We start from the raw sequence: 62,354 nt of genomic DNA, 5'->3' as shown, positions 1-62,354 counted from the left end.
AGGGAGGGATGGAGGGAGGGAGGGAGGGAGGAAGAGAGAGAGAGAGGGAGAGAGAGAGAGAGAATGAGAGAATGAGCTGGATCTGAAGCCCTATGGTTAGGAATAGAGGTACATTGTGACACCAGGCAGAAACAAGGATGTTTCTGTTAATGGCAGCATTGGTCAATAGCAACTGTGGACCAGATTGTAACCCTTGAAATGATGGCACAATGTAATTATACACAACCACAAGGAAAGGAAAGGACCAGTGCAATGCTACAATTCTGACACTAACTACCTAGAGTTAGTGCAGACTCCGCAGGTTAAGGTCACAGTCTCCAACAAGACTCCTCTCATTTCATTTGCCAGCTGAGTGTTTGAGGGTCCCCAGACCACTTGTATCTCTGACCAATGAGGTACAAATTCAGGGGTTTCTAAAACCATTCAGGTTTGACAATACTAAATGACTCATAGAACTCAGAAGAGCTTTATACTCTGCTTAGAATTACAGTTTTATTATAAAGGATACAAATCAGGACCAACCATATGAAGAGACCTGTAGGATAAGGTCTAGGAGAGTCTTGAATGTGGAGCTTCCTTGTCCTTTCCCTATGGAATCCAGGCACATCACCCTCCCTGTGCATCCCTGTATTCCCCAACTGAGAAGTGCAGCTGAGCTTCAGCGTTCAGAGGTTTTATTGGAATTTCACTTTGTAGGCACAATTGATAGAATCACTGGCCGCATGTTCCAACCCAATCTTCAGCCTTCTCCCCTTCCCAGAGGTTGAGCTGGTATCACCTAGCTTGAAGCCCCAACCCTGTAATCATGTGATTGGTCTTTCTGGCACAACCAGCCCTCATTTTTTTTTTTTTTTTTTTTTTTTTTTTTTTTTTTTTGAGACAGAATCTTGCTCTGTCTCTGAGGCTAGAGTACAGTGGAACAATCTTGGCTCACTGTAACCTCTGCCTCTCAGATTCAAGCAATTCTCCTGCTTCAGCCTCCTGAGTAGCTGGGATTACAGGTGTGTGCCACCACACCCAGCTAATTTTGTATTTTTAGTAGAGATGGGGTTTCATCATATTGGCCAGGCTGGTCTCGAACCCCTGACCTTGTGATCTGCCCACCTTGGCCGCCCAAAATGCTGCAATTACAGGTGTGAGCCACTGTGCCCAGCTGACCAGCCCTCATTTTGAAACTATCTAGGAGCCCACCATGAGTAACAAAGACACTGCTACCAATCAGGAAATTCCAAAGGTTTAGAAGCTCTATATTAGGAACCCAGGACAAAGCCCAGAAACATCTTTATTTTACAGCAGCAGGCATCCTTAAATTTACTTTCTGATGCAAAATGGAATTTCAAATAAGAATGTATCTGATTCAGAAGGACAGAACATGTCCTTGAGACCATTTCTAGGGACACTGGCATGGTAGCCCTGGTTGGGATAGTGAGCTGCCACCCCCCTAGCTCAAGTCACCAGGGCTGGAAAGTGCTATTTTGCTCTAGGCAGATGACATTATATAGGCTCAGGCAATGGATTCTACCTTGTTTTTTGTTTATTTGTTTATTTTTTTTATTTTTATTTTTATTTATTTATTTATTTATTTATTTATTTTTGAGATGGAGTCTTGCTCTTGTAGCCCAGGCTGGGGTGCAATGGCATGATCTTGGTTGACTGCAACCTCCACCTCCTGGGTTCAGGCAATTTCTTCTGCCTCAGCCTCCCGAGTCGCTGGGATTACAGGTGTGTGCCACCATGCCAGCTAATTTTTATATTTTTTATAGAGATGGGGTTTCACCCAGTTGGTCAGGCTGGTCTCAAATTCTTGACCTCAGGTGATCCACCCACCTCAGCCTCCCAAAGTGCTGGGATTACAGGCAAGAGCCATTGCACCCAGCCGGGTTCTACCTTCTTATGCACCATCAGCCAGCCTCTGGTTATCAGGGTATGAGTGAGCTCCTCTCAGCTTTCCATTTCTGCAATAGAATTGTTCACACTGTCTCCTCCTTCCCCTCTCACCTCAAATCTAACAGAAAGAACATTAAACTCAGTTCATGAAGACCTGGGTTCAAAACCTGGGTCGCCACTTACTGATCTTTAGCTCTCTGAACTTCATGTTTCCTATGGCAGGAGAAGAATAACAGCCTCTAACTCTTTAGGGATTCTGTAGTGTTCAAATGAAGTAATATAAGGAGCAAGTCTTTTTATAAAGGGGCAGTATTTCTAACAGGATTGCCCTGGCTCAGAAACAGGCAGAGAAAAGTGGAACATAGTAAAGCACGAGGTGGAAACTGGCATACACAGGTTTTGTTTGAGCTAATTTCAACATTTTTTTAAAAAAGATTGTCAGATGTTTTCTCATAAAATTCAGATTTTGACTTCTCTGCAAAAATCCAAAACTCTAGCAATACCAGGCCTGTATTCGCATGGGGGCAACAACTGGTGGAGCTGGGTGGTAGCTGCCCTGGGGCTTTCTCACCTCTCCCCTATTCTGGTCTCTGGCTTGGTTTGCTGCATATAAAGCTATCTGGGTTTTTGACCTCTAGGATGGAGTGAAGGGAAATAGATCCAAATACCTATTAGAATTGAGGAAAAGACCAGGTGTGGTGGCTCACGCCTTTAACACCAGCACTTTGAGATGGCAAGGTGGGCGGATCACTTGAGGCCAGGAGTTTGAGGCCGACCTGGTCAACATGGTAAAACCTCGTCTCTACTAAAAATATAAAAATTTGGCCGGGCACGGTGGATCAGGCCTGTAATTCCAGCACTTTGAGAGGCCAAGGTGGGTGGATCATCTGTGGTCAGGAGTTTGAGACCAGCCTGGCCAACATGGTGAAACCCCATCTCTACTGAAAGTGCAAAAGTTAGCCAGGCATGGTGACGGGTGCCTGTAATCCCAGCTACTCGGGAGGCTGAGGCAGGAGAATAGTTTGAACCCAGTGTTATAAATAAATTTTTGGTGCTGCCAAAGAAATAGCACTTGAACATAAATTCAATTTTCTCAGCAAGGCAATTTTACTTCTATAGAAGGATGTGACTTGTGTATGGAGCAATGGCAAGAGCACACCTGCACAAGGGAAGGAAAGGGGTTCTTATTCCTGATGCAGGTAGCCCCTACTGCTATGTCATTCCCCTATTGGCTAGGGTTGGACTGCATAGTCTAAGCTAATTCCGATTGGCTATTTTAAAGAGAGCAGGGGTACAAGTCAGAGTGGCAGGGTGAGTAGTTTGGTGGGAATGGGTGACTCAGGATGACTTAGATCAGAGTAGGTGACCAGGGGTGACTCAGGACAGAGCAGATGATAGAGGCTAGGAAGAGGTTGTTTACTGGAACTAGGGACAAGGAGATGAAAATTTTAAAATGGAGAGCTGAACATAACTGATACATTGATTCTTTGGAGAGGATCTTAGAACTCATTGTACTTAACAATTTACAGGCTAAAACCTTTGAAGAGGAATTTATTATATCCTACACCAGGAAGCAGAAGTTGCAGTGACCTGAGATCATGCCACTGCACTCCTGCTGTCAGGGAAACATCTCAAGCACAAGGTCATGAAAGTCAAGGCCCCCAGCTGCTGCCCTTGTGCAACATGGGAGAGGTGAAATTTAACGTGTTTGCTTCTCCTCATAGTGATTCCCCTCTGAAGATGTCCTAGCTTTTTGGTAAAGGAACATGCACTGTCTGATGTGTGGGTCTTTTGAACCCTGAGGAGGTGGAGTGGCAGGAGATGGGGGCTCTCTTTCCCATTTCCTCCTGGTGTCCAGGGAAGATGCCCGGTCACCTTGGGAGGACTGAGACTCAGAGCTCCAGGTAAAACTGGTGGGCTAGGGGAGGTCCCCAAATACTGGTGAGACCTCAACCCTGGCCAGTGTCCAGGTTCTTGACACCACTGCAAGAAGGAATTCAAGGATGAGTCAGAAAATAGTGAAAATGTGGAGATTTATTGCAGTGAAAAGTACACATTAAAGAAAGGGGAGTGTGGGCTGGCTCAAGAGAGTTGTACCATGGGGTTTAGAGTTACCATCTTTATGGGTTTCTTTAACAAAGGGGTGGAATATTCATAAAGATTTCTGGAAAAAGGTAAAGATTTCTCGGAACTGTGGTGCTGTCCTTTTTTTTCTTTTCTTGATGGAGTCTCTCTCTGTACCCCAAGCTGGAGTGCAGTGGGGTGCCATCTTGGCTCACTGCCACCTCTGCCTCCTGGTCCCGGTTCAAGCAGTTCTGCCTCAGCCTCCCGAGTAGCTGGGATTACAGCACATGCCACCATGCCCAGCTAATTTTTGTATTTTTAGTAGAGATGGGGTTTTACCATGTTGGCCAGGCTGGGCTTGAACTCCTGACCTCATGATCCACCCGCCTCAGCCTCCCAAAGTGCTGGGATTACAGGTGTGAGCCACCATGCCCAGCCAGTGCCACTCATTTTTTTTTTTTTGAGACAGAGTCTCGCTCTGTTGCCCAGGCTGGAGTGCAGTGGCGCCATCTCGGCTCACTGCAAGCTCCGCCTCCCAGGTTGACGCCATTCTCCTGCCTCAGCCTCCCGAGTAGCTGGGACCACAGGTGCCCGCTACCACGCCCGGCTAATTTTTTGTATTTTTATAGAGACGGGGTTTCACTGTGTTAGCCAGGATGGTCTCGATCTCCTGACCTCGTGATCCACCCGCCTTGGCCTCCCAAAGTGCTGGGATTACAGGCGTGAGCCACCGCGCCCGGCCTTCATTTTTACACCAAATATGGGTGTTCCTAGAACTGTCACAGTGCTGGTGGGTGTGTGATTTAGTATGTTAATGAGTGTATAACGAGGTCTTAGGTGAAACCTAAGTCAAATCCAGTGCTATGTTGTTTCCCATCAGTCTTAGCCAGCTTGGCCCACATCTTGGTTTTCAGGGTCTTATTGGCCCCTGCAGCTATTTTAACAGTTTCCTTTTGCTAGTCGTGTGAAGCTGCTGCCTGGAATTGTTTATTTCCCTGCGCCCACCGTGTGTTACTCCTGTCTCATTTGACTGCCCTCAGAGATTTTTCTTCTTTATTTGTAAGGGTTGATGAGGGAGGAGGTCAGTGTTTTATATTTACTTTTTGTTGATTTGGGTCATTGGCCATGTCTAGTTAGTGCATGGAAATTTCTGGCTGCCTGTTTTAAAGGTCCCAAGGGTGGGTTATTAGCAGAATCTGAATCCGAGGCAGGGATTGGTTGGAATTTTTCTATGACCATTATTTTGACATGGAACTGCTATAATCCAGAAGACACAAACTTTATAAGGAGGTTAAACAAGCAAGGACCAAATGTTAGTAGAAATTGGAGTTATTAAAATTTCCAGGAAAGGTAGGAACTGTCACACTTGGTAGGTATTTTTTGATGGGGTCCCAGATGGTTTAAGCAGTGTGCTTATTGAAATTATGTAGCCAGGTAGCGTGTTGGTAAATCTGTTGAGCTGGCAGTCTAATTAATCCTGAGTTGTTAATATAAGAACAACAGGTGTGGTTTATTACCGTGTAAACCCCTTTGTTTAGCTAGAAGATAAAGCCTCCTGTTTTTTGATCATTTGAGTGGCTTATGTTTTGGCCCTGTTAGGGCCTCATACAATGGCTTAGCAATTCTGCAAAATCCTGCTATACCCAGGACAGTTCTTAGGTTTTTTTTTGTTTGTTTTTTGTTTTTGTTTTTGTTTATAGAGGTTTTACTTCTAAGTAAACTTTTGTTTGATGGACAAGGTCCAGTTTCCTGGGTTTAGGATGTACTACAGGTATTTCACTTTTGGTTGAGAAATTTGGGTCTTGGGTGGAGGGAACTGATTTTTTTTTTTTTTTTTTTTTTTTTAAGGAAGTTTAGGACTTGAATGGCATTTTTATTTGAGTCCTCTTTAGTGAGGCTGTATACAAAGATGTTATTTACATACTGGAATGTGGCTCTCCTTTTTAGCTCTGGCTTTCTTAACTTTTGTGTCAAGGCATTTTTGAACAAGCGAGGGCTATCCCTAAAGTCATGAGGCAGTATTGTCCTGGTATACCGTTGGGTAATAGTAGTTTCAGGATTAGTCTACTCAAAAGAAAATAAATTCTGAGAGTCGAGGTGCAAAGGGATACAAAAGAAAGCATTCTTATGATCTAACACTGTGAACTAATTGGTGTTTTCTGGTATTTGGTTACTGTAGTATAAGGATTTGGCACTATAGGATGTAAGGGAATTATGACCTTGTTAATGGCTCCTAAGTCTTGAGCTAGACCATATTTTTTTTTTTCTTTTTTTTTTGAGATGGAGTCTCACTGTGTTGTCCAGGTTGGAGTGTGTGGCACAATCTCAACTCACTGCAATCTCTGCCTCCCGGGTTCAAGTGATTCTCCTGCCTCAGCCTCCCCAAGTAGCTGGGATCACAGGCATGTGCCACCACATTTTTAAAGCATGGCCTCCTGTCCTTCCTGTCCAAAAACCAAATGAAAAATATGGTCTAGGCTGGGTGCTGTGGCCCACACCTGTAATTCCAGCATTTTGGGAGGCCGAGGTAGGTAGATCACCTCAGGTCAGGAGTTTGAGACCAGCCTGGCCAACATGGCAAAACCCCATCTCTACTAAAAATACAAAAATTAGCCGGGCATGGTGGCGGGCGCCTGTAATTCCAGCTACTCTGGAGGCTGAGACAGGAGAATTGCTTGAACTGGGAGGCAGAGGTTGCGGTGAGCCGAGATTCCACCACTGAGCCGAGATTCCACCACTGCACTCTAGCCTGGGTGACAGAGTGAGACTATGTCTGGGAAGTTGAGGGGAGAGAATTAACAAACTAGAGACACAAAGGAATAAAAATACACAAGACAGGGTAAGAGGGAGGAAGGGTACAGGGAGATCTAACATACATATAGCAGTTTGAAGTCCCAGGAAAGGAGGAAAAAATGGGGAGAAGCAATGTTTGAACATAGAATATCTGAGAAACTCCCCAGACTGATCAAAAGACATCCAGTCACAGATTGAAGAAACTAGGAGCCCTTGAATAAATAAATAGAAAGCCACACCTAGCAACTCAGCTGTCAGTCTAATTGAACTTAATAGGCCCTTTCTTCTCTGGCTGCCTGTAAATCACCAATTTTTCAAATGCTGTTAGAACCAGCTGTACCGTCCTGCTGGGTCCTTCATTCCTGGGTTGAATGTGATCTTTGACCCTGTATTTATTTTATACTTGCAAGAGTCACGTTTTTAAACTTTTTGAAAACTATACTTTGAATATACATGAAACATAGGATTCTTAAGACAATACTTTTTTTTCTTCTTGCAATAAATTTTCCATACTATGTTACTCTTTTCATTTTATTAAAAATTATTCTGGCCATTATCTATGAAATCTGCTCTCAACCTGCAGTTTGAAACATCCTGCCTTGGCAGACACGGCGGGGAGGTTCGTGGGGGAAGAATTGGATTGAAAAAAACAAAACACGAATATTTAGATTTCTTTGTTCAGCGGCCCCCCTCCAGGGATCAGATGACTGGCCCCCCTCGCTCCGCACTGACTCCGGGATCAATCCGGACGGCCATTCGGAGAAGCCGAGGGCAGCTTAGTCGCGGCCGGTTCCCGTTCCCTCCAGGACGCGAGGGTCGCCTAGGGTGGGGAACCCGCGGCCGGGCGAGGACCTGTCCCGGTGTAGGACTTCCCGGTTTCGAAAGAATCTCGCTGCACTCCCGCCCAGAGTTCAGACCAAGCGAAAAGTTATTTGAGAGGCCTCGGGGGCGCGGGGTGAGGAGTCGGTGGCGAAGGCCTTGGTCGGGGCGCGGTGGGTATCTCCTGCAGTCCCCGCGTCGCTGGGAGGAGCGAGGGAGCGAGCGGGAAGGGGTCTGGCTGGCCTTTGCTCGGCCCTCCCCAGCGCCCGGCCTTGAACCCGCCCTGAGCCTGGGCGGGTCCGGGGGTTCCGCACTCGACCCAAAGGTGCAGGCGCGCGAGCACAAGCCATGGCTGCGCTGGGCTGCGCGAGGCTGAGGTGGGCGCTGCGAGGGGCCGGCCGTGGCCTCTGCCCCCACGGGGCCAGAGCCAAGGCCGCGATCCCTACCGCCCTCCCCTCGGACAAGGCCACCGAGGCTCCCGGAGCCGGGCGTGGTATCCGGCGGCGGCAACGGAGCTTAGAGGAGATTCCACGTCTAGGGCAGCTGCGCTTCTTCTTTCAGCTGTTCGTTCAAGGCTATGCCCTGCAGCTGCACCAGTTACAGGTAACCCGCGGGGGCATCGCGTACTGGGGATGGAGGTGGGCACCGGAACAGAGAGGCTAGAGGTGAGGAGACATTGGACAAAAAGTGAAGACTGCAGGAACTCAGCTGGGGACCCACTGAGTCTATGGTCATAAACTGGAAATCTGTAGGGAGAATGTGCAAAGTACAGACAGAGCCCTTTGAGCTGATATAAACAGGACGATGAGGGGTGTAAATCAGGACGGCATCAGCAAGGAGGGGATCTGGACGCTGGACTTAAAGTGAGCAGAGGCTGAGGAGGGAGCCGTCTTGGGAAGACAGTGGCAAAGGCAAGTGTGTAAGCTGACAGATATTATGGAATCACTAATTCTGTTATGATACTGGCTACCACAGACTTCTTCCAAAGGAAATAACTTCAGGAGGATTATAGAAGCCTCTTGGTTATTTGCAAGGTCAATTTCCTCTTAGGGGAAAACACAATGCTGCTTCTCAGATCGTGGAAGCAAACTCACAGACAGAAAGGAAAAGGTACTTTTTGTTATTAAGAAATCAGTCTGAGGCCAGATGCAGTGGCTTATACCTGTAATCCCAGCACCTTGGGAGGCTGAGGTGGGCAGATCACCTGAAGTCAGGAGTTTGAGACCAGCCTGGTCAACATGGTGAAACCCTGTCTCTACTAAAAATGCAAACATTAGCTGGGCGTGGTGGCGCATGCTGATAATCCCAGCTACTAGGGAAGCAGAGGCAGGAGAATTGCTTGAACCTGGGAGGCGAAGGTTGATCGTGCCACTGTACTCCAGCTTGGACAACAAAGCGAGACTCTGTCTCACAAAATAAATAAATAAATAAATTAAATTTAAAAGAAATCAGTTTGTGTTCAGGTCAGTGGTGTTGGGGGAGAAAACCAATGTCTAATAAGAAAGTTTTATCCAGCAGAATACAGAAATGAGGCAGGGATGAACAGCTCACTGCTCACTGACAGAGACTGGAAAACCCAACACTGACCAATGTTGGAGAGGATTTAGGAAATGAACCAAAGGGGTTCATGTGGGATCTGTCTTCCTAATGACTAGCAACAAATGTAAATGCACCTACCATGTTCCAGGCATGGTTCCAAGTGCTGGGATTCAGTGAGATGAGGTTTCTGCCCTCATGGGGCTTATTCCTCTGAAGAAGATGGAGGACAAAGAGATAAAGTAATAAAAAGTTAACTTCACAGAGAGAACTCTGGGAGGAGAAGCTGTTCTAAGGTTGGGGAAGAGGGAGGGGGCTTCGATTCACGGGGTGCCTTCACAAGGACACTTGGTTGTCAGGGACTGATAGGAGCAGGCTGGTCCTGGGCTGGTATAGTCAACCACCTACTGGTCATGTGTCTGTGCTGGAAAGGAGTCAAAAATGAGGAGGAGCTGTGGGGACTGGGGACAGAACAGGCCTTTGAGGACAGCCTTGAAGATTAAGATAAGGGCCCTGGTTCCTCTGAGGGGCCATGGTGAGCTCTTGAGCAGGCATAGGGTGAAGATGGCCTGCATGGAACACTGGCCAGGCTGTGGTATGTGTAGTAGGAGAGGTGCAGAGGGTCTAAGGTGATGAAGGCTCAGGCATGGCAGGATCCAGGATGGAAAGGCAGATCTGAGCCACACTCCAGAGAAAGCTGGACTGGAGGTTGAGGATGAGGGAGAAGATGACCCTGAGGGCAACAAAGGGCAAAATGGACTACAACTAGGGCTGCATCCTCTGCAGTGTCCTGGTGGCTGCTGTCTCTCCTGCAGTCTTCCCTGTTGGGCTCATGTTTGTGAGACTTGGGGGTGTGAAAATAAGTAATTCAAAATCTAAGCTGTTGGAACTTTAAAATATTTTGAGCCTTAAGGGAATGTGATTATGTGATTATGGGACTCAAGTCACATAAGCAGGCTGCTGTAACCTAAGCAGCTGTATCTTTTGTTTCTCTGATTATAGATTAACTTTCTTCTTTACCTCTGGTTTTGAAAATGTTGTAAATGTCTACAGGGGGTCAAGGAAGATGCCTTCCCTCTTCACTGTTGAACTTCATTGTAGATTAACTTCCTTTTATCTTTCTCACGCAAAGATTTCATGCCTATCACATTGCTTTAAGATGAAATGTTAACTATACTATTTTAAATTGGAAAGGAAATGAAAATGAGACACATGGAAAAGAAAACAAATGATAGCTAATTAAATTGTAACTCATAAACCAGCCTTGTATAGAAAGTGTTATAACCCTATGAAACTTTGTTTCCTGCCTATATAAGCAAGGACTTAACGTTTAACTTTGGAGCACTGATCCCATTTTTCTGGAGTGTGTTTCCCAAATGGCTGAGATACTCAACTTTTCACTTGAATAAAATGTTTAAAACTGGATTCTGATTCTTTTGATTATTTCAATTTGACAGGGGGCAGGTCAGAAAATACTGAGAGATGGTTTTGAAATCACTTGTGGACCCAGATCCTTTAAGCCAGTGGTCCCCAATCTTTTTGGCACCAGTTTTGTGGCAGACAATTTTTCCATGGACTGCGGTGGCGGGGCTGGTTTTGGGATGAGTCAAGTGCATTACATTTATTGTGTACTTTATTTCTATTATTGTTACATTGTAATATATAACAAAATAATTATACAACTCACTATAATGTGGACTCAGTGGGAGCCCTGAGCTTGTTTTCCTGCAACCAGACCATCCCATCTGGGGGTGATGGGAGAGAGTGACAGATCAGGCGTTAGATTCTCATAAGGAGTGTGCAGCCTAGATCCCTCACATATGTAGTTCACAATAGGGTTTGTGCTCCTATGAGAATCTAATGCCAGCACTGATCTGACAGGAGGCGGAGCTCAGGTGGTAATATGAATGATGGGGAGTGGCTGTAAATACAGATGAAGCTTTGCTCACTCACCTGCTGCTTACCTCCTGCTGTGAGGCCTGTTTCCTAACAGGTCACAGACTAGTACTGTTCTGTGGCCCAGGGGTTGGACACCCTGCTTTAAGCCAAGAAAACAGACTCTTGTTAACTTCTTCTGCTTGATTTAACCTTTAGAAATGGGAGAGGCCCAGTAAATGCCTCAAGGGTGAGAACTAAGGATTTCTCAGGGGCAGACTTGCTTAGGATGATGTCTAGAGCAGTAACTACCAAAGAAATTCTAGATGGCTTTAGAAGGAGGAAGAGGAAAGCAGGGGAAAAGTCAGGATGTATGGCTTTTTAAAGGAGAGTCCAGGGCTGGGATATAGCAGAGCCCCCTGGTTTCAGTCCTTGTATCCCAAACATCTTGGGGCACACGAACCTGGGCCATCCCATGGGAAATACATTAGCCGTTCCCACTATATGTGGCTGGTGTGCTTTAATAGAGAGAGGAGTGTTGTACATTTATAAAACTCAGTTAATAGCCCTTTAAAGAGGAGCTGCGGCCGGAAGATGGCGGCGGCTGCAGAGTTGTCGCTGCTGGAGAAGTCCCTGGGACTGAGTAAGGGGAATAAATACAGTGCTCAGGGCGAGCGACAGATTCCAGTTCTTCAGACAAACAATGGTCCAAGTCTAACAGGATTGACTACTATAGCAGCTCATCTAGTCAAGCAAGCCAACAAAGAATATTTGCTGGGGAGTACTGCAGAAGAAAAAGCGATCGTTCAGCAAGTTAGAGTACAGGGTCACTCAGATAGATGGACACTCCAGTAAAAATGATATCCACACACTGTTGAAGGATCTTAATTCATATCTTGAAGATATATTCAGATTTTATTTCCTATTGTACTATGGTCTCTCTATTTTCGTTCCTCTCTCAGTGTAGTGACCTGACTCTCAGACTGTGTGTCGATGAATTCTGCCTCAATGGTCTCTCAGCTGTTCAGCTAATTCAAGCATGCCAGCATCAGGCAGTACGAGCTAATACTGTATGCTCAGCATGTTATCATCAGAAGCGAGCTGGTATGACTAAATCGCCCATCATGGAACGCGGTCCATGCCATACCGAAGATCTATTAAAAATGTTTATAATGGAAAATGTACGTCTGTGGATCGACTAATGATGTAACCAGCTCAATTGATAAATATATCAACTCTACTGCATTATTGTGAAGTTATGTGATTTACTCTCAAACTGTCTCTCGCTACTTTTATGTGTGTCAGCAGTAAGTGTGTAGGAAGTGTGCCACTTTGAGCTCTAGTGAAGTGTCTGCGCATTTTAGTGTATGTCTAGCGTTCATTGCTCTTATCTGTGAAAGACAGATGGCTCAGCTCTGCCGAACAGGATCAAGTTATAAATTACTTCGTTAGGCACTGTACGTGAGATGACCATTTAATTTCAACAAAGTTGCAAATCAGGGGCTTAATCTTAAAAAAATGGTGTCCTTTCAATGTTGAATATGGCTATTATTAATCTCTCTTTCATATTCTAAAATTCATTTCTCCCCTTATGGATATTTATGGTAGTTTGTTAAGAACTGTGATAAATTGTGCCAAGGAAACAGGGAAGACAGATGGATTTGTTCTAAATATTTATGTGAGCTAGTAAATGTGGTTGAAAAAAAAAAAATAGCCCTTTAAAATTAGAGAATGTGTTTCAGTTACTCACTTGGTATCAGTTAGAATTTGTTAGATTGCCACTCAAACTGGCTTAAACTATAAAGCAGCTTTATTGACTCATAGAACTGAAAACTCCAATAGTTGAGTATCCTTCAGGTGTGTTTGTTCTAGAGATTCAGGAAGTCATCAAAGCTACAGCTTCAGCTGGGTGTGATGGCACAGTCCTACAGTCCCCCAGCTACTTGGGAGACCGGCAGAAGGATCCCTTGAATTCAGGAGTTTGAGACCAGACTGAGCAACATAGCAAGACCCTATCTCTAAATTTAAAAAATGACATCTCTGTTTTTCTGCGGTTCCCTTGGTTCAGCTGTCTTGCAGGAGTTGGTTGACTGGCTTGGCCTGGGTTAATTGCCTATCCATGAACCCATCATAGTGTCCAGGGGGAGATAGACATACCCTAATTAGCTTACCTCTGTGCAGGTTCACCCTCAAGCTGGGATTGGGGTCCCTCCCACCCAAACAAGGCATCTGCCACACAAAGGGGAGGATGGGAATGGACGTAGGAACAGCCAACCACAATGTCCCTTGCGCCCTCAGTTGTCAAAAACTGCATTAGCACACACAAAAAAGTAATAAAAATAAGCTTTGAGAAGCATTGTAGCACTTGAGTGAGGTAGGAATTAGGACATGTAAAAGTCATACTACGTAAATGCCAGTGCCTTTCTCTTTCCTGATAAAAATTATGTTGAACGCTGGAAAAATGAAATGTAAACATATGTTACATTTATATCAATATCTTTCAAACATATTGATCCTGAGAATTATGAGATATCTATTATGTAGCTCTTATTATGGACTGCCTGGTTTTGTGACCCTTCCTGTGCCCCCCAGTGCCCAGGAGATTAATGATTTAATCTCCCCCAGATCCCCCAATGTCCTAAGCACATATGTGTCATTTTATGTTACCATGTTTCTCTTTCTTTTTTTTTTTTCTTTATTTGAGACAAGGTTTCACTCTGTCACCTAGGCTGGAGTGCAGTGGTGCGATCATGGCTCACTGCAGTCTTGACCTCCCCAGCTCTAGCTGTCCTCCCACATCAGCCTTCCAAGTAGCTGGGACCACAGGCATGCACCACCATGCCTGGCTAATTTTTGTATTTTTGGTAGAGACAGGTTTTGCTATGCCCAGGCCGGTCTTGAACTCCTGAGCTCAAGCAATTCACCCACTTTGGCCTCCCAAAGTGCTGGAATTATGGGCATAAATTACTGTGCCTGGCCATCATGTATCACGTTTCTTATCATCACTTGTTTATATGGCTTAGAGATTGGGCTGTGAAGCTGTGAGGCCTGGGCCTATGCCTTTCCTACCTTTTTCCCCCAAGTGCCAGGCATGGTCTTAGGCATAGGGGAGGTGCTATGAGTGGTACTGAGCAGTGGATACATCTGATGGTAAACTTATCTGTGACACTCTTCTTCCTAGCTCCCTGATCTGGGTTGTTTGACATATTATACAGTGAAGAAAAGACAATGAGGGAGGTGGGTAGATTGAACAAGCCTGACCCTTCAGTTCTCGGTGTTTGAGGTTTCAGAAACTAAATGTTGTCAACACATTCAGCATGGGCAGATGGTTGGGAACTGACCCACACTGGGCAAATCCAGAGAAACAAATGTGGACTGGAGTGCCCGCATGATTATTTAATGAGGAGGTGCTCTGGTTTGTGTTTCCTAAAGTTCATGTGTTGGAAGCTTGATCTCCAATGCAACAGTGTTGAGAGGTAAGACCTTTAAGAGGTGATTGGAATGATTCTGAATGATTAGTTATCATGAGAGTGGTTACTGATAAAAGATTATTTTAACCCCTCCCTCCCCACCTCACACACATGCCCTCTTACCCCTCTGCTTTCTGCCATTGGATGACGTTGCAAAAAGGTCCAAACCAGATACAGTCCCCTCAACCTTGGACTTTCCAGCCTCCAGAACTGTAAGAAATAAATTGCTGTTCTTTATAAATTACCCAGCTTCAGATATTCTGTTATATCAATACAAAACGAACTAAGATAGGAAGTCAAGCCTCCCAGGAATCATAATACTCCATTGCACTAGAACCCTCTGTTGTAGTTATCTATTGCTGCATAACAAACTATCCCAAATCGTGGTGGCCTAAAACAACAAATATTTTGTTATAGTCATAATTTTGTGTGTCAGGAATGTGGGCAGGGCACAGTGGAAATGACTTATCTCTGCTTCATGATGGAGCGGGCCTTCAGCTCAAATGGGCAAAAATGGAGAGGAGTGCTCAAGTGAGGCCATATGTCTGGGCCTTGAGTCTGGCTTTTAGCTGGCACGTCACCTCTTCTGGGGCCAGAATGGCCAAGATGACTTTTCTAGTTGCATGTTTGGTGCCTGGCCTGGTTTGGCCAGAGCAGCTGGTTATCTCTCTCTTCATATGACTGACTTGAGCTTCCTTACAGCATGGTGGTCTTAGAACACTTGGACTTCTTGCATGCACTGGCTTCCCCCAGAGTGAATGTTCCAAGAGACAGAAAATAATAGTTGCAGTTTCTTAAGGCCTGGTCCTGAAAATCAGCACAGTATCATTTCCACTGTATTCCACTCATCAAAGCAGTTACAGAGCCCACTGAGATCCTGGAGACATGGACTTCACCTCTTAATGGGAGGCATGTGAAGGAATCTGTAGCTGTCTTTAATCCTCTACACCTTTTCATCAGATTCAGTTACCTAGGGGGAGAAATTATTAACTACATTACTGAACCGCTTGGAAGGACCCAGAATGAAAGGAGTAGAATTGTATGGAAGAAAATTCCATCTGGGCCTTGGAGAAACCCTGTTGAATGTACTTCTCTGGTGACTCTCCATTAGGTTAATTATCTCTCTCCCTTGGACTATGAGTGATAAATGCTGCCAAATTCTTCCTATTTGGCTTCCTTCTTCTGGATTTTGTAAAAACCACTCCCATTCAGTTAACACATTCCTTCTTCAGTTTGACAAAAACCTTTGATTAGATAGATTTCTTCCTTAGCACTCATGTTAGCATCAGGCCTTCCAGAGATTATTGTCCGTTTACCTTGACTGGACTTGAGTGTTTTTCAGGGTCATCTGGTAGACATCTATGAAGTTGTCCTTGAGGCTGTAGCAGAACAGGGAACATGGCCCAAAAGCCTCAGGGATGGGAATATGAAACTAGGTATTGGCCGGGTGCGGTGGCTCAAGCCTGTAATCCCAGCACTTTGGGAGGCCGAGACGGGCGGATCACGAGGTCAGGAGATCGAGACCATCCTGGCTAACACGGTGAAACCCCGTCTCTACTAAAATACAAAATATTGGCCGGGCGAGGTGGCGGGCGCCTGTAGTCTCAGCTACTCGGGAGGCTGAGGCAGGAGAATGGCGTGAACCCGGGAGGCGGAGCTTGCAGTGAGCTGAGATCCGGCCACTGCACTCCAGCCTAGGCGACAGAGCGAGACTCCGTCTCAGAAAAAAAAAAAAAAAGAAACTAGGTATTAAGGCGAAATATGTGTGAGTTATGCCAGTTTTGCAATTACATTGCCAGAATGAATCATAGCAATTTAGCATTTGCACTTACAGACAAACTGCTGTGGGCAAAGAGACATGAAAGAATATTCAAGGCAGCCTTATATGTGGTCAGGAAAGATCAGAATGATTTAAATGTCCCATAGTAGGGGACTAATTAAATTATGGTACATCCATATGATGAAATTTCATGCAGCCTTTAAAAAGGTTAGGGACAGACCTATTAATATTTATTGCTTGCTAAGAGATGGAAAGAATGTGTTGAAAGAGAAAAACTTTAGCTGAATTAACTGAGCAAAGAACGATTCACAAATCAGACAGTGTCCCGAGCCAGAGTAGGCGCAGAGACTCCAGTGCAGCCACGTAGTGGAAGAAGATTTATGAACAGAAAAAGGAAAATGACATACAAAAAATGGAAGTGAGGTACAGAAACAGCCAGATTGATTATAGCTTGGCATTTACCTAATATGAACACGGTTTGAACAGTTGGCCATCTCTGATTGCCCAAAACTTGGTGATTGGCACAAGAGTAGGCTACAGTCTGTATACAACTCCATTTACATTATAGGTCGTAATGTGCTGAGAAACCTTCAGGCCAAACATAATATATAAGGAGGCAGTGTTAGGCTAAACTTGAACTTGATTTAACAATTCCCCACTTTTGGTTATCTCAGTTTTAGAGGATGACCAAGAATTTACTCACTGATGTCACTATCACCATTGTAAATGTATTTATTTGGTCTTGGAACCCATTGGGAAATAGCAGAGCAGTGGGTTTTGTAAGATGGGAACAAGGACTTCAGGTTATTTTTTTGTAAAGGTTAGAGTAGAGGGTACCTCTTTATGCTGGGATGTCCTGTTTACAGAAGAAAAACAAAACCTAGTCTGTTCTAGGATCTATTTGTTTCCTTAAAGTCTTAGTTTGATTATGTCACATTTAGCATAAGTGACTCTATTTTGGTTTGGTGTGGTCTGTTGGAGGCTAGTGCATGAGCTCAGTCCAAAACAATGCTCTCCCATAATTTGTTTACAATTTCTCCTCTTTTGGTCAGTTTCTTACTTAGGTAAGAGTATGAGCAAAACTTAGGACCTTAGCACTGCTCTCAGTTACCACCATTTTGTGTTTCTGGTCTCAGCACATCATTCATAGGTTATGGTGACTTTCATGGTCACATATTTCTTTTAGTTGTTTTCATTCCAGTTGAAGAGAGACCATTTGACATTCTACAGATGGCTGCATGCAAACATTTAAAACTTTTGAGAGAATACATTGCACCAGGGAGACTACTGTTACGACTATCAAGAGGATAATACCTAGAGTTTGGAGTATGCTCCTTAGCCAGGTTCCCCATAAACCAAACCAACTAAAATCAAATAGATCGAAGAATCAGCTAGATAAAAATTCTACTTGCTTTGACTAAGCAGTCTCTTTGTTAATCCCCTACGACTGAATCTCTAAAATACCAGATGTGATGGAAGTGCCAGCAGCTGCATAGATACCTCCCTGTTTAGCCAGTAGGTAATCTAGAGCAAGTTTATTATTTAGCATAACTTTCAGAAGAGAATTTAAAGTCTGTTGTGTAACCATATCCTTTACAGTAGGATCTGCTAGAGAGTCTATCATGAGGGATACATTTCTTTCTTTCTTTTTCTTTTCTTTCTTTTTTTTTTTTGAGATGGAGTCTCACTCTGTCACCCAGGCTGGAGTGTAGTAGTGCCATCTCGGCTCACTGCAGCGTCCACCTCCCAGGTTCAAGTGATTGTCCTGCCTCAGCCCCTGAGTAGTTGGGATTACAGGCATGTGCCACCATGCCTGGCTAAGTTTTGTATTTTTAGTAGAGATGGGGTTTCACCATGTTGTCCAGGCTGGTCTTGAACACCTGACTTCAAGTGATCCACCCGCCTCAGCCTCCCAAAGTGCTGGGATTATAGGCATGAGCCACTGCACCCAGCTGAGGGATAAATTTCCAATCATTTCCACTCCAAACCATGGAAAAAAGGACCTAACACATGATACCCTTTGAGAAGAGTGAAGACCTGCAAATGATCTTTTAATCCATGATGTAGGTTAAGAGGAGTGGACCAGTGTTCTGTTTCTGACTGACTATGAGGCAACGTATGTGTCATTAAAATTTCTCACCTACATTGGGCCTTTGTCTTGCATCTATTAAGGCATAAGGTTATCCATGTAATAAGGCTGGCTGCAAAATCTTTCACAAATAAAAGTACACTCCATGAGTGCACACAACAGATCCCCTTTTCACTTCTACTGTTCATAGAGGCATAAGCAAAGAAAAAAAATTGGAAGATAAGAGTCTCGTGATAGTAAAGAAGTCTTGATCTGTGATCTTGGGAAAAAGCTGTCTACATCAAGGATACTGTCATCTTCTGGGGAGAAACTTCCCTGGTTAGCTTTACTTTAAGGTTTCTAATGGGTTTACAGTTCCGAGTATGTGGAGGGACCTTTCTGAGTTATGAGATTATGAACCAAGATTCAAGGTCTGAAAGTCTTGATGCAGTGTGGATGGCAAGGGCAGTCTTTCTGTGACATTCCCAGAAGACCAACTCTTTGGGTTCTAGATTGTGAAAGGCTTGATGTCCTCAGTCAGTGAACCATGAAAAGCTTTCTTTACCTGGTGAAAATACAAGGTGGCATAATGAACTATTGTTATAACATCAGTCCTCTTGTGTGGGAAAGCTTTTATACAACCAGAAAACCTGCTTTGAAAATGACAATAGAATGAAAACCCTCTACAAATGTTTAAATGTCCCATCAGGTAGTGAAATGTACCTGAAATTTTGATTGTCTTCCCAGGAATATGGGTTTGACAAACCAAATGTTGGTCATAAACTATTTTAGCAATGCGGNAGTGAACCATGAAAAGCTTTCTTTACCTGGTGAAAATACAAGGTGGCATAATGAACTATTGTTATAACATCAGTCCTCTTGTGTGGGAAAGCTTTTATACAACCAGAAAACCTGCATTGAAAATGACAATAGAATGAAAACCCTCTACAAATGTTTAAATGTCCCATCAGGTAGTGAAATGTACCTGAAATTTTGATTGTCTTCCCAGGAATATGGGTTTGACAAACCAAATGTTGGTCATAAACTATTTTAGCAATTTGGAAGTCACTACCCCCCCCACCACACACACACACATACACACACACACACACACACACACACACACACGTGTATATATATTTAACTTGGATCATTTAATCTTTTTTTTTTTGAGATGGAGTTTCACTACTATTGCCCAAGCTGGAGTGCAATGGTGCGATCTTGGCTCACCGCAACCTCCGCCTCCTGGGTTCAAGTGATTCTCCTGCCTCAGCCTCCCTAGTAGCTGGGATTACAGGCATGTGCCAACACGCCTGGCTAGTTTTGTATTTTTAGTAGAGATGGGGTTTCTCCATGTTGGTCAGGCTGGTCTTGAACTCCCGACCTCAGGTGATCCGCCCACCTCGGCCTCCCAAAGTGCTGGGATTACAGGCGTGAGCCACCGCGGCCGGTCAATTTGGATCATTTTATCTTTTTCATGATGAGTTATGGAATGCAGAACTTTTAATAACAAAAGCTTTAAGGACTCAGGAAGGACAAGGTGGCTGTTCTGGTTCTCCGTGAGTCCATGCTTAACATCGGACTTATGTCCTCTTGAATACCAGTTGTTTCTCCAATTTAGGTGCATAGCACCATATATTAATAACATTCATTAAAATATAACCTGAAGAAGGTTAAACATTATTTCTAATTTGACAATGCTTCCCATGTAACTTTGCATGTCAAATAATTCTGTTTACCTCTCTTTTGGAGGCTCCAGGGAACCTCTGTAACATCCCAAAGTTAAAAGTCAAAATGACTTAATTTTGAAGCTGAAATCTGATTTTGGGAAGCCTGTCAAATATGTCAAAGATTTAAAACACTTGACCAAAATAGGTCACCACAAAACAATAGTCATTCATTTAACCAAAGTGATAATTTAAAGATTCTTTGTTTGTTTGTTTGTTTGTTTTTTGAGACAGAGTCTTACTCTGTCGCCCAGGCTGGAGTGTGATGGCACGATCTTGGCTCACTGCAACCTCCGCCTTCTGGGTTTAAGTGATTCTCCTGCCTCAGCCTCCTGAGTAGCTGGGACTACAGGCGTGCACCACCATGCCCAGCTAACTTTTGTATTTTTAGTAAAGACGGGGTTTCATCATGTTGGCCAGGCTGTCTTGAACTCCTGACCTCAGGTGATCCAACCAGCTTGGCCTACCAAAGTGCTGGGATTAGAGGCAGGAACCAACCCACCTGGCCTGAAAGATTCTTAAAAACAAAAAACCTGTACTCTTTGATAAAGGAGACTCAGTTTTCCAAACAATCAAAAAAGACAGCATGAGACAGAATCTGTCTCTTCTCTTTTTTCTTTTGCAGTTTATGTAAAAGTGAACAAAACTATTTTACTGTCTTATTAACACCACAGAAAGTTTTATTCAAAAAAGAAAATAAATTTTACTTTTGTATTAGTATATTATCATATTAAAACTAATTTTAATAAAACTTCATAAATACATGTATCAAATTTGTCATCTTTTAAACCACACAAGATTTCCATAAACCTTTTGTTTTACATTTTCCCCAAGTTTCTTTTTTTCTCTTTTTTTGGAGACAAATTCTCACTTTGTTACCCAGGCTGGAGTGCAGTTGCACGACCCCAGCCCACTGCAACGTCCACCTCCTGGGTTCAAGTAATTCTCGTGCCTCAGACTCCCAAGCAGCTGGGATTATAGGTGTGTGCCACCATGCCTGGCTAATTTTTTGTATTTTAGTAGAGATAGGGTTTTGCCATGTTGGCCAGGCTGTTGTAGGACTTTCCCCTTAGTTCAATTAAAATTGGGGCCCTTGCCACACAACTCTAAAGGAAAGATTAGGCTCGCGGACACATAGAAGAGTGAGAAAAATGGAATTTATTGGGTGAAAAGGAAAAAAATTCAGCAAAGCTAGAATTTTGCCTGTTAACAGGCCGCCATCTCACAGATTGAATCCCCAGGTTACCACCCTGGAACAGGAGAGGACAGTCTCCTCCCCCTGCAAACAGCGTGAACCTCCCGAGGCTCCAGCCCAGTGCGTAGACCAGTCGGAGTTTCTCCAGGGACCTCTTTTTGCTTGGCTGTCTCATTCCCCACTCTAAAGAAGTACCTCTAACTGCCATTAGAATAAGGATTGGGATAAGGATGAAGATTGATCTTAACTGCTTCCTGCTGACAGGGGGCACTGTTTTGGGAAAATGGCAGTCATATCTCCCTCAGAGGCCTAAGGGTCCCTGGCAAAATGGGCCACTGTCCGAGACTCTGGTTGCATGACCATTTGGAGTTTGATGGCCTGAAGATGAGAAGAGACAAACCAGGTTATTAGAAAACATGTATCAAAATGAGAAAAGGGTGGGTAAGGTCAGCTCAAAAATCCCAAGGCCTTTTACCAGTTTGCCCAGGGAGAGGGAGACCAAAATCCTGACTGGTTAAAAAAACTTTATTTATCCTTTTGCCGGCATGTTGGGCTTCTGGGTTCCCTTCCCCTGAGCCCAATCCTGAACCAGCCAGTTTAAGGTTTGGGGAATTAACTTTTCCCAGTTTGGAGGATGCATCTGAGGGGAGTGTCCTGTAGTACAGAGCCACAATTACCTATCAGTGAAGAGAGGACAGAGGAGGAGAAAAGAAAAAAGAAGGGCCGGGCGCGGTGGCTCAAGCCTGTAATCCCAGCACTTTGGGAGGCCGAGACGGGCGGATCATGAGGTCAGGAGATCGAGACCATCCTGGCTAACACAGTGAAACCCCGTCTCTACTGAAAATACAAAAAACTAGCCAGGCGAGGTGGTGGGCGCCTGTAGTCCCAGCTACTCGGGAGGCTGAGGCAGGAGAATGGCGTAAACCCGGGAGGCGGAGCTTGCAGTGAGCTGAGATCCGGCCACTGCACTCCAGCCTGGGCGACAGAGCGAGACTGTCTCAAACAAACAAACAAACAAACAAAACAAATGGGTCAAAGAAAAAAGAAGGCACTTTTTCAAAGGGGTCCCAGGGGTTCAGGATGCAGCACTTGAAAGGGTGCAGACTGAAGATGAATGGCTACTCATCTAAAAAGAGAGGAGCAGGGGCCCCTGGTTCCCTTCTCTTCCTGCCAAATATCTGGGGTGCATAAAGGAGAGAAGGAAGAGCATTATCTTTCCCTCTTCCATCCTTGCATCCCCGAATCCCGACAACTGTGACAGGGTGCCACCCATGGGTGTCAAAGCGGCCTGCACCCATGAAGCAGGGAGTGCCTAGAGAATAGGAATTATCCATTCTCACCTATGTCTCTATTCCCAGTAGTATCAGTAGCCTTGGAGTTCCCTAGACCTCATTTACGCCACAGATGCTAGCATGACCTTTATCTATGAAATGAGAGGCTTGGCCTAATCAGCAGGAATTAGTCATGCTCACCTGTGCTGTGCCTTTTAACCTCTGTTATTGTCTGCCTCTGGATCCCTTAGATCCAGTTTTCTTTCCTAGGGCTTTGACCCGAAGCTTGGAATTGAGTTTGGGACAAAATTGTGTCTCAGGGGGTGTTGCATGGACTCCTTATCATAAGCCAAATGCTAAGGTGAAACTGTGGAATTGAGTCCTCCTCCAACAAGGGAGAGGAAAGAATGGCTTGTGACACACCCAGATGACTGGTGGCTATAGTTACGCTTGCTAAGACTTGGGTGCATGGTGCTTGGTTTTGGTTAGCTCCCTTGGTCTTACTTTCCCAAAAAGAAAACCTCCAAGTGATGGACATCCTGCTTATTCCCATCACCTGGTGGGATTTGGAGGATAATTGCTCAGAACTAGAATATTGACCCAGATTTTTACATTATCCATCCCCTTTTTCTTTCTGAGCTGCAGCCAAAGATTGCTGGTTGGTTCACAGGAGCAGGCAGGATTAGTCTAAAATGTAGGCAAAATCTTAAGAACAACGAATGAGTTTAGAATTTAATTATAAATGTATGATAAGTTTTGAAACGTAATTTCTCTCTCTCCAGTCCTCATTTTTGTTAAAATAAATCATAATAGGACTGAGTTGTTTGCAAAGCAGATGTTAGTCTTATACTTGACCTGATTATTTGCGTAAAGTACAGCAAGAATAATTATTTCTACATAGGCCTTTTAGATTGGTTCTGATGGAACTCTGTTCCACAAGGAAGCTCAGATAAGACCTTTTAAAGCTGAGCCCAGCCATGGGTTTGTATCCTCAAATACCTGTGAGTTGGGTGATCCTCTCCTTTAACATCCCAAGATAAACTCGGAGCTCCTGGGCCTGTTAGAGAGTGACATTCTTTACTGACCACAGGTCAGGAACCCTGTACAGGGACTGTGTAGATGAAGGTATAAGGCCAGTTTCTTTTCCCCAAGGGGCTTTTATTGGCTTGGCAAGTCGAGCTTGACTCCTTAAAGGGAAGCATACTTTTCCAGTCAAAGCCTTGGTAAACCAACAGTTTCTCCAATTGTGTCCTATTGCAAAAGAAAAAGGGATTCTTATTGCACTGATGCAAACAACTATATTGCCATAAATTAAGAATACTCTGCTGGGTGCAGTGGCTCATGCCTGTAATCCCAGCACTTTGGATGGCTAAGGCAGATGGATCACCTAAGGTCAGGAGTTTGAGACTAGTCTGGCCAACATGGTGAAACCCCATCTCTACTAAAAATACAAAAGTTAGCCAGGTGTGGTGGCGCACACCTGTAATTCCAGCTACTTGGGAAGCTGAGGCAGGAGAATCACTTGAACCCGGGAAGTGGAGGTTGTAGTGAGCCGAGATCACGCCACTGTACTCCAGCCTGGGCGACAGAGCCAGACTCTGTCTCAAAAAAAAAAAAAAAAAAAAAAAAAAAAAAAAAAAAAAAAAAAAAAAAACCCCAAAAAAAATTTCAAAATTCTAGAGGAACCCGGCAGAGAAAAAAAAAAAAAGAAAAGAAAAAAAGAAAAAAAGAGTACTCACAGATAATTTCCAAATTCTAGAGGAACCTGGCAGAGAGAAATAAACAAACATGCTCCAAATTTTGTTCACAGGCTTATAGCTTACTCAATTATTGAGGCTGTAAATAGTTCAAAACATGTTTCCTTGACTCTGAAAAACAAAACAAGGATCAGCAATATTACAAGCAAAAGTCAAAAAAACTTGTTTCAGTTTCCTGAGTTCTGTTTCAGTTAGTTCTTTTTTTGCTTGATATTTGTGAACGTTTCAGCTCTTCCTTTATTCCAATGTTACAATATCCAAAGTTATCAGAAACCTGCATTTGAGAGCACCTGTCAGAGTTCTATAGCTTACTATAAACCGTCTTTTGAAAAGGATTAAAACAAGACAACAATTGTCTGTGACTAACAAAATTCCCAGGGTAGTTACAGTTAGAAACACAATTGACAAAGAGGTTTGGTTATCTTTGATTTACAATATCTTAACAACCTTAATTATAATTTTTTTTTGAGACGGAGTTTTGCTCTTTTTGCCCAGCCTGGAGTGCAATGGCATGATCTCAGCTCACTGCAATCTCCCTCTGCCTGCCAGGTTCAAGCAATTCTCCTGCCTCGGCCTCCCGAGTAGCTGGGATTACAGGCACCCGCCACCACTCCTGGCTAATGTTTTGTATTTTTAGTAGAGATGGGGTTTCACCATGTTGGCCAGGCAGGTTTTGAACTCCTAATCTCAGGTGACCCACCTGCCTTGCCTCCCAAAGTGCAGGGATTACAGGCATGGGCCATTATGCCTGGCCTTAATTATGATTGATAGCATGTACTCAGACATCAGAATTTTAGAGATCCCATACAATTTTGGAACATATATCAGCATTATTCACCAAGATATAACCTAAAGAAGATCGAACACCATTTTGGCAATCTCATGTAACTAAACATGACAAATTATCCTGTTTACCTTTTCCAGAGACCCTCTGAACCATCCAAAAAGCCATGCATCAGGAAAGACAATTTTGAAACTGAAGTTTGATATTGGGAAGGCTGTTAAATATGTTAGAGGTTTAGAACACCTGATGTTATGAAATGGAATTCCAGATTATCATAAATTATTTATTTTGCCAAAATGATGACTCAGAAACTTAAAAGCAAAAAACCTTTTATAACTCTTCACAAATTTTGCTAAAGAGCAGATTAGTGCCTTAGGAGTACCTTGTGCTTTTATTTCAATGTTCACTTTACAGAAAAAGCATATAATACCCTTTGGAATTTAGTCAATATATTCACACACAGAATTTTGCAAGATTAATTTTATAATCCTTCCACTACTTATTTGAATTTTTAGCTTTATCTTATCTAATTTAAAACAATCTTTTAACCCTGGGCAATAATTTACATTTTCATGCCTTCTTATAATTTTTTTTTTTTTTTTTGAGACAGAATCTTGCTCTGTCACCCAGGCTGGAGTGCAGTGGTGTATCTTGGCTCACTGTAACCTCTGCCTCCCAGGTTCAAGCAATTCTCATGCCTCAGCCTCCTGAGTAGCTGGAATTACAGGCGTTCACCACCATGCCTGGCTGATTTTTTTGTATTTCTAGTAGAGATGGAGTTTCACCATGTTGGCCAGGCTGGTCTCGAGCTCCTGACCTCAGGTGATCTGCCTGCCTTGGCCTCCCAAAGTGCTGGGATTACAGGCATGGGTTACCATGCCCAGCCTTCTTGTAATCTTTTATTAAAAATACATTTTATTGTTCTTACACACCTCGCATATGTATCTATTTTCAGTGTTTTCAATTACATGTTATAATGGTAACTCCTAGCAATTTTAACTTTAATGTAAAACCTGGTAAATTGTTTTAATTGTGTGCTACGAGTAGCCAAGGTTTGACTCCTTCCAGCATAATTAAGGGTGTAGTTAATTCCGTACGTCCCCAGGCCTTACCAGTTGTGAAGTAGGAAAGTCAAATAGTTCTCAAAACCCAGAAGGCAGTTTAGAACCTTAAAACACTTAGCAAGCCTAATACCTAACCTGCATAATTTAGTTCACCTATTTATATTTTGATGATATGTGCTTTTTACCAATAATCAGCCGGCCATGCAAGGCCCTTGGGTCATGTGTCCCAGCCCCAGCAGGGAGGGACAGGGACGGGTGGGCAGCGGGGAGCCACCCCTTGCTGGTCTGTCCCAAAAAAAGAAGGAAAAGGCCATGGAAAGGTGGGCACAATTTCCTCTACCCTCAGAAGTCTAAGGGAAAAGAGGCTTAGAAGCAAGCCTCAGCCTCCCAAGAAGCTAGGACTACAGGTGTGCGCCACCATACCTGGCGAATTTTAAAATTATTTTGTAGGAACAGGGGTCTCACTATGTCGCCTAGGCTTGTCTCGAACTCCTAGGCTCAAGTGATCCTTTTGCCTCGGCCTCTCAAAGTGCTGGGATTACAGGGTGAGCCACTGCACCCAGCCTGTGATAGTTAATTTTATGTCAATTTAGCTAGGCTATTGTAGCAGGACAAGCCACAGACAAAACTCCTCAGACACCGAGTTAAAGAAGGAAGGGGTTTATTCAGCCAGGGGCATTGGCAAGACTTCTGTCTCAAGAGCCAAGCTCCTCGAGTGAGCAATTCCTGTCCCTTTTAAGGGCTCACAACTCTAAGGGCGTGCATGTGAGAGGGTCATGATTGATTGAGCAAGCAGCGGGTACGTGACTGGGGGCTGCATGCACCGGTAATTAGATTGGAACAAAACAAAATAGGGATTTTCACAGTGCATTCCTATACAATGTTTGTAATCTATAGATAACAGAACCAATTAGGTCAGGGGTCGATCTTTAACTACCAGGCCCAGGGTGTGGCACCGGGCTGTCTGCCTGTGGATTTCATTTCTGCCTTTTAGTTTTTACTTCTTCTTTCTCTGGGGGCAGAAATTGGGCATAAGATGATATGAGGGGTGCTCTCCTCCCTTACTATGATACTCAGTTGTTTGGTCAAGCACCAGCCTAGATGTTGCTGTGAAGGTAACATTAACATTAAATTGGCAGGGCCGGGCATGGTGACTTCTGCCTGTAATCCCAGCGCTTTGGGAGGCTGAGGCAGGTGGATCACTTGAGCCTAGGAGTTCAAGACCAGCCTGGGCAACATGGTGAAACCCTGTCTCTACTAAAAACACAAAAATTAGCTGGGCGTGGTGGCATATGCCTGTAATCCCAGATATTTGGGAGGCTGAGAGATGAGAATTGCTTGAACCCAGGAGGCAGAAATTGTAGTGAGCTGAGATTGTGCCACTGCAGTCCAGCCTGGGTGACAGAGCGAGACTCGATCTCAACAAACAAACAAACAAACCCATGAAATTGGCAGTAAAGCAAATTCGAGTAAAGCAGATTGCCCTCCGTAATGTAGGTAGGCCTTGTTCAAGCAGTGGAAAAAGCCTTGTGTGAAAAGACTGAAGTCCCCAGAAGGGGAATGAATCTGCCTCCAGACCACCTTCAGATTCAACATTGCAATATTGACCCCTGTTGGAATTTCCAGCCTGCCAGCCTGTGCGGCAGATTTTATACTTGCCCACTGTTAGGGACAAACTGCCCCAAAAACCTTCTTGGCGCTCCCCACCCCTCCCCATAATGCTCTGCAACTCTTTTCCGTGCTGCCCGCCCTTCCCCCAAGTCTCTTTACGTTTCTAAGCCCTTATCTAGGCTGTGAAGCCAGCAGACTTCACTTATCAGACCTTGCTGTGATAAGCAAACCCCAATTACAAACCATCCAGACTGCACGAGGGGCGGGGGCGGGGGGAGGGGGAGGTCGTGGGAAGCATAAACAAACTTTACCTACACCCTCCTGTAAGTTCCTGTTTATCTAGCTGCTACCATAAACGTCACAAGGTGATATGTGGCAAAATTAACCAGCAAATAACCTCGAGATGTGGCCATACCAAAGAACACCCTCAAAGTCCCCTCCCCAATATAAACCCCTCATTCTGTAAGCTTGGGGCTGCTTCCTCACTGACTGTTAAGGGAGCAGCCGGCAGGTTAATAAAAACTTGCTTGCCTGACTTTGGGTCTATTTTTCCTTTCTCTCAGCTAACTTTACACCAACCTCCATGATCACGTGAGCCAATTCTGTAAAATAAATCTCTCTCTATATATACATACATCCTATTGTTTCTTTTTGTTTCTGGAGAATCCTTTTAAATATATCCACAAAATTACATCAGTCCACTGTCCAATCTGAGAGTTTCTTCCAAATCCAGTTAAAGCAATTTTTAGACTATACCCATGGGTATCTCTCGGTGCCCCAATGACTTGTGCCCAGTGTCGGAAAAGGCTGAACAGGTTTGACAACTGTGTTTGCCATCAAGTCCCCAGCACACCTTGACCAGTGCATAAATCCTCTGGTCCTCCTTAGAGAAGGAGGGACTTGGGTTTCTGCCCTAGTCCTGTTCATCTTGATGGGGGTGAGATCTTTGCGAAACACAAGGAGACATATGACTGTAATGCAAGTTGTGGGGTACCCCCATTGCTGAGAAAGCCCTGCTAGACCGCAGCCAAGGGGTTTTATATTCTGCAACTCTTTTCTGAGAGAGGACAAGGCAGAAAGTCCATATCTCAGAACCTGAGAGGTGATAAGAAGCTGTCTTGGGACGCCTCCGAGGGAGATGGGGAGGCCAGTGAGGAGTGGGAGGGACCTCCCATTCTTCAGTGTTCCAGGAGGATCACAGGGCAATAAGTCTTCAAGGCTCAGGGAGGCTGAGTCCAAGCCTTTGTGTATATGGATATGTGGAAGGTCTTAAGGGTGCTATGGCAAAGTCACACAGCCTGGTAGTGCTGAGCTAAACTAGAACAAAATCTGTAGCCAAGCAGTCCCTGACCCCTTAACTGGTGCTGCCTGCTGGGGATGACTGAGTTGAGATAAAAACACAAGACTGGCCTGGCACGGTGGCTCACACCTGTAATCCCAGCACTTTGGGAGGCTGAGGCGGGCAGATCACCTGAGGTCAGGAGTTTGAGACCAGCCTGACCAACATCCTGAAACCCGGTCTCTGATAAAAATAGTAGAGCTGGGCATGATGGTGGGCACCTGTTATCCCAGCTACTTGGGAGGTTGAGGCAGGAGAATCGTTTGAACCCGGGAGGTGGAGGTTGCAGTGAGCTGAGATCATACCACTGCACTCCAGCGTGGGTGACAGAGTGAGACTCCATCTCAAAAAAATTTCTTTTTAATAAAAAAAGAAAAAATAAAGATAAGACACTCCAAGTCGGCCAGGTGTGATGGCTCACAAAAAAATAAAATAAATAAATAAAACACATGACCATGAGACAAGCACTTTCTTTTCCTATAAAAATTATCTTAAAAAAAAATCACATAAATATGAGTTACAATTACATGCTAATTTTGTGGCTACATACCACATTTAATAGAAAATGCCATTTAGAATTGAAATAACTTACAGAAGTAATATATGCATATTTTAGAGAAATGAGAAAATTAAAGAAACAAAAAGAAGAAAATCCAAATCGTCCATAATCCCAACACCTATCGCATAGCACGATGCCTTATACCCATAGGTTCTTAATAAGCGTTTGTGAGATGAATACGTAGATACACCCATGATCTTGTTATAAACAGACAGGCATTGTCTGGTTTCCCCATATGTCATCTACATACATATGTTTTTTAAAATAAAAGCGTACCATATGCTCTCTTTTGTAACTTGCCATTTTACAGAAAATAAGTATGAATATCTTTTCAATAAACACACTTATATAACAATTTTAATGACTGAAAAGCATTTCGTTGGATGACTACATCAGAATTTACTGAACCCTGTTGTTATACATTTAGATTTTTCATGTTTAAAGCTTTGATTAACATTAATATATCTAGCACTAAATGTTTGTGTACATTCTCAATTATTTTCTTAGAACAAAACTCCTAAAGTGGAACCATTGTGGTAAAGGATTTGTTCAGATCTTTGATATGTAGCATCTGTCAAATTGTCCTCCAGAAAAGTTGCAAAGGGAATACTTTTGCATGACAAAGGCCATTCCAAAAAACAAACACATGGCCACACACGGTGGCTCACATTGCTTGTAATCTCAGTACTTTCAGAGGCTGAGGTGAGTGGATCACTTGAGGTCAGGAGTTCGAGACCAGCCTGGCCAATATGGTGGAACCCTGTCTCTACTAAAATACAAAAACATTAGCCAGGCGTGGTGCCGCATGCCTGTAATCCCAGCTACTCGGGAGGCTGAGGCAGGAGAATCACTTGAACCTGGGAAGTAGAGGTTGCAGTGAGCTGAGTTGGCGTCACTGCACTCCAGCCTGGGCAACAGAGTGAGACTCCACATCTCAAAAAAAAAAAAAAAAAAAAAGCCAATTTATTTTTGCAAATAAGTACATGCAGAATATATATCATGAAGATATACCATTTTCAACTATGATATTTGCAAAAACAGTCTCTGCAAATATAGTTGAAAATGGTATGTCTTCATGATATATATTCTGCATGTTCTTATTTGTAAGATTGAGCCTGTTTTCTGAATAGATTTACTATTTATATTTCTTTTTTTGTAAATTCCGTATTTTATTTTATGTCTGTTTTCTAAAAGTCTTTGAATTGTGTATTCACACATATTTTCTTCTTGTCTTTTTGTAGTTTCTTTTAAAATCTTTATCCCACCTGGGATTAGTTTCTGTGTATGGTGTGAGGTCCACAAGGCAGGTGCCTGACCAAGGGGTCACATAAGGAGCAGGAATGGAGCCTGCACTTGGCTTGCCAGTCCCTGGGCTGTGGCCAGGGCTGCAGCTGCATCTGCCCGAGCAGGTCTTTTTTTTTTTTTTTTTTTTTCTAATTCCTGCTTAAGGCACTTTTTAGGCCAGCAATGACCACGGATGTGGGTTCTCACTATATTTTCTCCCCAAAAAATCAACCAGTTGCTTTAATGACATTTGTTCACTTATTTGTTTCCTCTTATTTAAGACTAGGCTAAGATCAATCGGAATTAGTTTAGCCTGTGCAGCCTAGCCCTAGTCAGCAGGGGAACGACACAGCAGCAGGGGCCACGTGCGTCAGGGATAAGAACCCCTTCCCCTCCCTTGTCCAAGTGTGCGCTCACCATTGCTCCATCTATAAGGGGTGCACCCTTCCGTAGAAGTAACTTGCCTTGCTGAGAATTAAAAAGAACAACAACAACAAAAAGACTAGGCTAAGATGTGAAGAAACAGAACTACTTGCATTGTTACCAAATGCTTTTTCTATCTGCTAATTAATTGTTTACTTCCTATAAGGTCTTTACTATTTCTTGCTCATTCAAAGAGCTTTGATTCTCAGGATGCATGAGTTTCTTCAGCTTTTTGGAACGTTGTTCTAGCAGCTTGTCAAAGGTGAGGAAGCCCTCACATTTCTGTTTACTCTTCCAGAAGGCTGCTTACTACCAGTTTGTTGCTGGGAGAAAAATAATACTCTGTTTCCTGTAGAAAAGAGAGACTGCCGACGTTTTCTTCAGAAAGCAAATAAATGAGAATAAACCAGCCTCTGCTCCCTCATCTAGGATCTAGGAACTGATACTGTTACTTTCTTTCTTTCTCTCTTTTTAAGCCATTCTAGTGGTTAACCGTGGCTTTGGTTTGCATTTCCTTAATGACAAATGATGTTGAACAACTTTTCATGTGCTTATAGGCCATTTGTATATCTTCGTTGGAGAAATGTCTATTCAAGTTCTTTGCTTATTTTATTTATTTATTTATTTTGAGGCAGAGTCTCATTCCGTCACCCAGGCTGGAGTGCAGTGGTGTGATCTCGGCTCACTGCAACCTCTTGGGTTAAAGTGATTCTCATGCCTCAGCCTCCCAAGTAGCTGGGACTACAAGTGTGCGCCATCACGCCTGGCTAATTTTTGTATTTTTAGTAGAGACAGGGTTTTGCTGTATTGGCCAGGCTGGTCTTGAATTGCTGGTCTCAAACTCCTGGACTCAGTGATCTGCCCACCTTGGCCTCCCAAAGTGCTGGTATTATGGGTATGAGCCACCATGCCCAGCCATTCTTTGCTTATGTTTAAACTGAAGTTGTCTTTTTGTTGTTGGGTTGTAACAGTTCTTTGTATACTCTGGATATTAAACCCTTGTCAGATATATGATTTGCAAATCTTTTCTCTTGTTCTGTAAATTGTCTTTTCACATTCTTGATAACGTCCTTCGATGCACAAAAGTTTTAAATTTTTTTTCTTTTTGAGACCGAGTCTCACTCTGTTGCCACGCTGGAGTTGCAGTAGTGCGATCTCTGCACTGCAACCTCTGCCTCCCAGGTTCAAGTGATTCTCCTGCTTCAGCCTCCCAGGTAGCTGAGACTACAGGCACGTGCCAGCGCACCCAGCTAAGTTTTATACTTTTAGTAGAGATGGAATTTCATCATGTTGGCCAGGATGTTCTCGATCTCTTGACCTAGTGATCCATCCACTTTGGCCTCCCAAAGTGCTGGGATTATAGGCATGAGTCACCGTGCCCCGCCATTTTTTTTTCTTTTTTGAGGTGGGAGTTTCACTCTGTCGCCCAGGCTGGAGTGCAGTGGCGTAATCTCAGCCCACTGCAGCCACCGCCTCCCAGGTTCAAGTGATTCTCCTGCCTCAGCCTCCCAAGTAGCTGGGACTACAAGCATGTACCACCATACCTGGCTAATTTTTGTATTTTTAGTAGAGACAGGGTTTCACCATGTTGGCCAGGCTGGTCTCGAACTCCTGACCTCAGGTAATCTGCCCACCTCGGTCTCCCAAAGTGCTGGGATTACAGGCGTGAGCCACTACACCTGGCCAACAGTTTTTAATTTTTATGAAGTACTATTTATCTATTTTTTTTAATTGCTCATGCCTTTGTTATCAAATCTAAGAATTCATTGCCATATCCAGAGTCATGAAGACTTACTCTTATATTTTATTCAAAAAGTTTTATAGTTTTAGTTCTTCTCTTTAGATTGTTGATCCATTTTGAGTTAACTTTTTTATATGGAGTGAAGTAGGGATCCAGCTTCGTTCTTTTGCATTTAGTTATCCAGTGGTCCCAGTACCATTTGTTGAAGAGACTTTCTTTCCCCATTGAATGGTCTGTGCACCCTTGTCAAAAATCAGTTGACTGTAGATGTTCCAGTGTATTTCTGAATTCTCAGTTGTATTCCATTGGTCTATATGTCTACACTTACGCCAGTAACATACTGTTTTGATTACTGTAGCTTTGTAGTAAGCTTTGAAATCAGAAAATGAGAATGTTCCAACATTGTTTTCTTTTTTATTATTGTTTTGGTTATTTAGGGCCCCTTGCAGTTCCATATTAATTTTAGGATCAGGTTTTCCTTTTCTGCAAAAAGGCCATGGAATTTTGATAGAGAATGCATTGAATTTGTAGTTTGCCTTGGGGAGTACTGCCATTTTAACAATATTAAGTCTCCTAATCCATGAACATGGATGACTTTCCACTTATTTGGGTCTTTAATTTCCTTCAGCAGTGTCTAGTACTTTTCAGTGTTCACATGTTTCACCTCCTTGGTTAAACGTATTCCTAGGTATTTTATCTCTTGGATACTATCTATTAGCGTGTTTGGGCTGTCATAGCAAAATACCACAGACTGGATGGCTTAAACAACAAATTTATTTTTCACAGTTCTGTAGGCTAGAAGTCAGAGATCAGGGGGACAGTGGTTGGTTTCCAATGAAGGCTGTCTTCCTGGCTTGTAGTTGGGTGCCTTCTCCCTGTGCCCTAGAGGGCAAGCTCTTTGGTGTCTCTTATTATAAGGATGCTAATTCTGTCAGATCAGGGCCCCACCCTTATGACCCCATTTAACCTTAATTACTTTCTTGGAGGGCCCATCAACAAATATAGCAACACAGGGTTTAGGGTTTCAACATAAGAATTTGAGGGGAATGCAGACATTCAGTCCATAACAGAGGTTACTGTAAATGGAATTATTTTCTTAATTTCCTTTCAGATTGTTCTTACAGGTTCTTAAAACTCCAGAGGAGCTACTGTTAACCAGTTTCCTGCGTATCCTCTTCCCCACCCACTTTCTATGTCTGTCTCTCTCTCATGTTCTTTGCATTGTCTGCAACATGTTTCTTTCTGCTGGATTCATTGACAACTATTAAGTATGTACTGAGTGTCTTATTAATGTGCTTAGCAGTGTGTCCAACAATTTGGGATGTCATAAAGAAGTATGACATGGTTTCTGCCCTTGAGGATATTCAATTTAGTTGAAGAGACAAGAAAGACATCCACAAAATAATTAGAAAACAATTTAGGAACATATGTAATTAAATTCTCAACTGTCTGGCCCATGCACTAGGATAAAAATTCTTTAAGAATAGTCTTTTATGCTGTGCTTACTGCTGTATCCCTAGCCCCTTGAACAGTATAGGAGGAATAGGACATGAGATTCATAAATGAATGTTGAATGAATTCAACATTCTCCTGCTTTGGAGTTTCATCAGGTGGGGGCTAACCCTCCCATTCATCCTGAAAGATGATCTTTGTTCTGCAAAGTGGCTCTTAGACAGGACCCATCTGAGAATGCTGGGACTTTCCAACTGGCTCAGGTTACGATCTAATGGTAGGATCACAGACACAGCACGTATCTCTCAGCAAGTATCCTGCTGTCTTTCTAAAATAACTTCTTACATAAGTAGATCCTTGTTAAGTTCCACTAAGTAAACTAACCGAGAAGCATGAAGGAAGAAGGCATGGCTTAGCTAAAAGAAGAAATGTCCCAGAAACCTCCATACTGACAGCCAGGAAGTGGTCTCAGAGGCTTTGGATTCCAGGAAAGAAGCTGGTGTTATTTATCTACTTTTAAAATGTAACTTTTTCCCCTCTGATTCCAAGAACATGACAAAAAATTTGAAAAACAAATCACAGTATAGAGAAGAAAGTAAATTTGTAAAGCACTGTTTACCACCATTGAGATAACTGCTGTTCAGATTTTTATTAAAATGTTATATGTAAGTTTACCTGAACTTAATAGAAGGATAAGAAACCAAACTTTAGATAAATATTTCTTCAAAATGGTATATATTTGTTTTAAATGGGTCTTCTAAAATTAAAGAATTAAGAGACATATTAAGAGGCTGGATTTATTGCAGTAGTTCTCAATCTGTGGTGATTTTGTCCCCCAGGGGACATTTTGGAAATGTCTAAAGACATCTGTGGTAGCCACAACTCAGAGGGTGTGCGGTACTCGTGGGGAGAGGCCAGGAATGCTGCTAGGCACCCAGCAACGCACACGACTGTCGGCCACAACATAGAATTATCCACTCCGAGTATTAACAGTGCCACAGTTGAGGAATCCTGGATTGTTATTGCATAGTATTGTGGTTTTAAAATAGTACACGCTTTTCAAGGGCCTATATTTGTTTCCAGTTCATAGGACATAGTTGTTTTCTCGGGGATCCATGGAGTAAGTGGTTCAGAGCATGGCCTCCAGCCAGGTGTTTGGAGTTTGAATCCTGACTCTACTACTTAATGATAAAGTGACCTTGAGCAACTTCTTTGGGCCTCAGTTTCCTTATCTGCAAAATTGTGGTTATATATATGTGTGTATATATATGTGTATGTGTATATATGTGTGTGTATATATGTGTATTATATATGTGTGTGTATATGTGTGTGTGTATATATATATGTGTATCTGTATATACATATACATATATATATATATATATTTTTTTTTTTGAGATGGAGTCCCCCAGGCTGGAGTGCAGTGGCGCAATCTCCGCTCACTGCAAGCTCCACCTCCCATGTTCACACCATTCTCCTGCCTCAGCCTCCAAGTAGCTGGGACTACAGGCGCCCACCACCATGCCTGGCTAATGTTTTTGTATTTTTAGTAGAGATGGCGTTTCACCGTGTTAGCCAGGATGGTCTCGATCTCCTGACCTTGTGATCCACCCATCTCAGCCTCCCAAACAATTGTGGTAATATTAAACCTATCCCCAAACAGCTGTAGTGAGGATTGAATGAGTTAATGTAAGTAAAATGCTTGGAAGAATATCTGGTTTATGGTCAGCTCTATGGAAACATGTGCAATTATTATTGTTAATGTCTTAAACTGGAAACAAATTAAGCCTGCTAGGGAATTTAATAGAGAAAAATAGACATGTATGTAAAGTATTTTTAAAAAGGAACCTTTAAGAAAAAAAACAAAACTCACTTACAGGAAAATGATATGGCTGGGGCACTTATAAATCTCAGGAGTATTTGCATGAATTCAGAGGCTCAGCAAGGTTTCCCTGCCTTCTGGAACTATCTGGTCAATGTCAGGTGACTTACTGTTTCAGAAAACATTTCTTTTTGTACCTTTAGATTTTAAAAGTTTAAATAGGTAATACATTATAATAGTTCAAAACTCAAACAATAGAACATGATACACACTAAGCAGTCTGACCCCCTCTGCTGTTCCCCTGACTCTCCTATAGTAATCACTTTATATTTATTTATTTAGAGACAGAGTCTCACTTTGTCACCTAGGCTGGAGTGCAGTGGGTACAGTCATGGCTCAATGCAGCTTCGACTTCCCAGGTTCAAGCAATTCTCCCACCTCAGCCTCCGAGTAGCTGGGATCACAGGTGCACACTGCCATGCCCAGCTAATTTTTTTTTTTTTTCTTGTAGAGACAGGGTTTTGCCATGTTGCCAAGGCTGATCTCAAACTTCTGAGCTCAAGTGATCCTCCTGCCTTGGCCTCCCAAAATGCTGGGATTATAGGGGTGAGCCACGATGCCTGGTCCAGTAATCACTTTAACTAGTTTCTTATGTATCCATCCAGTATTTTTCTATAAAAGCAAATACAAATACTATATATTCTTATTTTAGACCCCCTTTCTTCGACAAAAGATATACTTTTTCACATAACAATTTATCTTGGATATCTTTCTGTATTAGTACACAAGGAATTTCTTCATCCCTTTTTAAGGTGACATATTATTTCATTATGTGGATGTCCTATGCTTTGTTTATAAATTTGCTTGTACTTTTTGTAAATATTAACAAATCGTCCTCCAAGTAGGGATGTGTTATTTTGGAGTCCTACCAGCAGTATATTTTCCTTTCAGGAAAATAGGCGTATTCACTGCAGTTTACAAGACGATCAACTGTTCAAAATTAAGACACACTGTCAGGTGTTCCTGGGAGGTAGAAATGGGAAATAGGTCTAAATGCATGTTGGGAGTTTGTCAAGACTGTCCTCCCAGGAATTGGCAGAATCAGCCATCAGGTCAGGGTGATGTCCAGGTAAATGGGTGATATATTGAAGGCAATTATGTTGGATTGGTCCTAGGAGCATCCAAGTTTTAACACCAATACTAAGACCCAGTAAAGTTGGAGTTTTTCTGGACTATGGGTTGGGTGAGCTTTCCTTCTGTAATTTGAATGATAGATTTCATCTCTTTAATTGGTAATGTCTGTTTTATAGAAACCCTTTGGCCTAATTTCTATACTGGAACTGATTCTGATCCTCTTAAAATCTCTTCAGTAACAGATTAGGAAAGATGAAGTGCCCAGGACACCACTATGTTTCATTTTCTTTCGGTTTGTAGGTGTAACTTAACCTAGGAAATTTAATCTCAGGATTTGTGGGTTATTTAAATTTGTTATCCCCTGAAACATGTTTCTTTTCCCTCTCATTTTCAGCAACTATAAGAATATCATAGCAATGTCAATTTCATAGAGGCTATGGATATCAATTGTCAAGTGCTTTAGAAATTCTAAGATAAAATATTTGAGGGTTATATTCCGTAACATGGCCAGTAATGTTTTTTACTTCTTTTTTTTTGTCATGTTAGATTTCAAAGACAAAATCATATGGAAGCTCAGGAAACTCATGGGAAATAAATAAATAAATATCATACCACATGGTTTACTTCATATTTGGACCCTGACTTTCTTATCCAGCCTATTGTTTTTCCTGTTGTTTCTCATCAGGCTTCTTTTTTCTTGTTGATTACACAAAGCATTCATCATTTCATTGACAGCAAGCTGCAGCAGATTTAAATGCAAAAAAGGAGCTAGAGGCTTTCTATCACACCTCACTAAAGGGCTCAGTTTCCCTAAAATGTTGGCCCCCAACATATACCTTGACATACCTCAGTTTGCCATATATCTCATTTTTCCAAACCTTCATTCCTCCAAGGACCTTGATGCCCCCAGTTCCACCAGACACTCATTGCTCTAATATTCTAGTTACTTGTGTGCCCATTTTTTTTTTATTGCTCTTCGCCTGAAACAACAGGTCATCCTGGTGCCTACCTCATAAACAATGTACTTTTTTTTTTTTTTTTTTTTTGTCCAGCCCGTTTGCTCTGGTGTAGCCATCAGACGCTTCCTCACCCCATCTCCTGTCCTGGAAGCACCTGCCCAACTTGGCCCAGTTATTCAGTTTTGATTGAATCCCACAGGTGCTTTACAAGGCCAAGTACGGTCCAATGTGGATGTCCTACTTAGGGCCTCAGATGCACGTGAACCTGGCCAGTGCCCCGCTCTTGGAGCAAGTGATGCGGCAAGAGGGCAAGTACCCAGTGCGGAATGACATGGAGCTATGGAAGGAGCACCGGGACCAGCACGACCTGACCTATGGGCCGTTCACCACGTGAGCTGGGGACTGAAGGGACTGGAACAGGGCTCCAGAGGGTCAGGGCGAAAGACAGTGGGCACAGGGCAGGCAGGTGGATAACCAGCAGAATAGGACCCCCCTGCATCCTCTGAACCTGATAGTCTAGAGAGCAGTTGTTGGGAGGTGCTGAAGCCCAGGGACCATTCATTGACTCTCCACTAATAAATATTAGGTTGGTGCAAAAGTCATTGCTGTTTTCACAGTTAAAAATTATGGCAAAAACCACACCTGTAATCCCAGCACTTTGGGAGGCTGAGGTAGGCAGCCTCACTTGAGGTCAGGAGTTCAAGATCAGCTTGGCCAACATGGCGAAACCCTGTCTACTAAAAACACAAAAATTAGCCGGGTGTGGTGGTGGGCACCTGGGAGGCTGAGGCAGGAGGATCATTTGAACCCAGGAGGTGGAGGTTGCAGTGAACCGATACCATGCCACTGTACTCCAGCCTGGGCAACAGAGTGAGACGCCATCTCAAAAAAAAAAAAATCTTTTTAACTTGACATCTGCCACTGAGGGCAAGATTTAGGTTGCAGCTTTTCACTGGGCCAGGCCACCTATGACATGACAGCTCAGATTTAGAATCGGAGCTAAACATTATGTAGAGCCCTTTGTAATCTATTTACATTTTTTTACTCTAAAGCCAGTTTCCCGAACAGATGATATCATATGCATGCATTTAAAAGCTCTTTTGTGAATCTTTGAGTCAGATGATTGGGGAAAAAAAGCTATTCTGCTAACTCATAATAAGTTTGGGGATCTAAAATTTTGTTTTAACATATATATTTTAAAATATCATTTTAGGAAGCATTGTTTCTCCCAGGAGATATTTTAACAACCACATTTAAGTTCTGTATATCCGATTCCTACTGTTGAGAGTTTTATTTTTGGAACAACTTGAAATCCCAACAAATGGGTCTATTCTGGTTTCATCTCTTTTTCAGCAACACTTTTAGTTTATCTTTTTGCAATTTTCCCCTAACATAATAAAGGCAGCTCCTGGGGTGGGGTGTTGAAGGTCATTAAAGAAATAATAATTTTTTAAAATAAAAAATATGTATTTAAAAAAATAAACTTGACTGGGCGTGGTGACTCACACCTGTAATCCCAGCACTTTGGGAGGCCAAGGCGGGCGGATCACAACGTCAGGAGTTTGAGACCATCCTAGCTAACACGGTGAAACCCTGTCTCTACTACAAAAAAAAAAAAATACAAAAATTTAGCCAGGTGTGGTGGCACGCACCTGTGGTCCCAGCTACTCAGGAGGCTGAGGCAGGAGAATCACTTGAACCCCAGAGGTGGAGGTTGCAGTGAGCTGAGTGGATGACAGAGCAAGACTCTGTCTCAAAAAGCAAAACAAACAAAAAACAACTTTATTAGTTTTAAAAATTCAAAAGTAATACTTGCCGTGAAAATTTCAATAATAAAATATGAAGTCTCTCACCTTTCCACCCCTATCAATCCTCCTTAGCAACCAGTGCTGACAGTTTGCTGTGTATTCTCCCCTCTTTATCCAGGAGCATGCAAATACACATGTGGATAGGTAGGATTTTTGTCTCCTCTTAAAATTGGACTATATTGTACTTATTGCTCTACAGCTAGCCTTTAAGAAAAGGGACTCATACCCAGCTTGCTTAGGAAAGGAAATAGGTTTGAGGAACAGCTGGGAGTGGGGGCAGTTCCTGGACATTAAGCTTGCTTTTGGGAAGTATGTTTCCATCCACGTGAGCACCCTTGCCTAACTAGGGAGGGAGCCTGACCATCTACCGCATGACTGAGGCAAGAGCCTAGAGCTTTAGCCTCGTGGGCCTCCTTGTCCCTCTGACCCACTGAACCAAGCAGAGCATGAAGGCTCTGAGCCTGAGGAGTCCAGGAACCCTAACCTGGTCCTCCTTTATTCCTCAGCCTCCTCAGCTCCCCCGATTTGACATATGGAATATTCCAGAGCTGTATAATTCCAAGATAATCAGTCAATATTCACTAAGCATTCACCATGTGCCAGGCACTGAGCTAAGCACTCGAATGATGTGAATAAGCCTCCTCAGATAGGCACTCTATTGTTTTTTTTTTTTTGAGATGGAGTTTCACTCTTGTTGCCCAGGCTGGAGTGCAATGGCGCGATCTCGGCTCACTGCAACCTCCACCTCCCAGGTTCAAGTGATTCTCCTGCCTTGTTCTTCCTAGTAGCTGGGATTACAGAGGCCCGCCACCACGCCCAGCTAATTTTGTACTTTTAGTAAAGACAGGGTTTCTCCATGTTGGTCAGGCTGGTCTCGAACTCCCGACCTCAGGTGATCTGCCTGCCTCAGCCTCCCAAAGTGCTGGGATTACAGGCATGAGCCACCGCACCCGGCTTAGGCACTCTTATTATCCCCATTTTATAGAAAGGGAAATGAGGCACACAGGAGTTATCTACCTAGGGTCCCTGTGCCAGGAATGGTCAGACCTGTGATTTGACCCTGGACAGTCTGGTTCTAGATGCCCACCATACCCACTCCACTCTGCTGTAGCGAGATTCTGGTTTGGGGATTCTAAGATTCTGTCACTTGAGATTTTGGTGATTCTATAATTCTAAATTCGAGGAGTATGGGATTTCCTTTGACTCTGGGTGGCGGGGGGTGGACTTTAGGGTGAGAAGATCTTCCTTAATTGAACCCCTATAGAGGCTTATGTTTGTGCTGTTCCTCTGCATCCCTGCAGGGAAGGACACCACTGGTACCAGCTGCGCCAGGCTCTGAACCAGCGGTTGCTGAAGCCAGCGGAGGCAGCGCTCTATACGGATGCTTTCAACGAGGTGATTGATGATTTTATGATTCGACTGGACCAGCTGCGGGCAGAGAGTGCTTCGGGGAACCAGGTGTCGGACATGGCTCAACTCTTCTACTACTTTGCCTTGGAAGGTACCCTTGCTGGGAGAGGCGCTGGGGAAGGGAATGGGTCAAGGGGAGGTTGTGCTCCCACTCCTCAAGGGCTGCTGGATTCCATATGTCCTGGTTCTGCCTCCTGTGACGGCCTCTGTGCACTACTCAGCTATTTGCTACATCCTGTTCGAGAAACGCATTGGCTGCCTGCAGCGATCCATCCCCGAGGATACTGTGACCTTTGTCAGATCCATCGGGTTAATGTTCCAGAACTCACTCTACGCCACCTTCCTCCCCAAGTGGACTCGCCCCGTGCTGCCTTTCTGGAAGCGATACCTGGATGGTTGGAATGCCATCTTTTCCTTTGGTGAGGACTCCCAGATGGGGCCCAGGGAAGAGAGATGGGGGTGACTCCAGGTCTGTGCGTCAGCGGCCCCTCCCAGGCCTTTTCCCTCATGCTACCAGTTGTTGGAGCGGCTCTTGGTCCTTGGAGATCATGACTTTTGGCTTTGTCCTTTCATCTTCTCTGTTGCTCTCACAGGGAAGAAGCTGATTGATGAGAAACTCGAGGATATGGAGGCCCAACTGCAGGCAGAGGGGCCAGATGGTATCCAGGTGTCTGGCTACCTGCACTTCTTGCTGGCCAGTGGACAGCTCAGTCCTCGGGAGGCCATGGGCAGCCTGCCTGAGCTGCTCATGGCTGGAGTGGACACGGTGTGTGAAGCGGGAGGATGAGACCAGGGGCCCCTGGCTCCCATCCTAAACCATTTCCCCATTATCCTTCACCTGATCCCAACCTTCATCCCTCCAAGGACCTGCTTCTTTTTCTGTACCATGGACACAGCACTAGAAGGAAAATAGAGGGCTCGTTCAGCTTAGCTGAGGTGGGTGGACGGGGGATAGTCCTTTTTTAAGATGGATTCCATCACCTCCTGGAGTCTCCTCACTCTGACAGCTGGGAAGTTCATCTCACATCTATCCAACTGTCTTGCTGCAATTTGAATGGAGAATTGGAAGAGCTCATTCACAAACACTTTCTTTTTCTTTTTTTTGGGACAGAGTCTCACTCTGTTGCCCAGGCTTGAGTGCAGTGGCTTGATCTCAGCTGACTGCAACCTCTGCCTCCTGGGCTCAAGCAATTCTCCTGCCTCAGCCTCCAAGTAGCTGGGATTACAGGCATGCACCATCATGCCCAGTTCTTTTTTTTTTTTTTTAATTTTAGTAGAGACAGGATTTCACCTGGTCAGGCTGGTCTCGAACTCCTGACCTTAAGTGATCTGCCCGCCTTGGCCTCTCAAAGGGCTGGGATTACAGGCATAAACCACCACGTCCGGCCAGTACCTTCTTTCTTTATAGTTCATATTTCCAGTGCTTTTGTCCTGTTGGGTTTCTCTGTGTTGCCATCCCCTCCTCCAGTGAAGGTGCGATTTTCCATCACATTGGCCCTCATCCCACTGTGAATTCATGTTTAGCATGGAGGCTGCCATGAACCTTCATGTTTTTTCCTGCTAGGCTTGTGGCAAATTCATTTCTCCCATATTTTGCACACACCCACTCATACACCCTCCCATTACTGGTCTCTTTCCTAGAAATCGCCCTCACCTCATCTCCCACTCTATCTCCTAGACATCCAACACGCTGACATGGGCCCTGTACCACCTCTCAAAGGACCCTGAGATCCAGGAGGCCTTGCACGAGGAAGTGGTGGGTGTGGTGCCAGCCGGGCAGGTGCCCCAGCACAAGGACTTTGCCCACATGCCGCTGCTCAAAGCTGTGCTTAAGGAGACTCTGCGGTAGGACAGGATGCTGTTCTGGGGGGCACAGGATCTATGTGTGGGGAGGGAATCAGAGGAGGAAATCGGAAGTGAAGACAGGTGGGCGGGGGCTAGTGACAAGGATGAGATGGGAGAGGTAGGGGAGAAGGAGTGGGGCACTTTTTACCCCCATGAATCCAGAGCAGACCCTAGATATTCTTTTCCCTGCAGCCTCTACCCTGTGGTCCCCACAAATTCCCGGATCATAGAAAAGGAAATTGAAGTTGATGGTTTCCTCTTCCCCAAGAATGTGAGTGGGGCTAGACAGCCTGATTGCCCAGGAGTGCCCCATGCCCCCGAAGAGATGCATTCATGCTGCCCAATCTTCCTTCATAGACCCAGTTTGTGTTCTGCCACTACGTGGTGTCCCGGGACCCCACCACCTTCTCTGAACCTGAGAGCTTCCAGCCCCACCGCTGGCTGAGGAACAGCCAGCCTGCTACCCCCAGGATCCAGCACCCATTTGGCTCTGTGCCCTTTGGCTATGGGGTCCGGGCCTGCCTGGGCCGCAGGATTGCAGAGCTGGAGATGCAGCTACTCCTGGCCAGGGTGAGCTGGGAGAGACTAGAAGGGTGTGTGGGCAGGGAGGGGTAGAGGAGTCCTGGGAGGAGAGGAAGGGAGGCACAGGGTAGGAGTGTGCAGAGCAGGGAGTGGATGGCAAACACACAGTCCACCCAACCACATGTGCTCTTTGCCCCCCAGCTGATCCAGAAGTACAAGGTGGTCCTGGCCCCGGAGACGGGCGAGTTGAAGAGTGTGGCCCGCATTGTCCTGGTTCCCAATAAGAAAGTGGGACTGCAGTTCCTGCAGAGACAGTGCTGAGCTAAGTCCCCACCTTGCTGGGGCTTGTCCTAGAGGCTCCAGCCCTGGCATAGTGGTTCCTGGCTGCTGCATGTCTCAGATGAGGAGGGAGAGAAGGAGGCTGCCAGACTTGAGAGGTGGGAGGAACTCCCTGCATTTCCCACAGACCCTGAGCTTTTGCCACTTCTGTCATTTTTGAGCAACTCCGTCTCAGATAAAAGGCCACCGCTGTATCGCATTGCTGTCCTTGGGTAGAATATAAAATAAAGGGACTTTTATTTCTTATCGGAGACCTTTGTCATTTTTTTTGACTACCCAGCATCTGAGGGAATTCTCCTCCTCCACTGAGTCATGGTGAGAGGCACAGCCACCCTGGTCCTTGGAAACTGAGAACACCTTTTGCTTTCCCAGACCTCACAAAGAGGCCTTGGTTTCACATGGCACTGGCTGAGACCACACCAAGCAGGAACTACAGTGACTCCCGAGCACTGTGTCAGTCAAGTAGCAGTTGTAGAGAATAGAAACCACCCTCTTTGAACAGAAAGAGCAGAGATATAGGCAATGGGGTGCTACAAAAATTATTGGAGGTGCTCGAGACCAGGCTAGAGTTGACCTCTAGCAGGCACTGAGCAGCTTGGGGAGCACCATGTTGGCCACAATCAGGAGGATGAGAGTCTAGAAGCTATTGCTGCAACTATTGGCTCTAGAGCTACTCCATGTCAACTAAGTTCAAGTAGGTCTGTGCTGGCAAAACAAAACAGGTCACGCAGGATGACCCCCATCCTGCCTCTCAATACCCATGAAGTCAGCAGTAACTGGACTTGGACCTTTACGAATGCCTCGCGACTGCTCCTGATAGCAGAAAGGGCAGGGGCCTCTACCTCTCTTCCACCTTCCACATCTTTCACATACAGCTGAGAGGAGGAACCTAAGTCCTGCCTGGAGCACTAGCTGCAAGGGGGCCTAGGGATTATAGCTTTTAACTTTCCAGCCTCCTTAGTACAGGAAGCCCACTCGAAGGAAAGTGGGTTGCCATTGAGAGCCAATGCATTACAGCACTAGCCTGAAAAAGTCCCAGCAGTAAATTTTGGTGGAGTCATAGAAAAAAAATGAAGTTCACTTTCTTTTTAAAAAACTAATTTGATTTTTTGAGACAGGGTTTCATTCTGTCACCCAGACCGGAGTGCAGTGGCACCATCTTGGCTCACTGCATCCTCAACCCAGGGTCAAGCGATTCTCCTACTTTAGCCTCCTGAGTAGCTGGAACTACAGGCGCACATCACCTTGCCTGACTGATATATATATATAATTTTTTTTTTTTTGTAGAGATGGGTTTTGCCATGTTGACCAGGCTGGTCTCAAACTCCCGAGCTCAAGGGATCTGCCTGCCTTGGCCTCCCGAAGTGCTGGGATTACAGGCATGAGCCACCGTGCCAACCTAAAGTTCACTTTCTTGGGCCTGTGAGAATTATAGGGTTTGAACTCATTTAAAAAATTACGTCATTGCCCTGATTAAAATACTTCAGAACTGCCCTCAGCCCTCAGGTCAAGTTCAGAGTTGTTACTGTGGTTCATAAGACCCACTGTGCCCTGGCACCCTGCACCCTGACCGCGGTCACCCTTTCACAGCTGAGCCTGAATTCCTTGCATGTCTCTGAGCACATTATGCTCTTTCCAGCCTCAGTACTTTGTATCTCCTGTCCCCACTCTTGGAACACCCTCTTCCCCAACTGTCATGTCATCACAGAGAGCTTGCTTTTCCTGAGGATTCAGCTCACTGCACTGCCTCTGCAGGGCCCTCCCTGACCTCTCCGAGCAATCCTGTGTCCCGCCTTCCCCTCCCCTGCTTACAGAGCTGAGCTGTCAACATGCTCACTTTGTTAGAGATCCAGCTGTCTCCCCAACTGTGAATCGCCTGAAGGGCACAAATCAGGCTTCTTTAATGTTGGATCCCAGTGTCTAACTGTGTCTAGTACCTAAGAGGTGCTTAGTAAATGTTTCCTGAAAAAGAGACCGGAATAGGGGGAAGGGAAGAGAAGGGAAGGGGAGAGGAGGACACAGAATTTTCTAGATTGAGAAGGGGAACCCAGCTTGTAATCCCAGCACTTCGGGAGACCAAGGTGGGTGGACCACTTGAGGTCAGGAGTTCAAGACCAGCCTGGCCAACATGGTGAAACCCTGTATCTACTAAAAAAAAAAAAAAAAAAAAAAAAATACAAAAATTAGCTGGGTGTGGTGGCATGCCCTTGTAATCTCGGCTACTAGGTAGGCTGAGGCAGGAGAACAGCTTGAACCCAGGAGGCAGAGGTTGCAGTGAGCCGAAACTGTGCAACTGCACTCCGACCTGGGTGACAGAGCAAGACTTCTCTCAAAAAGAAAATAAAGAAAAAAAAAAAAAAGAAGAACCTAGAGGGAATTGGGAGGAATTACTGATTATACAGATAGGCTCTCAACCCCTCCTGTGTAGTGATCCACCTGTGAGAGCTCCTTGCAAATGCAGAGGCTGGGACTGGGCCTCAAGGCTGCCAGGATCTGTGTCACAAAGTCAACCAGAGTGGAATTCTGCCTTCCCTAGTGTGCTGCTCCTTCAAACCAGCAGGGCCGAACTGCCAAAACAACATGGGTGGTGCTTGGGTGAGGGGAAGTCTGTGATGAGACTTGGATTGGGGTTTTGTAGCAGTTGTGCAAGATGATGTCAGTGTTCACAGTCTTGCAGCTCAGTTAATGAACTGATCTCACGTGGAAGTCCAGGAAGACCTTGTATATCCACACAATGAAATATTATTCACCCATAAGAAAGGAATGAAGTGCTGATTCACGCTACACTATGGATGAACCTTAAAAACCTTATGCAGGTGGAAAGAAGCTCACAAAAAGGCCACATATTGTGTGATTTCATGCATACAAAATGTCCAGAATAGGCAAATCTATAGAGACAGCAAGTAGATTACTGGTTGCCAAGGGTGGAGGGACGAGAGAATGGGGAGTGACTGTTAATGGGTTTGTTTTGGGGGTGATGAAGATGTTTTGGAATTAGATAGTGGTCATCACTAACTTTGCTTACCTTTTTTAACTTTTTGAATATACTAAATATCACTGAATTGTATATTTTGGTTTTTGTTTGTTTGTTTGTTTGAGGCGGAGTCTCAATGGGTCGCCCAGGGTAGAGTGCAGTGGTGCAATCTCGGCTCACTGCAACCTCCACCTCCCGGGTTCAAGTAAAGTCTCCCATGTCAGCCTCCCGAGTAGCTGGGATTACAGGTACAAGCCACTACTGCTGGATAATTTTGGTATTTTAGTAGAGACAGGGTTTCACCATGTCGGCCACGCTGATCTCGAACTCCTGACCTCAAGTGTGATCCACCCGCCTTGGCCTCCAAAAGTGCTGGGATTGCCGGTGTGAGTCACCACACCTAGCTTGAATTGTGTATTTTGGAAGGGTGAATTGTATGGCATATTAATTATATCTCAAGTGAAAGAAATCTGTGAAGATCAGTTTGATAAGATTATTGTAAAAATAGATGTCAATGTAATCGATACTTGCAGAAGATTCTTGGGGGTCACCAATGTCCTAGAGGCACCACAGGAAATTCTGAGGCAGCACTGCCCTGTCATGTATCTACAGGGCCTAAAATCCAACCTCAAATTGGAAACTGGAAATGCAGAGGAGAAAGGAACTAAGCCGATGGACGAAGTCACGAAGTCCTTGTGGGGCTGTGACGAAGTCACGAAGTCCTTTGGCCTCCTCACCCTTTGATGAGGTGTGTAGGCACAGCTTCAGAGGCTCCCCACAAAGTTTTTGTCATCAGTGACAGAACACAAGATGTAAGAGCTGAAGAGTTATGAACACAAATGTGAAACCTTGCCTACTGGAGCTGCCACTAGAAAGCCCGCCCACATGGCACTGGGACGAATAGAATCAAAGTCTCCCATCCCCAAACAGAGAAAAACAAAATATAGCATATGGCCAAAGTAATTTATCTTTATACTTGTTTTTTTTAATATTTAAAATATATTTATTGCCCTATAATATATCTACAGAAAAATGCACTAACCCTAAGTGTACATGAGATTCTCTCATAAATTTCATGTGTACATGTGTACTTCAAGTGTACGTGAAATGACCTCTGTTTATATTCCATCACAATGCCTGGACAAGACTTACTTAATATAAATGAAAAAATCACTTTCTTTGACAGTGATTCATTCAGATACATATGTAGTATCTCTAGGATGGATGTGGTCATAGTCTCAGTTCCTTTCCCAGCAGTTTTTTCTCTGGAGGGAAAAACACATCACCCCTGGTTTGAGGGTTGGCACAGAATTCATCAGTGGCCAGTGATGGGGCACAGTTCCAGGCCCCGAGACTCTCAGGAGCTCAGGGCCCCCAAGTGTCACCATGAAGAGATGTCACAGTGAGGCTCCCTGAGAGCCAACCCCAACCTGCCTCTATAGAGAAAGAACAACAGCAGATTAAGGATTGTTGGTTCTGCACAGCAGATCGACATTTGGCTGAAAAGACCATACACATCGTGTTACTCATACCCCAGCTAATTTGAAATTGTTGGCCAAATTCAGATCCATATTTTCAGGTAAGACTTTAAGAAAACAACTGGTCTTCTTAAACAAGGCGGCCCTCTTTTCTTTTCTTTTTTTTTTTTAGATGGAGTTTCACTCTTATCGCCCAGGCTGGAGTGCAATGGCGCAATTTTGGCTCACTGCAACCTCCAACTCCCAGGTTCAAGCGATGCGCCTGCCTCAGCCTCCCAAGTAGTTGGGGTTGTAGGCGCCCACTACAATGCCTGGCTAATTCTTTGTGTTTTTAGTGGAGATGAGATTTCACCATGTTGGCCAGGCTAAGCCTTAATCTCCTGACCTCAGGTGATCCACCTGCCTCGGCCTCCCAAAGTGCCAGGATTACAGTCGTGAGCCACCGCGCCTGGCCAACGCAGCACTCTTGTAAACAAAAATAGATGGGGTACCTAGTGTTGCCTGGCTATCTACAGCCCAGGTTCTGTGGAAGTTTTAGCTCTTAGTGCATTTTGGCTTGGTAATAGGAGTTTGTTTCCAGGTCATTATTTGTGACTCCAGTTTTAATATGCATATCAAACAAAAACTTTGACAATTGTCATGAAAGGAACATGCAGGATATTGTAATGAACACTTCTGCATTTAAGGATGTCTGGGAGAAGGATGGTGAGAATGGTAATGAGTCATACATCTATGTTGCGCCACTACCCTTAGTCATTGCTTCTCGGAGACTACAGGCATAATTAAATAGCTAGACCCCATCATATGACAAATGATTGACTAGCTATGAGCATGGGGCATCCTCATTTCTCAGCCCAGTTTCATGTTCATCATGTGCTATTAATCATAAGTCTCTAGCGTTTATAGAAAATAAATACAGTTGCTCAATTCCCGCCCTCAAATGAGGAAATTAGTGCCCCTAGGAATGGAGCCCTGGAATCTGCATTTTGTAAGGCTTCTTTGCTGATCCAGATGCACATCCAGGGCAGAGAGCTACTGAAGGGGTTGTGAGAAGAGAGATGGGAAAGCGAAGGAAGCTACAGAAACCCAGAGAGGCCCGCAGAGGTCTGAGGAGGGGCTGGGGGCACGGAGGCAGCAATGCCTGGAAAACCAGCCCCGCCCCAAGTTCACATGCGGGAACAGAGTGGGCGGCACGGCGGGCTGCACACAGGGCGCGTCTTTGATTCTGAGCTGGAGTGGAAGAAGCAGCCGCAGTCCCGGTGGCAACTCCGTAACTGTTTTCTAGCAGCCATGATGGCTGCAAGGGCTGGACTGTGACCAGAGGAGGGGTCTGAGGCAGGGAGGGTGGCATGTGCCCTTACAGAAGGTCCGAAAGGGAAGAACTGCCGGGTCTTTAGGATGGTGACTCCAGACAGGTAGAGAGATCTGCTCCCATGATGGCAAGGGGAGCAGGAGGGGCAAAGAGTGCCTTTCTCAGTTGCTTGTCCTAGCACAGCTGAAGATCCTTCTCATGCACAGAGCAGAGCCACCCAGAGGCACAGCCTCAAAGGACCGACCTGTTACAAGATCCCAGAGCCCCAGGCTCCCCAGGGGCACGGTCACTGGAGAGATCCTCTGGGCCCATACCCAACCATGACTGAACTCCAATCCTCTCCCTTGAGCCCAAGACCCTGGACCTTCCCGGGTGGGACCACAGCAGAGCCAGCACTGACGCTCAGGTTTTGGCAAAATGTATAGTGACAGAACATCTTCATTTATGGTCCAACCAATTCAGTACAAAGCCTCTGCCTTCTCGCTCTGTGAGGTAAGGGGAAGGAGTCATGTTTTAGGGACAGTAACCTCCCCCTCCTCTGGACAGTCCACCCGTTGCCACAGGGAAGGTGACATAGCAGAAGCGAGCCTTAGCTTCGGAATTTCAAAAGCTTGATTCTGAAGGTGGATGGCAAGAACTCGGGACACTTACAGTGTGTTTGGAAGAATATATGATGGGTTACAGAATAAAAGCCCCTTCTCTCCCCGACCGGTCAAGATTCCATAGGTTGGCAGGGCTTGGGGAGCAAGGCGACTGTTGACATTTCTGGAATCCTTGAGAAAAGGACCCTGAGAAGGAGGTTGTGGCTAAAGAGGGGGAAAGCATGACAAATACACCATATAGGTTTGGAGGTGATAAGGGTAGGCAAGCACTGGGTAGAAGAACCCACATGCTTCCTGGGAAGAACCTGGGAAAACAGCAAGCCACAGAGCGGAACAGGTGACTGGGCTCTGTGTCTTAGCAGTTGGCCTGGAACAGAATTACTGAGCTTCCTGAAGCCAGAGGGTGTGCAGGGACAGGAGCTAGAATGTTCCACATGCTCCAAGCCACAGGCCCCCAAAGAGGCTTTGTGGACGTGAAGGAGCCCCTGGCAGACCATGCACGACCAACTGATGACCAGATGGGGACGGGGATGTCCAAGCAGGTACTGAAATGGACAGATGATGATGGCTGAGGAACAGAGTCTTACATAACTTAAAGCCACCCTCCCACCCCACCGAGCTTAACCCCAGGAAAAGGTCAGGGGGAGACTCTGAATTGACTGAGATTAATTTCTAAAACCTGGTGAAACAGGGTTCCCAATAGAAATTACATTCTGTGTTAGAAAAATAAAGTTATGCTTCTTGCAGTTTAGAGTTTGTAGGCTGAGTTGTACCTACTATATAAGCAATGAATTAATATTTTCTTTACAATTTTGTAAAGAAAAGAGAAGAAAGAAATTTCAGTAAAATAGCACTACATGCAAAAGAAATGCCACTTGCGATATTTGTCAAATTTCCTTTTTGTCTTTGAATTCAGAAAGCACAAGGCTCTTGCCACAAGTTCAGGTCAAAGACTGCAGCACTTTGAGTGAAACCTATAAAATCTAAGTTCGTGGATTGTTCCTTTTGTTGTGTTTTTTTCAATTGCTCATTCATAGGGGTCCATATACAAGGCCATCCATCTCTGGGGACACAGAACACTGCTCACTGCAAGAGCTAAGGAGTTTTCTGGACAAGAATGGAGGGAGGACCCCCACCTCCAACAGGCAGTTCTATAAATAACAGCTGCTCCATGGTGGCCCCTGAAAAGCAGCATTTCAGCAGCCCTGAAATGACAAAGCCTGGAGAGTAGGAGGGCAGTGGCGACGCTGCTGGGAGCAACAGCTGGGACTCCCAGGAGCTGAAGGCTGGAGCCATAGGTAGCCCAGAAATCGAGGAATCCAGAAGCCCTGACTAAACCCACTGGGGCCGTCTGACCCAGTTAGGTGGCAAGGGGATGAGTGGGCATGGAGCACAGATGGCCCTGGGGTAATCCTAGTGCCTCTGGTTCAGGGACCTCCAGACTTGACTCAGCTGTTCTCCTTAATTTCATCATCCCATGGTGCACTGGGCATGTCCGAGGGCTTCTGGGAACACAGGCAGGGCAAGGGCAATCTGGGAGGGCTGAAGAAGCCTGTGAGGAAAAGAAAAGGGAAGATGGTGACCACATAGGAGGGGCAGCTGCCTTTCCAACAGGGGGCTCTTGCCAGCCATGGCGAGTAGACGGAATCTGTGCCCATCCTCTGCAAGCCCCTAGCAAACATGTGACCAGGAAAGAGTCTGAGATCATGTCACATTTCCTGAGATGAGCATATAGGTAGAAGCTCCTTCCTTCAAGCTTTAGTTCTTACTGGGGATGGAAATTCCATCCAACAAAGGTTTATATAGCTTGCTTCCTTCTAATGGAATTTCTAGCAGGTGGGAATTGAATTGTGAGGGAACAAGGAAATCTTCCCAGAGTGTCTGAAGTCACATCGCTGTCTTAGCCTTTAGCCGGGGCTCTGTCCCTCCCTCCTAGGAGAGTCTCCATGACCTCAGCTGAAAATGGGACAAAGTGGGGACGTGCAAGTCCTTACACTTGTAGTTTTCACAGGGCTGCTCAGCTTTGAGCTTGGCCACTCCCATCCTCAGAGTGTCCCAATCTGAGATCCAGGAAATCAGGAAGACTAAGAGGCTGGTGTCATGGCCCAGGGCAGAGCCTACCTGAATCATAGCTGAACCAGCAAATGGGGGTGGGGGAAGATGAAGGCTGAGTTCTCTGGCTCCCTTCATTGTCTTCCAGGTGTGGAAGAGGATTGGGATTGAGGACTCGGATCTTCTCAGGCCCCGAGGGCATCGATGCCAGCAGGGCTGAGCACCAGTGCCTGAAGGATGTCGGAGAGGGAGACCACGCCCAAGAGATGCTGGGTCTCGTCCACTAGCACCAGCCGGTGTACCTGTGGGTTTGCAGTGTTCAGTGAGGGGGCAGAGCCATGGGGCTACAGCAGCTACTGAGGTTGGTGCCAAGAATCAGGAGAAAAAACCCACCATCACCTGGGGAGAGAGTGTCTCCTAGGAGCCAGTTAGGGATGGCTGTGATCGGCCTTGGGCGATCAGCTGGCAGTGACCCCTGGCATAAGGGGCCCATGGGCAGGACAAAGTGCAGGCCAGTGTGGGCACCAGGAGTTGGTCATGAAATGGAAGGATAGGTCAGGTGCCCCGATGTTCAGGGATGGCTGGAGCCGTGCATGAGAAGGACTGGGCTATATGTGTTGCGGGCATGAATGGAGGGCACAGGGTACCTGCTCCTGAGCAATCCTGTCGATCACTTCCCCCAAGCTCTCATGGGGTTGGCAGGAAAGGACTCCCTCCAGACATAGTGTCCTCTGCCTCAGAGCTTCTCCCACACTCATGTCCAGGTGGTTGTAGGTTTGCTGGGCAGCCAGGTGCTGGGGCAGAGAGAGAAGCATGGCTCCTAGTCACCCCCTTGCCTGGGCTCCTACCCCACAGATGTCAACCCCTGCATACTTGTCAAGGTTCCCCTGGTTGACAGACGCCCCCCCCCATTCCCACACCCTTAGTCTCCCTACAGCATCCCGCCTTTCCAGGGATACTTACGATCACATCAAAGCGGGAATAGAGTCCCACGACCTGACCTGCAGAGAGTGGCGGGTGGGGGCAGGGAGAGAAAGATAGGGAAGAGGCTCCGATCAGAACCGGGGTGCTGTGTAGAGGGCCTAGGGCTATTTGCATCAGGGTGCCACTATCAGAACCCAAGGATCAAACTTAGTGTCCCAGAGTGAGACAACCTGACATCGAACATCCTGAGGAAATGGAGTGTGAGTAACACGGCATCGCCTACGAAATAGTCTAGCCTGGAATTTATTGCCCAAATCTCTTCAAGTCTTTAGATATAATTCCAGTTTACAGGAAACACAGGACTAGAGAACAAAGTAAAGGCCAGCTCTAGAAAGCAAACAGACAAATCTGGATGTGGGGTATCCTATAGGACAACTGACCCAGGCTTTTCAACTCACCCATGTCATAACAATTTAGGGGGAATGGGGTTTTTCTAGATTTAAAGAGATTTAAGGAACAAAAGACACGAATGTAAACCATGGACTTCAGTTGGGTCCTGTTTTGAACACATCAACCATAAAAAATACATTCCCTTGGGAGGCCGAGGTGGGCGGATCACAAGGTCAGGAGTTCAAGACCAGCCTGGCCAACATAGTGAAACCCCATCTCTACTAAAGATACAAAAAATTAGCCAGGTGTGGTGGCATGCACCTGTAAACCCAGCTATTTGGGAAGCTGAGGCAGGAGAATTGCTTGAATCCGGGAGGTGGAAGATGTAGTGAGCCAAGATCGCACCATTGTACTCTAGCCCAGGTGACAGAGCAAGACTCTGCCTCAAAAAAAAAAAAAAAAAAAATTCTTGGCCAGTCGTAGTGGCTCATGCCTGTAATCCCAGCACTTTGGGAGGCCAAGACAGGTGGATCACTTGAGGTCAGGAGTTGGAGACCGGCCTGGCCTATATGGTGAAACCTCATCTCTACTAAAAATACCCACCCCCCAAAAAAATTAGCTGGGCGTGGTGGGGGTTGCCTGTAATCGCAGCTACTCAGGAGGCTGAGGCACAAGAATCGCTTGATCCCGGGAGGCAGAGGTTGCAGTGAGCCGAGATGGTGCCACTGCACTCCAGCCTGAGTGACAAAGCGAGACTCTGTCTCAAAACAACAACAAAAAAGCCCAAAGTTCTTGAGGAAATGGAGAAGTGAGAGTAAAGATTGGATACCAGACAATAATATGAATTATTCATGGTTTTGTTTGGTGGTATAAAATGCACTTTTTTTTTTTTTTTTGGAGTCTCACTCTGTCAACAGGCTGGAGTGCAGTGGCGTGATCTTGGCTCACTGCAACCTCTGCTTCCCAGGTTCAAGCGATTCTCCTGCCTCAGCCTCACAAGTAGCTGGGTCTAGAGGTGTGCGCCACCACGCCCAGCTAATTTTTTTTGTAGTTTTAGTAGAGACAGAGTTTCACCATATTGGCCAGGATACTCTTGATCTCTTGACCTCGTGATCCGCCCACCTTGGCCTCCCAAAGTGCTGGGATTACAGGCGTGAGCCACCGCCCCTGGCCAAAAATACACTTGTTTTAAGAGGTGCAGACTAAAATGTTTAGGGGTGAGATGACATAATGTCTGTATTTTACTTTGAATTACTTCAGAGAAGAGATGAACTGTTTATGGCAATACAGTAACAGTAGTTAATCTAGGCAATGGATATAGGTGGTTCATTATGCAATTTCTTTGTACCATTTTTGTACGTTTGAAGTTTTTTATAATCAAAAATAAATTGAAAAGACTTCTTGATATCTATCTTAATTGTGGTAATTTTAGCTTTGGAAGATTTCATAGCCATCATTCAACCAAAGAAATAATCTTGTTCCTCTAGCTCTTTTTCAGTGTAGGAAACTGAGGTCTGGCTAGGGGCCCGAGGCAACCATGGCACATTTTACTTTTTAAATTTTATTATTTCGTTATTATTATTTTAGAGACAGGGTCTTGCTCTGCTGCCCAGCCTGAAGTGTCACTGTATGTAAACTCAAACTTCTGGCCTCAAGCGACCTTCTCGTTCTGACCTCTTTCAAAGTGCTGGCATTACAGCCGTGCACCACGTGCCTGGCTCCATTTTAAGATGAACTAAAACTAAAATCTGCTGCTTCCTCTCACTATGCTCATTTTCGTGCATATAACCTTTTAAATCCTCCTGTGAAGTCAGAAAGATGAGTGTTGTGAAGAATCCCATTTCACAAAGGAGGAAACTGAGGCACAGAGAGGCTAAGCAACGAGCCCAAGTCTCAGAGCAGATGGAGACTTCTAATCAGCAGTCCATCCTATACTCCCCACAGGGATGGCATGGGAACCCCTGTCCTTCCTATATTCTCCCCCACCAGGTTCTCCCAGGCCCCAGCTCAGCCCAAGCCTCTCATCCTGTGGTGGGTACCACATTCGTTGACCACAGGCAGTGCAGACACACGCCGATCCACAAAGATGTCCAGTGCAGTCAGGATGGGTGCTGTCTCCAGCACCACAGCCAAGTCTCGGAATGTGCCGATGCCCAAATCTTGGATAGTGCGGTAGAGGAAGGAGGGCCGGGGCAGCAGGGAACCCTGGTTAGGAAGGGGACCCGGTGGAGATCAGGGATCCAGCAGCTTCAAGAGGGCTCCCAGCTCCTCCCCGCGATTCCTAGGCTGAAGACTCCTCAGGCCCTCTGATCACCTGCCCAGGTCTCCCCCTTCCTCCCACCTGGGCCCAGGCTCACAAAGATGTGCAGGAACTTGAGCAGGCGTTTGTGCGTGAGGATGTGGAGTACGTTGCCTGACACCGGGTCCAGAACAGGCAGGCGATGGATCCGGTTCTTGATGAGGGTGTAGACAGCTTCAAACAGGCTGTAGAGATGGGAGCAGTGAACCTCGAGGCAGCCTGGGGAGAGAAACCCTCCATCCCAGCCCCCTAAAAAGGAGGGCAGAGCACCAAGGCTCCCTTGTCCGTGTGTCGCCTAGGATGAAGAGGTGAGTTCAGAGCTGAGTGGGACTGGGGAAGGGGACTGTGGGAGGAGGCGCAAATGAATGAGCGGGGACACCCACCTGTCATTAGGAGAGATGGAGACCAGAGGCTTGAAGCAGCCTTGCAGGTAGATCTCTGCAGAAAGAGCCAGAGTCAGGCCAGGGGAGTCGGTCACCTGCCTCGCCTTGCAGTCCCAGGCAGCTTCCCTTCCTTCAGGCACCCGGGGATCCTATTGTCCCTCCCCTGTTAGCTCCAGGACATCCTCCCTGCCCATCCTCCACCTTAGGCCCCGGTTCACCCTCACCAACAGCCCCTTTCCGGGTTCCTCTACCCACTCACCCCTCCAGGTCTCAATCTTATGTTGTTCAATCTCATAGATCTGGACCTAAAGATATCAACAGGACTCCAGAAGTCAGACAGACATGGACTTCTAGGGCACCAGGCTCTAGGAGGACTTCCCTCCGCACCCACCCCTCTGGGTGCTTATAAGATTCCCAGCCCACTCCTCACCAGGGGGGACCTGTAGTAGCGATGCAGCACCAGGATGAAGTCAGTGATGGTCAGCATCCCTGCAGGGGAGGGGCGGGGAGGAGGTCAGCTCGGGGCCTTTGGGTGGGAAGCAGGTTGAGGATCAGATCCCCTCCCCACCCTGCCAGTTTCCTTGCACTGAGACACAGTGGGGACTGTGGGAAGAGGACAGTGGGACAGCCCCACAGGCCTGAGAAGTGGGGCTCTTTCTCTCCTGCCTCCCCGCATTTGCTCCCTAGCACCTACGGCATGGGGCCATGCAGTAGCAGAGCTGGAAGGTGTCAGCTGATCACAGCGGCTCCACAGATGGAGAAATTGAGCCCCAGGGTCTCCCAGCTGGCCACGCAGACTCGGGATGGACTTTCCCCCACCCTGGTCCCTGGCTGGGCTTGGCCTGAAGCCAAGCTTGTGGTATATCAGAGATTGGTCCCAGAACAACCGTACGAGGTCCCCACCTCCCCTTCTCCATCTCCCTTCACCTCCCCAGCCTCTCCTCACCCACAAAGCTCTGCTTCTTGCTGTCCCACAGAGGGGCTGCCCGCACACCGTTGGCCACCAGAGCAAAGAAGGCCTTCTTGATCTGAGGGGCCAGGGAGAAGAGTCAAGGGTGGGTCCTGAGAGACCCTCACCCTCCTCTCTGCCCCTCGGTGGGCACCTCCCATCTGCCTGCTGTCCCCTCCCTGTCTCACCCAGGGTTCTTCCATGGGGCCTTCTCCTGGACCCTCCTCTACACCAGCTGGCCTGTCTTTCTCATGTCACAGTACACGCTAGACATGATCGTTGCTGCAGACATGTGGTACATAGATAAGGCAGTGGCCTGAGACACTGAGCCCCTCACCTGGCACACCAGGGAGTGAAAAATTCTAACTTCATGTTTCCATTTGGAGGGCATGTGTGTACAGACACAGTCTAGTTTTTGATAGCCTAAGTACCGGAGGCATAGTTATTTCCATAACATTTGCATATCAACATACTGTTTTATAGATAAATATTTTATTGACTCATTTTGTGCCTTGTCCTAAACAGTACTATCTGCACATCTGGTTATATTTTTTAACACACCCTAAAACAAACACAAAGCTACTGAAATAGGCATATTTGTTCATGAACCACTAGAATCAAAACATATGCTATGGACAATACATACACCATGTTTTGGGAAAGGCTGCACGGCACAACAATGATAAGAATAAGATTATAGATGTTTATAGCTTAGCCTAATGGAAGAGAAGGTGCCAGAGCTCACTATTTTTTCTGTTGCCAAGAGTCCCCTATTCTTTGTTCTAAGTGACTCTGAAATGTCTTTTTTTTTTAAATGGCGTCTCTCACTGTCACCCAGGCTGGAGTGCGGTGGCACAATCTCGGCTCACTTGCAACCTCCACCTCCCAGGTTCAAGCGATTCTCTTGCCTCAGCCTCCTGAGTAGCTGGGATTATGGGCACCTGCAACCACGCCCGGCTAATTTTTTTGTATTTTTTTTTTTAGTAGAGATGGGGTTTCACCATGTTGGCCAGACTGGTCTCGAACTCCTAACCTTGTGATTTGCCCACCTTGACCTCCCAAATTGATGGGATTACAGACGTGAGCCACTGTGCCTGGCCTCTGCAATGTCTTACACATACTTTGCTCATGCTTTATACTGGGTAGTCCAAGAATCCTCTGAACTATGCAGGGTGCAGCAGGCATTTTGATCCCCATTTTAGAGACAAGAAAGGTAAAGTAACTCAAAGTCCTACAGATACTAAGTGGCAGAGCTGCGATGACAATTACGTGTGCTCACAGAGAGTAGAAGCTCTCCCTCCCCGAAGTGGCCTCCATAGTGCTAAGAAGGAGTCCTTTCAGGGGGCTTGCAGGGGCACCTGGCTTGGCAGGGCATCCTGCAGGGTGGGAGTGGTAGCTGCAACACCATGTGGATGGAGAGCAAGTGCAGGTTGGGCAGAACCATGGCCTCACCTCCAGCGTGGTGTCGAAGATGACCAGCTTGGAGCTAGTTGCCATGGCATCATAGCAGGTGTGCTCCTGCATGAAGCGCATGTAGATCTGGGCGCCAGGTTTCTGCAGTTCGTCATCCCAGCCCAGCTTGGGAAACAGGGCTTGTGGGGACGGGCATGGGGCAGGCCTCTCTTCAACCAGGCCTTCTAGCTCATACTGCCAGGCCTCTGTGGCTGGGAACTCCGTGGCCAGCTCCACTTCATCTGTGCTGGAGCCTGTAGCTGAGGCTATACAGTCAGAGGGGAGGCAGTCCCACCCTGTTGGTGGAGTGCCTACTCTGGCAGGATCAGCTTGAGCCAAGGGTGCGGCCTTAGGGAATGTGGCCTCCAGCCCGGTGGACTCAGCAGCTGGCCTGGACCAGGGACCTGTTTGGGGGAGGAGAGGAAGAGGACAGTAACTCCATCTTCCAAAGCACGTTCTCATCTGCTGTCGCCGTTCATCTCACAGCAGCCTTTGGAAGCCTGGATGCTGTGGCCCTATTTTGCAGGTGAGAGGCTGACCTGAGAGTCACCCCAGATAGTGGCTCTGTCCCATCTTTCTGAGTTGGCCATGTTGGCCCCCGGCACTGCAGTGCAGTTGTTCTCTACCACGTAGGGAGACTGAGGCCACAAGATGAGGGTTGAGTCCAACTCTGTGTTTTATGGAAGGAGCCGAGGCAGAGCCCAGATCCAGGCTCTTCTGGGACTTCCCACTGCTCTGGCTCCCATCTCCCCAGAACTGGCCTTGGCCTCACCTTGCCCCTGACCCGGTGGCTCCCCTTCCTTCACTGCCTCCTGCCTTGTCCATCTCGAGGACTTGGCCCTCCGTTTCCTGCGGATTCTTTCTGAGCTGCTGGTCACAGCTGGTGATGGCCATGAGCTGCTGTCTTCTTGCTCTAGGAAGCTCATCTCTGGAAGGGGAATGGGGCCTGTTTGATTAATAGGGAGTAATACAGAAAAATCAATTCAAATGTTATTCATAATCTTTAGGATTTGCAACCTTCCAATGGGCTTTTTTTGAACATATTTCTCATTTAAAACTTACAGCAGCCTTATAAGGCAGTCATTATTATCATCCCTGTTTTGCTAGTGGGGACCAGAAATTCAGAGAGGTTAAGCAATTTGCCGCAAATCACACAGCAAGTGGGAAAGTCACTTCTGAAACGAGGAAGGAGGAGGTGAGGGAAACACACCTGGGGAAAGGAGGAAGAAGAATAAGGAAGGAGGACCAAAAGGAGGAAGATAAAAGCCAGGCTGGGAGGGAATGTGGCCCCAGAAAAGTGGGGACAAGGAAGTGGGGGAAGAGGCTAGGCCCCAGGGAGGGGGCAGTCTCCTTACCTTGATGCTCAGAACCCCCAAGGCTGCTCCAGGAAGGGGTCTGTGGGGAGAAGACTTTCTGAAGGAGTGGGGAAAGTGCCTTATATTCCCAGACGCCTTCTCCCTGCACACACGCCCACATACCCATGCACACCAATACACATGCTCAGTCACACGGCCATACACAAACACACACAGAAAGACACACATCCAAACGCTCCCAAGCACACAGAACCACACACACTCACAATACATATGCCCAGACACGCACATGCCCATAATCACGAGAAAATCCAGACCAAACACACACCAAAAGACACACACGCACAGACACACATTCACAGCACGTGCTCTCAGTCTTCTGGCCTCAGCTGCCCCGGCTCCAGCTCCCCTGGGACCCCCATACCCTGTGCAGTGCGTGTTCCAGCTCTGGCTCCATGTGGCCAGCCCCTGACCAACGGAGAGCAAGTGCGCGACACTGTGGCTGGGCCGCACTATTCTGGGCCCGGCCCCGGGCACCCTGCCCTGCCAGGATCAGTTTCTCTCTGATTGGGTGTCAGGCAACGAGAGGGAGGGGCCCCTACTTGCTCAGCTGCTCCAGCCCCGAAGGCTGGGGGCTGCTGGGAAGGAAGGGGCGCACCTGATAATCTGGGTGCTTGGTCCTCAGCTGCCTTCTGGGTCATTGAGGACAAGCTAGAGGAACCCTGTACGGGGGAAGGTGGCTTGGAGCATGTGGGAGCATGGGCGCTGGGCAGAGTTGGGCTCTCAGAGTTCTGAGCCCCTATTCCAAGGGCCTCCCTCATCATTATCAGGCACCAAAGCAGGGAACATGGAGGCAGGTCAGTGTAACTGTCTTCCTTGTTCTAATTTCAGTAGATGGTGGTGCTGGAATTAGAAAGGGCAAGTTGCAGCCAGCTCAGAGTCTAGAGATGAGGCAAGGGGTTTGTGGGTAGTTCCAGGAGAGTAGCCAATGTATGTCCAGATGTTCAGATTTGAGTCCCTGGAGCCTGTCCCTCTCTCAGGTGGAGGAGGTGGAGTGGGTGTTTCAGGCAGGTGAAGAGCTGTGAGAATCACCTCGAAGGCATGGGGAGCACTCAGATCTCCCCGCAGGGGAAGAGACACCTGTTTCCACCTGTGGTTGGGAGATATGTCTGGGTGTGCAGGTGTCCCAGCCCCCATCCCTCTGTGAGTGCTGTGCCTACATCCCTGGTGCCAACAGGATCCCAGCCTGGCTCCGGCGGCTGCCACCCCCTTCCTTGGCATTCCTGGAGCCTGAGTCAATGTCCGGATTGGGAATGCTGACCCAGCTGCTCCGGCTTTCCTCTCTCTGCCCCTCCCTTTCTATCCTCCTTCCAGCCTCTTCCATCCCAGCCCTGGCCCTGGAGTGGACACTCAACAACAGGCTGGTGGATTTCTGGCTGAATTTGTTACATGTGTTTTCCATCAACCCTCAACGTTCCTACTCTGCCAAGGGGGAGGGTGAAGGAGAATGGAGTCAGGAGGACAGCCTTGGCCAGGGCTGTTCCTGTGGTCCCCAGCCTTTCCCAAGGACATCTGCTCACCAGACAGTGGGAACTGGCTCAGTGGACAGAGATCAGCGTGACAGAATTTCCTTCACACTAAGCATGTTTTTTCAAATGGACTCAAGATAGCCACCACCAGTTTGAGAGAAAGGAGAGTAGGAAGAACACCAAGTCCAGAGTATTCAAGCATAAAAACAAGGTCTACCTGAAGCCATTGGCTGTGGTTACTCAAACATGGAGCCAATCAGAAGGCTTCTAAGATTGTGAGGGTGTTGTATTGGCAAAGAAACCATAAACCTGATCAGCAAAGCCTGGTTTGACACCACTTCCCTTGCCTTATTCCC

At 45.8% G+C, this 62,354-nt stretch overlaps 2 protein-coding genes across 5 annotated transcripts; one reads left to right on the top strand and one right to left on the bottom strand.

The window, feature by feature from the left end:
• The first annotated feature begins 7,416 nt into the window (after positions 1-7,416).
• CYP27A1 (cytochrome P450 family 27 subfamily A member 1) lies at positions 7,417-44,589 on the top strand. The gene is made up of 9 exons (XM_017856896.1): positions 7,417-8,166; positions 38,614-38,804; positions 41,524-41,723; positions 41,854-42,051; positions 42,226-42,398; positions 43,311-43,477; positions 43,670-43,748; positions 43,835-44,047; positions 44,201-44,589. The coding sequence occupies exons 1-9, from the start codon at positions 7,912-7,914 to the stop codon at positions 44,318-44,320; spliced, it is 1,596 nt and encodes a 531-aa protein (XP_017712385.1). The 5' UTR covers positions 7,417-7,911; the 3' UTR covers positions 44,321-44,589.
• A 6,979-nt stretch (positions 44,590-51,568) lies between these two features.
• Positions 51,569-60,971, bottom strand: PRKAG3 (protein kinase AMP-activated non-catalytic subunit gamma 3). 4 transcript variants are annotated; one of them, XM_017856920.1, is made up of 15 exons: positions 60,894-60,937; positions 60,509-60,548; positions 60,216-60,256; positions 59,926-60,081; positions 59,154-59,557; positions 57,699-57,780; positions 57,183-57,241; positions 57,012-57,057; positions 56,753-56,807; positions 56,428-56,554; positions 56,110-56,275; positions 53,720-53,757; positions 53,404-53,550; positions 52,826-53,058; positions 51,569-52,256 (listed from the first exon to the last, which is right to left on the bottom strand). In XM_017856920.1, the coding sequence occupies exons 4-14, from the start codon at positions 60,077-60,079 to the stop codon at positions 52,942-52,944; spliced, it is 1,395 nt and encodes a 464-aa protein (XP_017712409.1). In that variant the 5' UTR covers positions 60,080-60,081; positions 60,216-60,256; positions 60,509-60,548; positions 60,894-60,937; the 3' UTR covers positions 51,569-52,256; positions 52,826-52,941. The 4 variants fall into 4 exon arrangements, with proteins under 4 accessions (XP_017712409.1, XP_017712407.1, XP_017712410.1 ...); XM_017856918.1 differs by lacking the exon at positions 60,216-60,256 and having other exon boundaries at positions 59,926-60,099; positions 60,894-60,971; XM_017856921.1 differs by lacking the exon at positions 60,216-60,256 and having other exon boundaries at positions 59,154-59,413; positions 59,926-60,099; positions 60,894-60,971.
• Positions 60,972-62,354: the final 1,383 nt, after the last annotated feature.

This window comes from Rhinopithecus bieti, unplaced genomic scaffold, assembly GCF_001698545.2.
Source record: "Rhinopithecus bieti isolate Rb0 unplaced genomic scaffold, ASM169854v2 scaffold_42532, whole genome shotgun sequence".
NCBI classification, from domain to species: Eukaryota; Metazoa; Chordata; class Mammalia; order Primates; family Cercopithecidae; genus Rhinopithecus; species Rhinopithecus bieti.
The sequence above is the reverse complement of the archived record's forward strand: the minus strand, read 5'-3'. Positions and strand labels throughout refer to the sequence as shown.

Bases quoted from the DNA above. Each gene is read 5' to 3' on its own strand.
- PRKAG3 (XM_017856918.1), bottom strand. From the start codon at position 60,926: ATGGAGCCAGAGCTGGAACACGCACTGCACAGG. The intron at 57,781-59,153 runs GTGAGGCCATGG...CTGGCCCCTCAG, and splicing joins TCTTCGACACCACGCTGGAG to ATCAAGAAGGCCTTCTTTGC. The intron at 56,276-56,427 runs GTGAGCCTGGGC...CTTCCTAACCAG, and splicing joins TCAAGTTCCTGCACATCTTT to GGTTCCCTGCTGCCCCGGCC.
- CYP27A1 (XM_017856896.1), top strand. From the start codon at position 7,912: ATGGCTGCGCTGGGCTGCGCGAGGCTGAGGTGGGCGCTGCGAGGGGCC. The intron at 42,052-42,225 runs GTGAGGACTCCC...TTGCTCTCACAG, and splicing joins GAATGCCATCTTTTCCTTTG to GGAAGAAGCTGATTGATGAG. The intron at 43,749-43,834 runs GTGAGTGGGGCT...CTTCCTTCATAG, and splicing joins GTTTCCTCTTCCCCAAGAAT to ACCCAGTTTGTGTTCTGCCA.